Source organism: Muntiacus reevesi, chromosome 20 (genome assembly GCF_963930625.1).
Source record: "Muntiacus reevesi chromosome 20, mMunRee1.1, whole genome shotgun sequence".
NCBI lineage: Eukaryota > Metazoa > Chordata > Mammalia > Artiodactyla > Cervidae > Muntiacus > Muntiacus reevesi.
Window position 1 is genome coordinate 16,214,016 of NC_089268.1, and position 72,089 is coordinate 16,286,104.

Here is a 72,089-nt window from a genome sequence, read left to right on the forward strand (position 1 = left end):
GAGTGCAGTACCTCTAAGCCACGAAACGTAGCACCTGGTCCCTTCATGGAGGAATGCAGTCCTTAGATCCCTCCAGACCTCACACACCAACAAGCATGGCCGGGTGAGAGCTGCACAGAAGGGCTCTGTCGTCCGCACTCACCCACAGTCTGATCCCACAGATGCTGGCAGGGTTCAGGAGAGATGAGAAAGCTCAGGGGAGACACAGTGAGACTCCAGATGTCAGCTTGTATGTCAGTAGCTCAGCCATAGCCGACTTTTTGTGACCCCATGGACTGCAGCCAGCTTCCTCTATCCATGGAATTCTCCAGGCAAGAATACTGAAGTGGGTTGCCATTTCCTTCTTCAGGGCATCTTCCCAGGGATCGAATGCAGGACTCCCACATTGCAGGCAGATTCTTTACTATCTGAACCAGCAGGGATGTAGTCTCGGCTAGTAAAAATCCAACTGATGAGGATCTGAGGGGCACAGTGAACCACTCCCCAGAGAGCCTAAGAATGGTAAGAATCCCATATCTGCTTTGTGAATTGCACTCCAACCTTGTGCAGGAAAGGGCACCATCAACCTACCTCCCCTTGGGTTTACACTTCTATCTGTAAAAGGTGTATGGCTCAGCCAGGTCATTTCTAGAAAATATCTCATTCATCAGTCCAAGAGGCTCTGTGTGCATTCAGACACAAGAGGATGGGCCAGGCGACATATGAAGGTCACTCACAAGTCAGAGAAAATCTATGAATTCCCTACCATCAACTGGGCATCGTGGAGAGAAAAAGTCCCTTCCCTACAGCAGTGTGTGGTTTTGGCTTTGATTAAATCTCAAGATTAATTTTTCCCAGTGACAGAGTGACCAGCCTGGAAGCCATAATCCTTTCAGTAGTTCAACATGTTTATGAGGGTGAGAGGGTGCTTAATGCTGCAGTTAAAATGCTAAGCTGAGTAATCAGTTCATTAGGAATTTATTCAATATGTTTGCTGTCTGCAGCTGGGCCCCACTCCGCTGGACAGAGATAAATCAGCAGACAATGCAGATAGTGACAAGATAAACTCTTCCAGCATCGAAGTCTGTGCTCAGAAATACCCTGACCCAGAGGAGAGGTCTCTGGCCCAGCACCCCACGAGGTCTTGGACCAGGTCAGGCTGCTTGCTGGCCAGAGCTGGGGAGAACTCAATGAGGAGTACACACAGAGACTGGACTTCTAGCACCCCCCAAAATTAGGTCAGTTCCAGCCCAGAGACTCTGGGTTATCACAGCCCAATGAGCCTGAGTGATTTTACATTTCCCCAGGAGATCCTGAGACACAGATTCGAGGACACGTAGTTTACTTGGGGAGTCATCCCTGAAAACACTGGGTGTAGGGGAAGTGAGAAGGAAAACAGAAGGCAACCCAAAACATGTGTGTTGTCGAGCAAGTTGCAATGATGAGCAATGGAGCGCAGCCCCACTGGGACCTCTGGGCAACTTTAGGACCCACATCAGAGTTCTCTCTGCTGCAGGGTGAGGGTGTTAGGATGGAAGTGCTCAAAGGTCACTGTTTGAGGGCAGTTCCAGCAGTGCAGCCCCCCAGCACTTCTGGCCTAGAGACTTGCCTGTGTAGAGTGCTCCAGAGGCCAGGGAAGGCCCATAAACTGAAGATGCAGGTGGAAGTGGTGAGAGCTGACGTGACTGTCCTGGGGTCGAGGGTGAGGGCCATTCCTGCTCCAGAGAGAGCAAGCAGAGCCCAGTAGGACTACCACCCCCACAGGAGTCATCTTAGAAGAGACTTGGGATGCATGGACTAAGTCGTTTCACTTTCTGACCCAATAAGAAGAACTGCACTCATCTCTAAAAACGGCAGGACCCCAGAGCCCCAAAGCACAAGGACTCCTTGGGGGATCTGCAGGTAGCGAGCCCTTGCTGTGGATTGATTCAGGCTTACAGAGGGGCCCTCAGGATGGCGGGAGGGCCTCTCAGCGGCACCCTTTCTGGGTTAGAAACGGACAGGAGTTTGGAAGATGCTCTGGACCACTTCTATGGATGGAGAACGGCTAACAGAGGCATCCTGTGTTAGGGCAGGGAGTCTTATTTGAAATTTTAATTTATCATCTGGAAGAGAGTATGCAGCAGCGAGAGCTGGAGATGTGCAAATGGCACTAAGTTTTTTGGGGGAAGCGAAATGTCAAGCCAATGGGGATACACGACAGAATCCCACAAGGGTGTGTGTGAGTGGGCAGAAAAGCAACAGATGAGACACGGTGTGGGCAAGTGTAAGATAGTGTATTTAAAGACCAATATCTCAACTTCTACAGGACTTCCTTCTGAGATGATGCACGCTGTGGTGGTTTTATTTTGGGAAGAGTAAGGAGGGGCAGGAGAACTGACATTTACGGAGTGGCTACTAGGTGCCAGGTAAATAAGACACGTCGGTTTTATTGAGTTCTCTGCTTACAGAGTGGAGGAGTGTGCTTCAGAGGGGCAAAGTAAGTTGTCCAAGGCCACACAAGGGGACTTGGGGGCTAAGACTGGGCTTCTGATTCAATCTTTGTTCTTTCTGGTCTGTTCGCTGAAGATGTGAGCTCACTATGTGAAATGGTCGGAAGACCACCAGGGAGCAGCGCTAATAGGAAGACACGGGAATCAGAGGTCACTCCTGGTCTCTCGGGCTCACCTTTTTTGCTGGTTCTTTCAGAAGAAGACCGAAGTGCCCCAGGCCCTTCCTAGCCCTTTCTTCTCTTCCTTCCTTTCCCTTGGGGTAATATCACTGTATACTGATGAATCCCCTCCAGTCTCCAGCCCTGACTGTACCCTGAGCTCTTAGACCCACAATTCCACCATCAGGAACTCTCCCCTGGGGTGACCGATGGACATCTCAGACCTAACAGGTCCACATCAAGCTCTCGCTGCTTCTCCTGGAGCCTGCTGTTCCTGCAGCCTTCCTCATCTCAGGAAAGGGCAACCCTGTGCAGCCCGTCCTTCCACCTTTGTACCTTGAATGTGTCCCAGGAAAGTCAACCGAAAGGCAGGGAGGTAGGCAGATGGCTGTGGAAGGGGCAGGGTCTCTTACTTTTGGAAAGATGGAAGTAAAACAATGACTGGGAAGCCCGAAGAACCAAGACATAGATGGTGAGAAGTCAGTGTGTTTTACCAGCAACTTCAAGTGTGGTAGGTAAGGGAATGGCTAGGATTACAGACCACCCCCGACCCCGCAAGTGTGGACAGATACATGAAAGGAGCAAACCAAAGGAAGCTCCCAGGCCCACCATCCACTGCCACCCCGGGAGCCCTACCCTGCACTCCCAACCTGATCTCTGGACCCAGTCTGCTCCTCTGCACTTTCGTCTGACCTGCACTAATTCTCTCCACCCACCAGGCTTCAAGGCAGTGGGAACCACCCACTCTCTGCACCCCATGGCCCCACAGCAACAGCTCCGATATGAGCACCAATCCCAGCCCGAAATGGCCTGGAGTGGAGAGCGGGGACCCCAGACCCATCTGGCAGGTGGTGCATAGGTAAGGGCTTTGCATAGCAGGGCCCCGGGCCCCCCAGTCACAGCCACGGCCCCCAGTTCCTCCCCATCCGGGGGTTGGTCGAGCAGGAGACGGAATGGCTTCTCTTGTTGTTGGGAGGATGGAGCTGAACAATAAAAAGCCGTTAAGTCACTGAATTGGAAAATGAGAAAGCAGAATAAATAGGCTCCTGGGAGAGAAATAGGTCTTCCCCGCTCTTTGAACAGGAATAAACAGGGAGAGCGCCTGTCAGGAGGGGACTTACACCAGGAAATAGGTGGCTTGGCCCTGTGAGGAGTCCCCGAGGGGAGGATGCCTGCGAGCCTGAATCTTCTCTCCAGTCCAGACTTTCCTTCTCCTGGACCACCAGGCAGCAGGGATACACTGTGTTGGTCACCTGCCTGTCCCTTCCCCATCCACACCTGTCCTCCATTCCCTCCACCTCAGTCCTCCCTGACCCCAGCACCCCTCTGCCAGGGTGTCCTCTCCTTCACTGAAGCAAACCCACCTCCTGTTGAAGCCTCATTTCCTGTGGAAGCTTCACCTTTCGCTTCTCAGACCCACTGAGTCACAGCCACACATTCTGGGCACCGCCCCCACCACTCAATCCCTTGTCTGACCATTTGCTCAACCTCCCATGGCCCTTAGAGTATAATGACTCTGTTTATGTCTCCTCCTCCAGGAAGTCCTCCCTGATCTCTACAGCTCACTGCAGATTTAATGCCTCTTCCCTGTACCCACAGGGAGTTGGAGTAATTCCAGTTACAGCATAAGCCCCCTGGTCTGGTCTGAAGGTGAATCACTCCTGTATGAAGGAGCCTAGCCTTCTGTGCCTCCTTGAGAGCAGGTCCACTCTGTATCCCACAAGGCTTCAGGGTGGTGGGTTAGGGAATGACTAGGATTAGGGATCACCTACAAAGTGTGAAATGTTTGGAGTAAACCCAAGGAGGGAGAATTGACTCAGCCACACAAAAAGCACCTGCTGGAAGAGCTTTGGATTGATTGTGGTCAATTTTATTTTGTTCTCAAGGTGTTGGAGTAACCATTTCACGCAGCATGAAGCACACAGCCTGGTATAAACTTCATCCTTTGTACAGAGACAAGTATAACCCTAACCTCTTCCCCTACATACATGTAGGCACGTGCCTCACAGCATGAGCAGGGACAGACACCCCCACACAGACTGCCTCCACCCCACTGCCCTCTCTGATCCCTGCTGGTCCGCTTTGTTGCACTTAAAAACCACCGACGATCTCTTACCAAAATGAAGCCTTACTACAACAAAACAGCAGAGCAAACCCCTTTCCCCTGAACTCCACTCAAACCATCTCCACCCTGCAGAGCTGGAAGGGGGTTTGGAATAAGCTTGCCTGACCTCTTAACTCCATGGACTGGGTATCTGAGGCCCAGAGTGAGGCAGTGCCTGTCTGAGAGGGCACACGGGTGACATCAGCAAGCTTGTGTCCCCAGCTCTGCCACTCCTTAGCTGCGCCATCTCAGACAGGCACTGCCTGGGACCCTGTGGGTCCTTCATCACTCATTTAACAATGTTCACTGGGTGCCCATCTCATGGTGTGCCTGGAGGGCAGGCAAGGGGCAGGATGTGCCCCTGCCCTTGTCAAGGCCACCACCTCGGGGAAGAGAGATTCCCTCCCCAGCAGTGCCTACAAAGAACACCATGTGAGATTCTGGTGTCCCAGGCCTTGACTCTACTCCGCCACTATTATGCTGTGTGGCTTTGGGTAAGCAGCTTACCCTCTCTGAGTCTCTAAATTCCTCTCTGGAAAAATGAAGTGTTCAGACCCTGGGGTCTGAGGTGCCTTCCAGCCAAGCCACTAATTCTCCTGGATCCAAGCAGGAGGAAGAGGACAGTTAGGGCAGGGTTTCCCACAGGAGCCCTCACCTGAGTCCCAGAGGCGGGAGAAGCTGGGAGGCGAGGTTCTGCCCCTGGTCTGTTCTAATTCCCCTTCTCCTTACTGCTGGGGAGACAGTGGGGAGATGGACCAGGGCTGCCTCGGGGAGGTGATGAGCAGATGTGGTGGGAAGGACTCGGCTGAGGCTCAGAATTCTGAGGAAAGGAATACTCCTTCCCCTTCTCCATGCCTCCTGCTGAGGTAAATGCCTTCCCTCCCGGGTCAGTCCTCTGCCTGATTCAGGGGAAATGAACAATGAAAAGGTGCAGAGGAGAGACGAGAGAGAGGGCCTGCCCACCAGCTCCTCCTCGTCCGTCTGTCATCTGTCCCGTCACTGCCCCTCTCTGACTCACGGCATCGGGCCCACTCCACACATATGCCTGGGGGCCGGCCGCTCCAGTCCCCACTTGGCCCACGTCACCCCCATCTGCTTCTCCGCACGGTGCCCGCCAAGCCCACTTCCCCACGGCCGCTCAGGGTCCCCGCTCCGCCCCACCTGCCAGCACGCGGCCCCCTCGCTCCCGGATGGCGTGGGCAGCGGAGGCCGGGCCGCCGCTCGCCCGGAGCCGGGACCGGGAGGTCGGCTGGCGCCAGAAGGAACAGGGGCCCGGCGTCTGCTGCTTCCGGCCAGCGGGCGGGAGAAGACAGACCCCGGCGGAAGCCAACATCTTGTCAGGGTTCCACGGCGGCCTGGGAGGAAATGGGACCAATTAATCCACATTTGCCTCTCCAGATTGGAGTACAAGCGGAGCGATGGAAGAATTAACCTTTTCAAAAATGTAATTTCACAAAATCATCTCGCTTGGAACAGACTCTCGTTATTACTGTTATTGATGGCCGTGTCCGCGCCTCAGGCCACCACCGGCCTGGAGAGACGAGGAGGGGCCCCAGCTGCCCCGTGGACAGGGCGGGGCTGCCTGGACCCCAAACCCAGGCTCGGGGTTCAGTCGCAGACACCCCCGGAGCCCCCACACCCCTCACGGGTCACTGGCAGCCCCTCTGTAGAAGCGCCTCGCTGGGACTGAGTCCCACCTCACTCTCCACTGTCAGGTGGAAACATGGCCGCTGCGGCCCTTCTGGGCCTGCCCACCTCTCTCACCTGCCTGGTCCCGGCCCTCCTGGAGCTCTCCCGGCTGGTGCTGGTGGTCCTTCAGCAGCCTCCCCGCATGTGAGGCCCACCAGGACAGGGACCCTGAGGAGCCCTCTGCTGGAGACCTTCTCCCCAGCTCTGAGAATGGCTGTTAGGCCCCGTCTGCCGCCCACCTGCCTGTCCGCCCTCCCAGGCTGCTGCCTTCAGTTATGCCTCTCGGCCCCAACTCCTTCAGAGTCTGTGGCTTCCGCATGTAAAAGGGGGACCATGCTCAGCAGGCAGGAGGGCCAGCAAGGAGACCAGTGTGCCCATAGGGTGGTGAGAGGGGAGAGGAGTTAGCCGAGAGGTCAGGGCGGGATCACGTGGGGTCTTGTGTGCCTACATGACCCTGGAAGGACTTGGACTTTTACTCTGACTGAACTGGGGAGCCACAGCAGGATCTGGAGCAAGGGAGAGAGCATAATCTGCCTTGTGCGGTCAAAGATTGTTGCTTACCCGTTCTCCGGAGCCTCATCTATTCAAGCTGGCCCATTTCTCCCCACAATGTCTCCTCTCCCTCCATGGGAGGGAGACCCCATGGACCCCTCATCACTCTTTTAACAATGTTCACTGGGTGCCTATCTCAGGGTGTGCCTGGCAGGCAGGCAAGGGGCAAGATGTACCCTGTCCTTGTCAAGGCTACCACCCATGGAAGAGAGAAGATACCCTCCCCAGCAGTACCTACAAAGAATACCGAGTGGGACTCTGGTGTCCCAGGCCCTGACTTTACTCTGCCACTATTATGCTGTGTGACTTTGGGTAAGCAGTGTATCCTCTCTGAACCCCTGATTTCCTCTCTGGAAAATCAAGGGTTCAGACCCTGTGATCTGAGGTGCCTTCCAGCCAAGCCACTAATTCTGCTGGATCCGAGCAGGAGAAGGAGGACAGTTAGGGCAGGGTTTCCCACAGGAGCCCTCACCTGAGTCCCAGAGGTGGGGGAAGCCGGGAGTGAGGTTCTGCCCTTTTTCTGTCCTAGACTCTCTTCTTCCTGCTCAGCTATCCCCCCCTCACTCTGCAGCTCCCCTCAGCTACATCTATCCGGCCCCAACTTGCCTGCTGGCCTCATCTCTGGCTCTGAGCAGGAAGCACATTGAAGCTGCCAGGTCAAATCAGATCCTCACGCGCAACAATTTAACAACAGATGGATCTGACGTATGTGTGCGGATTTTAAACAGAGGTTCCTAGGAGCTGGTTATTTCACTCAGAATGAAAACAATTGATTTTCTTTAGAGCCACTTACTAAGGCTTATCAGCCTTAATACAACCGGCCAGGTGTTTCCAGGGGTCCAGTGCTGCTCACCTGCCCTCAGGTGAGGCCCTGCTCCCAGGAAGCAGGTGAGCATCACAGCATGGCAACCAGGGCCCCACCTCTGCTGGGAGAAACAGGTCTCCCAGGCAGGAGGGGCCGGATGGGGCTGGACAGGGAGGTCGGCATCACTGCAGACCGAGACTCAGACCCAGCTCTACAGAGCGGTGAGGCATTGAGAGTGAGGATGGCTGCAACTCAAAACTGTGCCCTGGGTGCTGGGAAAGCAGGAGAGGCCACAGGGCACCCCTCCCAACTCACTGCTGAGTCGGCCCCTCGTCCTGGGATCTGAATAACAAGGAAACCCAGTTCTGACCTTGGGGGCTTCTCAGCGTGCAAGCGTGCAAGGCGGACAATAACAGTATTCACATGCATTCTGAGATGTCAGGTGTAATATGGGCTTCCGAGAACAGAGAGTAGATTCAAGGCTGGGAGAGGAAGGAGGTATGAAGGCTGGGGGTGGTCAGGAAAGACCTCTTCTAGGAGGGGACGTGTGAGGGAGCTGGGCCTTGCTGACATCTGGGGAAGAGCTTCAGGGCAGAGGGGACACCCTCGAGTCCTCTGTGCGTGGGGGCCTGAACGAAGGCTGGGGTCAGGGATGGAAGAGGCACCCCTGCTCCTGTCCATCCGCTGGGGCTTCTGCGTGTTTCTCTGGGGGCACTCTGGTACCCTTGGTGTCTTGACTTTTACCCTGACACTGTTTCCTACATCCCAGGTTAGGTGGGTCCTCTGTGCACAGGCAGACAGCTCAAAATCAAGACGGGATGCCCAACTGGCCTTGAGTACTGTCCTCTGCCTTCATGTCCCTCATGACATCTTTGGGCTGGACATGCCCCCTTCATACAGTCCTGTCCAGCACCTCGCTTACCGGTGAGCCCCATGGAAACTATGAAAAGCCCCTGTGCTCTCCACGGTCTCTGAAAGCCCTCCACTTCTGTCTCCTCCCGTCCTCCCAACCCTCCTCCATCTCTTAAAGTCTGGTTTCTGCCCCATTGCCTTGCAGCTGGCTTCTACCTCACAACCAGGCTGATGTCTGACTTGGTCAGTCCACTTAGCTGGGTGCTGGCCTTACCTCCAGGCACTGATTCCTAGCCTGTGAGTCAATCCTGCTTCACCCATGTCCAGCCAAAGCTCTAAGAACCCAGAAATGGGAAAGTCTCAGGTTGAAGTTAACCCTGGACCCTGAGTTCTGACCAAGGGCAGACCCTGCAGCTGAGTGAGTCCCTCAGCCATCCAGCTAAGTTTTCACCTAAGCCTAACCTCCTCCCATGGTTGGACAGTGTTGTTCTGGAAAAAGGTAGGCAGGATGAAATGGACCTCTCTAAGGATAGACTTCCCTGGTGGCTCAGAGGTTAAAGCATCTGCCTGCAAAGCGGGAGACCTGGGTTCGACCCCTGGGTCGGGAAGATCCCCTGGAGAAGGAAACGGCAACCCACTCCAGTATTCTTGCCTGGAGAATCCCATGGATGGAGGAGCCTGGTGGGCTACAGTCCACGGGGTCGCAAAGATTCGAACACGACTGAGCAACTTCACTCACAAGGACACGCTGGAGAGAAGCTTCCTGCTAGCGCTGTGGTCAGTCTATGTTTACAACATAGACTGTTAGGAGCCTCAGGGAAAACAGCACAGAATAGGAAAACAGGTTCTGAGTGGTCATGGAAGCCAGGTCCCGTGGGAGACAGGAAGCCTGGGCTCCATCCTTTCTTCTGTTCCTAACTACCAGGGTGACCTTGGAGAAGGAGCACTCTTGTTCCTCAAATGAAAAATAAGGTGCAGTGGATTAAATCAGTGGTTTTCTAACCACAAGCCGTGAAAGTTTCTGTGGAGCCCTTCTAAAAGCCCCCCAGAGCAGAGGTGAGAATTCAGGCCTCAGACCTCCACCCTATTTCCAACAGTAGATGGCTTTCACTTTCACATTTGAAACTGTTTGTTTCAAGCTGCCTCAAAATGCTTCCTGTAAATAAGAGTTGAGAGTTTGACAAATCGTTTTAAAACCACTTCACTAGATGACTTGGAAATTCCAAGAATTAAAGATTAGCCACCCATTGATAACCTCAGCACTTGGCTCACTGCCTCTCTCTTTTCCTCTCCACCATGTTCCTGCCATCATCTGCAACATCTTTAGCATCCCTCTGATGGTCTGTTCCACACCCTGGCCTCTCAATTCATGGACCACCACCCCTGCCTTAGCACCAAACATCTCTTGTCCTTCTTCTCCACCTTCCACACACATGACTACTCCAGTGACAGCCTCACTCAGAATGCTTAACTTCAAGGACCCCCCAGTCTAACTTCATCCCCTTTAGTACTCCAATTATGCTGTGTTAACAGAACTCCCACAGACTGAGACCTCCCAATTCGGTCCTCACTCAGCCCAGATTTCACAGATTTCAGCCCCCCAACCATCCCCTTCCCCAATTTGCTTGATGTCCTTGGCCCCTCCCCCTCCTTCATATTCATCATTTAACCCTGGCTCAGCACCTGCCTCATCCACTGCCTCAGCACCTCCAGCCCACCAGTCAGTTGCTCTCTAGGAACTGTCTCTAGAGAATATCACACCACTTTGTGGACTAGTTCACATTTATGACTGGACACACCTTTGAACTCTGCCAGGTAATGTTTCTGTACTTTCCTCGTAAATCTACTTTCCGGCTCTCCAAAAACATTATTTTGAAAAATCCCCCTCATCTCTCAAATGATCATCTTCTCTGCTTGGCCCCTCTCACCAGATGATGGGTTTGATGTGCACTTCATAGAGAAATTGATGACATCAAAAACCTGTCTCTTCTTCCTACCCATACCTCACCCACCTACCTACATCTGTCCTCACCTTCCCGGCCTCCCTTTCTCTTAAAAAGAAACAATACACACACACACACACACACACACACATATATATATATACCATTGATTTCAAGCTCTTCCCCTATGAACAGGAATCCTATCTGGGTTCATCTTCTCCAAGGTTCTCCTGCAATGATTCCCTCCATCCCTGCATCACCACTATCTCTTTCTCTCTCTTTCTCTCTCTTTGGATCAACCCAATTGACAAACATGTGTTATTAGTTCACATCTTAGAAGAAATAAATCTTTCCCTTGACTCCACATTGCTTTTTAGCCCCTCTATTTTCTGGTCCTGTCCCACTTCACCTCCAGCCAAAGGTTTACTGGTTAGTACTTCTCTACTGGGGCTTCCCTCATAGCTCAGTTGGTAAAGAATTCGCCTGCAATGGGGGAGACCTGAGTTTGAGCCTGGGTTGGGAAGATCCCCTGGAAAAGGGAATGGCTACCGACTCCAGTATTCTGGCCTGGAGAATTCCATGGACTATATAGGACATGGGGTCGCAAAGAGTTGGACACGACTGAGTGACTTTCACTTTCACTGCTTCTGCTGGGCTTCCCTGGTGGCTCAGTGGTAAAGAATCCACCTGCAATGCAGAAGACGCAGGAGAAGAGGGTTCAGTCCCTAGGTTGGGAGGATCCCCAGAAGGAGAAAATGGCAACCCACTCCAGTATTCTTGCCTGGAGAATCCCATGGACAGAGGACCTGGTGGGTTACAGTCCATGGGTTGCAACTGAAGGGACTTAGTATATCACACTCAAAATTTTACCTCCAGCCTGGACCTTTCCTCTTGACTCTACTAGAACTGCTACCAACATTCCATCTCCACTTGATGTCTATTTGGCTTCTCAAACCAAAATAGAACAACAAACCCCCTCTTCCCATTCCACACCTGCTCCCCTTGGAGCCTTCTCCATCCCCAATGCCCCACCAACCACTCACTCCGTTGCTCTTGATTCCTATTTCCCTCACATCTAACACCCCATCCACCACTGAACCTTGTTGGTCGAACCTCCACAATGTGTCCTGAGTCTGACCCCTTCTCACCACCTCCACTGCTACCGCCTGGTCCAAGCACCATCACCTCTCAGCTGGACCACTCTGTTTATCCTCTCATTTTCTCTATCCTGTAGTTCTGGCCCGCCTTCAGTCTGCCCTCCACGAGCAGCTGGAGGAAATTATGTGAACCAGAATCAGGTCAGGTCAGCCCACTGTTTCAAAACCTTTCAGAGGCTCCTGTTACACAGGAGATAAAAGCCACGGTCCTCACTGCAGCCTACAGGTCCTGTGTGGTCCAGCCCCTGCCCACCCCTCCAGTCTCATCTTTCTCCAGCCCGGCTCTCAGACGAGAAGCTCCAGATCCCTGGCTGCAGCTCTTCCCAGTCTTGGGATCTTTGCACTTATCCCTTCTGCTCAGATCCCTCTTCTCCCCACCCCTCAGTCTTCACACACCCACTCCTCATCATTCAGATCTCATTTCATGTGTCACCTCCTCTGAGAAGCCACCCCTGACCACCCTGGTCACAGGGTTGCAACCCTAAGCCCACTGTACTGCCACCGTCCCTTATACTAACCTATTTTATCTTGTTCAAAGCTGAACTGAAAAGCGTCTTTACTGGTCTCCCCTGGTGGCTCAGTGGTAAAGAATCCGCCCACCAATGCAGGAGACGTGGGTTTGATCCCTGGTCCAGGAGGATCCTACATGCCTTGGAGCAACTGCGCCCATTCGCCACAACTATTGAGCCTGAGCTCTAGAGACTGGGAACTGCAGTCGCTGAAGCCCACACCCCCTAGAGGCTGTGCTCTGCAACAAGAGAAGCCACCGCATTGAGAAGCCCGAAACCGCAACTAGAGAATAGGCCCTGCTCACTGCAACTACAGAAAAGTCCATGTAACAATAAAGACCCATTATAGCCAAAAATAAATGCATAAATAAAATTACTTTTAAGTGTTTTTTTTTTTTTTTTTGCATCTTCCCGATGGACTTGTGTGTGATTCTCTGCTTCCTCCCTCTGAAATGCTAGACCCTGAGGGCAGGGCTTCCATCTATGTGGTTCCTGACTCTAATCCTAGTACCTAAAAATCATCTGGCACAGAATAGGTGCTTATTAAGTTGACCTACTAGTCCTAGATCTTCGGTTCCTTGCTGACTGCCCCTAAAATGCCAGTTAATCACTCTGTGCCTTCTTGGTTTTTAAGGTAACTGTTCTAACCCTGATGTGCCTCTAGGGGCTGGTATAAGGTTATTGGATGTGACAGAGCTTTACAATCCGTAAAGCACCCTGCAAAGGCTTCGGTCCCCTACCTGACTCAGCAGAAAGGGGCTTGCCTCGGAAAGGTGAGCATCCCAAAGTGAGACCCCTCTGAGCCCTCTGTTACCTGCCTGTCTAGCTCAGAAGTCTGTTCTTTTGTTTTCACCTTGGCTTCTGCTCCTTGTCCCAGCCTGAGATTCCCCCTCCGTGATTCCTCTGGATTCTCTGTCCTTGTGGCGCAGACTGTTCCCCAGTTCTCACAGGCTGAGGACCCCAGCACCCCTCTCTTCCAGCATCTTCTCCAAGCCCCCGAACTCTGCCTGCTATCCATGTCAATTCCTGAGAGCCAGGACTCCCCTGGTCTTTCCTGCTACATCCCTGCCCACCCAGATACCTGCTTCCAAACCTGTCTTGTGGCTTTATCTTCTCCTTTTCTAGGAATCACCCGTTGCCACATTAGCATCTAAGAAGTCCCTCGTGCTTCACAGAATGCAGGGTGTAAAAGAAAAGAATGCACTTAGAATAGTACAAGGATGGGCAGAGAAGAAGCAGCTGCGTGTCTGACAATGCCTCAGTTTCCATGTACGCACAGAGGAGGCTGTACAGCATAGATGCCCTAGATTTTCCAAAACACACCCCCACCCCCACCCTGCCTTCCTGTCTTCCTAAGAATTGATGCATGGCCTTTGCAGAGAAGGCCTTGGGCTCCCCAGGATGCTAGGATGATAAAAAAAAAGAAAGAAAGAAAATCGGGACAGCAACCAGCTGCATACAGGGAATTCTTGGAAGGCTAGAGAAATGTCACCTCCCCAGTCTGGGACCACAACAGCCATTTATCATCCTTACTATTGGGGGGTTGGGTGCAGTCCTGAGATGGAGCTGACCTTGAGGAAGGAGAGAATCAGTTACAGGGGTGCCCGCTGGGGTGCCCAGAGACCAGGGGCCTGGGAGGGCCAGGTAGAGATGGGGGAGCAAGGAGAGGCGGATGAAGCCCAGACTGTCCAGAGGGAACACGGGCCAAGTGACAGTGGTGTCCAGACCTGTGTCCACAGCAATGTCTCTTCCAGAAGGTCAGCGAAGCCTGCAGAGATTGAATGGGGAAACTGAAAGGTGGCTGGAAGGGCTGTCACAGCCAGAGAGGTAAGTAATGAGTGTCTGTGCCCAGCAGTCCAGGTTCTTACCTCCAGGTCCTTCCTAGTAATTGAATCTAAGCTGTGTTTGTGACGGAAGGGTCTGCAATTAAGACCTGAATCCAGACATGCCAAGGGCTTTAGGCAGAGAGGCCAGAGCCTGTGGGAGAGGAGTCTGACATATTTGTAAAGATATTCCTAGATATTTCGGGCTTCCCTGGTGGCTCAGCTGATTAAGAATCTGCCTGCAATGAGGGAGACCCAGGTTTGATCCCTGGGTCAGAAAGATCCCCTGGAGAAGGGAATGGTAACCCATTCCAGTATTCTTGCCTGGAGAACTCCATGGACAGAGAAGCCTGGCGGGCTGCAGTCCATGGGGTCACAAAGAGTTGGACACGACTATGCAACAACACGTCTAGATATTTCTCTGATGTTTTTGCTTCTAATGTTACTATATACACATATCTCTTTTCCTCATCTTACAAAAGGCTTCCCAGGTGGAGCAGTTGGTAAAGAATCTGCCAGCCAATGCAGGAGATGCAAGAGATGCAGGTTTGAGTCCCAGATCAGTAAGATCCCCTGGAGTAGGAAATGGCAACCCACTCCAGTATACTTGCCTGGAAAATCCCATGGACAGAAAAGCCTGGCGGTCTATAGTCCCTGGGGTCACAAAGACTTGGACAGACCTGAGCACGCAGGCACACATCTCAACAAATAAGCACAGACACCTGCTCCCAGATGCAGATACATCCAATCTGGACACTCCCAAGCACCTTGATATACAAAGACACCTATTCTCACCCATCTCTTTCACTCACTATGTCCATGCTCAGGCCAGCCAAGACCCCACATGGACATGGAGATGGAAACAGCCCTGCGGTAGGAGCTTGGATGTCAGTGATGAAGCTGACCAAGATCCCTGCCCTCAGGGAGGTGACATTCTAGGGCACCATCCACGGAGATGCACAGACACATCCCCTCAGACTCTTGCACATAGATTATTTATGTACATGTAGGGGCTCAAACGGACTCCAAACAAACATGTATTGAGCACCTGCTTCATTCCAGGAAGCAAGTTTGGTATGAGGAGATACAGGTGGGCAAAACCAATACAGTTCCTGACCTCATGTGTGTTAGTCGTTCAGTTGTGTCTACTCTGGGACACCATAATCTGTCCATGGGGATTCTCCAGGCAAGAATACTGGAGTGGGTTGCTGTTCCCTTCTCCAGGGGATCTTCCTGACCCAGGGATTGAACCAGGATCTCTTGCATTGTAAGAAAATTTTTTACTATCTGATCTACTAGGGAATCCCCCATAAAGGCACACTCAGAAAACTAAGCCTAACAACGTTACACGCAACCTGCATGCACATACTTTTGTGCACACACATGCACGGCTCTTGCTGACTTTAAATATAAACCCAGAGTCAAGGCATTTTTATTATACAAGGCCCCAGGAAGCAGTTCATTTAGAATGAGGAGCAAGTCCAAAGTCAGATCCGTAAGGGGCCCATTCCTCTCCCAGCTGTGTGCACCTCTCTTTCAACCTCACGTCATCTTCTCCACTCCACCCTCTCATGTCCCTCAAATAATGACAGCGCCAGGGGCTTTCTGCAGCCTTGAGCTCCCCCCTTGCTGTTCAAGATGCCTCCCAGCCTCACCGTCAGGACAGGAGCCAAATTCAGTGGGCCCAGTGGCCAACGGTTTTTGCTGAGACATTGCATTACAACAGACTGCTCCTTCCAGACATTTTTTTTTTTTTTTGCTTCTGCTTTGGCTTTTAAAGAATCAGAAATACCTTGGCAGTAAAAATGTGCTTTGGACTGGAAGCTGACTCCCAGGGTCAGAGCCCAGGAGAAGATTTCTGCTACAGAGTTTCAGAGAAAATAGCAGGTGCTCAGCATTTCTTATTTTCCGAGGGATAGAGAGAAAACACAATTGGAGTGGATTTAGGGCTTTGCGGGGCTCCTCTTCAGGTTGTGGTGTGTGTGCATGTGTGGTTTCTCTTTATTCCCCTGCTGGACAGAGTGGCAACAGAAAGAGCAGGCAGAGAGAGGATGTCAGAAGGCTGGGTCTGTGGCTGGTCCCTGCCTGAAACCAGGAACCTGCTGGCCCCATAGTGGGTCCAGGGCAGTGGATTTGGAGCCCCTGAGCCAGGTTTGGGCCCCCAGCTCTGCCTTCTCTTAGCTGCAGGAGAAGGACTTTAAAAAAAAAAAAAATCTCTCTGTGCCTCAGTTTCCTCATCTATAATATAGGAAAAAGAACAGCACCTATTTTATAGGGCTACTGTGAGGGTTAAGCAAGTCTATATATTATAAAGAACTGTATACACGTCAGTTGGAGGAAGTCCTGTAAGCCCTCAGAGGATGTCAGCTCCTGTCAACCTCCCATCCTTCTCCCTTCTCTCCAGACTGTGGCGTCCAGCTCCCAGACTGCGGGATGGGTGGAGGGCAAAGCCGTGGATCCATGGATGGATGCGTCACCGCTGAGAGGACTATTCTGGTTGTCCCTGCATCCTCTCTGCAGCCTTCCTCACCCAGCTCTGTGCTCCGGGAGCCTGGCCCCTATGGACTGCATCCCCCAGACCCTATTCCCTCTCTTCCCACTCGGGCTGGCCAATGAGAGGTTAGAGGACAGGAGGAGATGAGGCTGGATACCTCTGCTCACACTCCCTCTGGCTTCAGCACCTCACTTTCGTTTCATCTCCTGATCACTTCCGGCCGGGGTAGGTAGCTAATGGCTCCTATACTGCTAGTCTTTGGGTGCCTGGCATCCTTGTGGATCTGTCAACTCTGCCCACACCTTTGTGAAAAAATTCCCTTTCTTAAATACTTTGGAGGACAGTGAAACAGCAACGTACAAGGAGACAGTCAAGGCAGCACATGAGGGTTTTCACGTAAGGATGTTCATCACATGTTGTTTATAATGACCAAAAAAAAAAAAAAAAAAGAGGAAGGAACCTAGAGGTCCGAACACCAGGCATTGAGTGAGTAATCCAGACAGTGCATTGGACTGCAGCTACTGAGAACAATGTGTGCAAACATATTCATCAATACTGGGGAACAGTCACTACATCTCTCAGATAAACAATAGGCTGCCAAGTCTATGGGCAGTCTGACACCATCAAAAATAATATCCACTGGTTTGGAAAGAGAATGTATGTGAAGGATATATACAAAAATATGTCAACTGCATCACTGTTGAATATGTAAATTATGGGCAGTGGTTGTTTTATTCCTCAGTACATTTCTGGGTGGGGGGATGCATTTTCTTCATTGAGCAAAAATTACTCTACTGACTAGAAGTTATTAACAATATAGGTGCAGCTATTAAAAATTGTATTTTAAAAAATATTTAGGGGACTTCCCTGGTGGTCTTAAGACTTTGCCTTCCAATGTAGAGGGTACAGGCTTAATCCCTGGTCGGATAGCTAAGATCCCACCTGCCTCAAGGCTAAAAAAACTAAAACATAATATAGAAGCAATATTGTAACAAATCCAATAAAGACTTTAAAAATGGTCCACATTGTAAAATCTTTTTTAAAAATGCTTAGAGTCACAGGAAAATAAACATCATAAAATGTTCAGTGAAAAAAGCAAAATTTCTTCATGTACACATGCACACACACACAGATTAGACATTAAACCAAGGTCTCAAACCTTGCTCAGAACTAAAGCTCCTGTCCCTACAAACTGCCTGCCCAACCTGGGTTGGAGAGCCCTCTCACCTACTGCCAAAGGGGTTTTATGCTGGACTGTTTTCGGAATATGTGAAGTGATAGGGCCCAGGGTGGAGGGGGAGGATGTCTGTGCAGAACATTCACCTGGATCATGCACAAGACAGTCCCAGAACTCTGCTGCAGCAGAGCGGGCAGCAGGCTCCTTCTGCAAGGGGGGGGCGTCTCTCCTCCTTCAGGTTTGTGTCTGTGATTGTTTATAACCTATCAGCAGGGCCTCGCTGGGCTCTGTGGGGGCAAGGGGCAAGGCGGAAATGTTGGTCACTGAGCTCCCTAACATGAGAAAATGGCCTCACAGTGCGTCTAATCACCACTTCCCACAAGGAATTTCACCGTGCGTGCTCATTTGCTTTTTAATCATCCTCTAAATATGCATTTTCACGTTATACCCTAATGGCACCCAGAGAATCATTAGGATCTGTTGGGACCTTAATCCATGGCTTCAGAAGTCTCTAAGTATGTAATTTCACTCCATGACGCAGGTTCCTAAAAGTCCACAAATAACCATTTGCATGATAAAGTCACAACTCCAGAATCAATTACAGCTTTGGCTGGAGAGAATTTATTTCCTTTTTGAAAATTAGAATGTGAAATCGGGATGTTGCCACACAAAAGCCTCCCCTTGCCCAGGTGGGAAGAGGGAAGAGATCACAGCGCCCCCCGGGGCCCTGAATGACTGGGCACCATCGTGGAATCACCAGGCACGTGGCCTCCGCCGGGCCTCTAGGGTGGCTCTCAGTGGGGCTGGCTGTGGGATTTCACTTCTCACAGGGATCTTTCATCTTCTCAAGCCCCACCTCCATCTTAACTTCATCCCTCCTAACCGGCATTGGGGGTCCCAGTTGTGACTCTCCAGAGAGCCCCAAGACGTCTGGCCCAACTGACCCAGACATTAAAGTGAAAGTGTTAGTCGCTCAGTCGTGTCTGACTCCTTGCGACCCCATGGACTGGAGCTCGCCAGGTTCCTCTGTCCATGGAATTCTCCAGGCAAGAATCCTGGAGTGGGTTGCCATTTCCTCCTCCAAGGGATCTTCCCGACCCAGGGATTGAACCAGGGTCTCCCACACTGCAGGCAGATTCTTTACCATCTGAGCCATCAGGGAAGCCAACGACAGATAAGGTACCGCTGTTAGTTTTAATAATGGGTCTTCCCTGGTGGTCCAGTAGTTAAGACTCCACATTTCCACTGCAAGGCACGCAGGTTCACTTCCTGGTTGGGAAATTAAGATCCTGCATGCCGCATGATACAGCTGAAAGGAAAAACAAAAATGACACTGATAAGCCAACTGATGGTATCTAATGGTAATGATTCAAGTTGACTCCCTGTGTTGTGGGGGTCCCATGAGCCCTGGGTTTGGAGTCAGGAGCCAAGATTTGATGCCTGCAAGGCTCCGCTCAGCATCTCTGCTAGACCCAAAGAGCCTTGGACTCGTCTCACACCTGGCTGGCTCTTGATTACTACTCCCTGATTCCTCCAGCTACTCCCTGTGTCAGACTCAGGTAGCTTGGTTTAGTTCATGATCTAAAGAGGGATTTCTCCCCCCTGTCTTCTGTACCCTAATGAAACACAGATGGAATTTTGATTACTACAATTTATTGAGTGCTTGCTCTGTGTCAGACATGCACTACACCCTGAACACACAGCATCTCCTTTCATGTTCACGATGGCTTGCTGAGACAGGCTCCATCTCAGAGAAGGTAAGAGACACAGAGCCAGCTGGAAGAGGGGTCCTCAAAGAGTCCCTGCTGTTGGCCTCAACACCTCTCTTAGAGGTGAGCAGATTTCTTCAGACCATCTGAACTTTGGTTTTCTTATCTGAAAATTGGGCAGAATGATACTTCTCACTTGTTGCTCTGACGAGGAAATAAGGAGAAAGCGCTGGCGCACTGCACCAGCCAAGAAGATGCTGGGCCATCTTGTTTTGACTTGTCTTTTTGGTTTTGCCGCTAGCGGATTCTTAATGATCTACTCATGAAATGTGAAGGCTCTGAAAAGTTTCAGATTCTATCTGAATCTGATTAAACCTTGAGCCACAACTCAGAGTCAGGCATTCTGATTCTGATGCCATGATGACAAGAAGATGAATAGCAGTCTTTTAGAGGCCAGATGCCTGATGGTGATCATAACTGTTCTCAAGGTGAGAGACTCCTCCGCACTGGAAAGGTGGGGAAGCCGGGGTGTAGAGCTGGTCGCTAGCCTGCCGTTCAGCACCCGTGCGGGGAGATCAGAGGCTCGAGAGCTGGATCAAGCTGGTGCCCACACCTGGCTCTGTCCTGACCCAGCTGTCACTTGGGGCTAGTTTCCCGTCCTCCGAGTTCCCACCACTACCTCCTAGTCTTGGATCTGATGATCCAAGCACAGTGCCGGCATCTAGTACCACTGGATCAATGTAACAGCTATGGTGTTTCCCACCCAAGGACACACCATGGGGAAGGGGCGGAGCCAGGCTCGGGTTTCCTGCCTTGCCCCACTCCGGGGCGCCCTCTGAGACCCCACAGCCTCCTGCGTTGAGACGCCCCCTCAGCCCACTCCCTCTCCCTCTGCAGCCATCATAGGCAGGAGGGATGGAGGTCTCTGGAGGAGTCTGACCTGCAGAGGAGGAGGGGGATCCACCCAAAGGGACCTGGGTATTTTTGCCTGCACTGAGAGGCTCTGCTTCCCCTACCATGCCTCCAGCAGGAGCTTAAATCCCTGCCCCACCACCAACTAGTGGGCCCCTGAGAGCAAGCCGCTTTACTCCTCTGTGCCTCAGTTTCCTCCCTGGGAAGTCCTGAAATGGAAGGAGACCTGGACTGATAAGGGCACCTATTTCTAGGGTTGGCATGTGGAGCAAAGGGCTTAATACATGTAAAACATTGAAAACTGTGCCCAGCAGGCAGTTAGTACCCCATAAATGCTCAAAGATACCATCATAACTAATAGGAAGGGTCATATCAGAAGCACTGTGTTCTAGTCCCCAAAGTCTAGACTCTCCCCATTCACCATACGGTCTCAGCACCAGCCTGGGAGCCAGCACATGGCCGCTCCCAGCTCCAGCTCTGCCAGTGACCTGGGCGCAATCTTGGACAGGCCATGGCTCCTTTCCTGACCTCAGTTACCACCACCAAGCAGTGACGTGTGGACAAGATGATTTCTGGGTCTCCTTCAATTTCCAGACTTTGAAATCTCCTCTTTCTAAGGACCACAGCAACCAGCATGCCAGATCCTCTCTCCACCAGCAGGATCTGTGCTGGAGGTGTGTGGGGATGTGGGGAGGGATTCACTCACTCATTTGGTCAGCACACTTTTCAGAAAGCCTCCCACCAACAAAGCGGGCTCTCTCTTCTGGAATGACCCAGAGCGCACCTGCACCTCTTCCTTCCCCAGCTCTGATGGAACCACCCACCTCCTTTCTAAGAATAATCTTTCTCTCTTCATAATCGTGAGCTTCTGTCCCTGGTCTCCCAGGTGGGACTGCCCACTGAACAGAACACAGGCTTTGTGTCCAGCAAGCCGCAGTGGACGGTCACCCTCCACACCACGGAGCTTGGCGACACTGGGCCACGTGTCCCAGAGTGTGGGTCATGATTCATTTGTGGGTCATAAACTTAGTGTAGTGGGTCGTGTCTGGTATTAAAACATAATGAGGGCTTCCCTGGTGGTTCAGTGGTTGTCTCTGCCTTGCAATGTGGGAGATGACAATTTGATCCCTGGTGGGATCCCTGGGCTTCCCAGGTGGCACTAGTGGTAAAGAACCTGTCTGCCAACGTAGTAGACATGAAAGATGCAAGTTCCATCCCTGGGTCGGGAAGATCTCCTGGAGAAAGGCATGGCAATCCACTCCAGTATTCTTGCCATGGAGAATCCCATGGACAGAGGACGCTGGTGGGCTACAGTCCATAGCACTGCAAAGAGTCAGACACGGCTGAAGCAACTTAGCAGATGCACCAGGAAGATCCCACATGCCCTGGGCAACAAAGCCAGTGCACAACAACAGTCCAAGAGCCTAGAGAAACCACTGCAGTGAGAAGCCCGTACACTGCAATGAGAGAGTGGCCCCCATTGTCTACAACTAGAGAAAGCCTGCATGCAGCAATGAGGACCCAGCGCAGTCATAAATAAACATTAAAAAAAAAAAAACATAATGAAAGAGCAGAAAGTGGAATAAAATGGCACAGAAAATAGAGTGTTGTACAGAGTAGGAGGCGAGTATAGACGTGAGATGTGAGTTGCATGTATTACCATAGGACGTGGTCAGAGAAGTTTGGAAGCCACATACCTAGAGCACATAATTTGACCTCCCAGGCCTCAGTCTCCTCCTCTACCAGGAAGGTATTTTGAGATGAGACTAGCATCAAGCCAGGAAAGGCTGGAGACCCCAGTGAGTTCTTCCCCAGTTGTCTGGAGCCCCTGACTCTGTCTTGACACGTGAACTTCAGTCTGCGGGAAGCTGAGTCACCAGCCCCACCCCTGCCCCCAAACCCTCTGCCCTCAGGTGATCAACCAACCAGTCACAAGGAAAAAATTCATACCCATACTGCAAACATTTGCAATCCCTGGTCAGTAAGAAAATGCATATAAATCCCATGAACATTTATCAAGTACCTGCATCACTCCAGGCCTCAGGCTAGGTGCCGGGGTGCAGAGATGAGTAGACAGGCCACTGCCCCAGGGAGTTCACAATCCAGCAAGAGAAGCCAATAAAAAAAAAAACCCACAGACATACGCCCAGGATGGCAGGCTGGGCATAGCACTGAAGGAAATAAAAGCAGGGTCAAGGGCAGACAGAGATGCTCTTTCAGATCGGGTGGCTACCCTGATGGTCTATTCATGCCTGGGCCATCAGCAGGCAGAGTTCAGGAGTGTGTGGCAATGACAGGGCTCTCAGCTCTGAGGAGGAGCAGGAAGATGAGATTTACAGCAGAAATAGAGGAGACTTGTCCAGGCACCTGGGTTAAAACTAGATGGGGTGGGGCGAAATACAGATTGGCAAGGGCTAGCCTAGGTGTAGCCAGGATTCCCTTTTTGCAACAAGGAACGGCGGAGATGATTAATATAGGTGAACAGGAGATGAGTAGGCATCCCAGGGGATGGGGGAGAAAATGGGCAAATGGGGTCTAGGGCAGGAGGGCACAAACAGCAGTCATCATGCCCACTGACGGGGACAATGAGGGGAGACCTCGAGGGAAACCAGAAGGTCAGACGGAGTTTACCCTTGTGGCAACATTTATAGCAACATTTGGGGGGCACCTATCACGTGCCAGGCCTGTGATAAGAATGTTTCACGTGCTATCTAACTGAATCCTCACAACCCTGGAAGTAGACATTATAACATTGCATCACATCTAAGGCTCCTTGGCTTCCCTGGAGGCTCAGACAGTAAAGAATCCTCCTGCCAATGCTGGAGGCCTAGGTTCAATCCCTGGGTCAGGAAGATCCCCCGGAGAAGGAAATGGCAATCCACTCCAGTATTCTTGCCTGGAGAATCCCCATGGACAGAGGAGCCTGGTGGGCTACAGTCCATGGGGTTGCAAAGAGTCAGATACGACTGAAGCAACTTAGCACACGGCAAGGCTCTTTAGATTAGCAAATTAAATGGACTGTTAATTTTGGCAGCCCCGAGAAAGAAATGTTGCGGCTATTTAAACTTTGACATGTCATGGACTGTCCGAAGCATTAACATCAGAAATGTTCTAAAATAACATGTTATAAAAGATGTTATAAAATAAAGATCTTAGCATTGGGAATGTGGCCTTGTGATCCGCAGGAAGTAGGGGCGGTGGGAGGCAGAACTTGATCCACGTTCATACAACTCACAAGGGGCAAGGGGACTTAAATGCAGGCCTGTCTGGCTCTGGAGCTTGTTTTCTGCCCCGAGAACATCTCCTTCCTGTCTGTGAGAGGCCAGGGTAACAGGGAGGTGCTGTGGGGATTTCAAGAAGAGGCATAAAGTGTGGTCCAGGAAGCCCATGGGACAGAGAGGAGAGGAAGAGACCATTGAGAAGGTGACTGTGTGACCCAGGCGTGGGGCGGTAGAGATGCGGCCAGCTTCTAGCAGAGGAGAAGGGAGATGAGGGGAAGAAAGGAGGTGTAGTATCGTGATCCAAGGTTTTAACATGATGACCCTTCCCAGCCAGAAGCAGGGTTTTCTATAAAGCAGAAATAATAGAAAGGTATAAGTTTCAAAGAATTACATCCATCACTGATAAGAAGGATGGACAAGAGGAGACAGAGAGAAAGGAGGAGGAATGAAGGGAAAAAACAGGCGAGGGAGGGACCCGGAGGGCGGCTATACAGGAGATGGCAGAGTGGGTGGTTGAGGGCCTTTAAGAGTCATTTTGGAACCCCTGAGTCAACCCTAGAGAGAAGCAGACTGGGGCTGATGTCAGACTTCTGGACCCTTAGGAGCCAGAGACCATCAAGGCAGGGACGCCCACCCCTGCCAGCTTCCCATGCATTAAGCATCGTCCCAGGCCCCCATGAAGAGATTCTCCTGCACACGTTCCTAAGGGGAGGTTGGCGAGATTAGAACCGACCTCTGTGCCTCTTGCAAAACCCAAGACCTCGAGTCATCCTCCTCTTTTGCCCAGGTGTCTACTTAACCTTCTACCGTCCCTATTTCCTGTGGGTAAGGATGCCATGTTTCAACAATCCTCAGATGTTTCTTAACATTTCTGAGATTGGAATGTGTCTTAGTCAATGCCATGTCAAAGTTTAATCATTAGTGGCGTGACTTTCTTAGGCATTCAAAAAATAACAGTTCATCTTCTCCCATAGAGTCCAAGAGTCTGTTCTATGGGAGAAGGCGAGGGTGGGATGATCTGAGAGAACAGCATCAAAACATGTATATTATCAAGTATGAAACACATCGCCAGTCCAGGCTGGATGCATGAGACAAGTGCTCAGGGCTGATGCACTGGGATGACCCAGAGGGATGGGATGGGGAGGGAGGTGGGAGGGGGGATCAGGATGGGGAACTCATGTAAATCCATGACTGATTCATGTCAATGTATGGCAAAAACCACTACAATATTGTAAAGTAATTCACCTCCAACTAATAAAAATAGTTGAAAAAAAAAAACCAAAACAGTTCATCTTTAATTAAAGTAATTAAAGGAGTCTTAGGTTCTGTGCAATATTGTATATCCTTCAAAATCCTGGACACACCTTGGTGGCAGAGATTATCAACACCCCCAGGGCCAGAGCCTTAGTTCAGCCCTGTTGGATTCTCCCCCCTTGGTGCATTGAAAATGCATAGAACAGACCCTGGATCCCTACTGAGACCTCAACCAGGCCCCAAAGCTTCCTGGACCTACTGTCTGAGCCACTCTGGGATAAGAAAGGCCCCCCTGGAGGACACCAGAACTGTAGCCTTTACACAGAGCCTCTAAGGAGAGACAATCCCTGAAGGTTTCTGCCCTGGAAAAAAAATCAACTACAGTCAGTATCCCCAAGTTGTGGGACAACAGTGAGCCAGGGAGAGGAGCGAGCAATGAAGACAGAGTGCCCTGGGCTGAACAGGGCCAGGGGGTCACAAGATCCAGTCCCCTGTCTCTCAGCTTAGCCAGGAGGAGAGCTGGCTTCTCTATTTATGAAAATCCAGATAATGCTCGTAACAGCGGTTCGTTCAGCAAGTCTGTAGTGGCAGAGACTTACCACCTGCTGGGATCCAGAGGCGGGACCCAGAACAGTTGCCCCTGAGAAGCCAGGGAGCTGGGGCAATTATTTGTTTGCAGGCCTGAGTATTGTATGGGTATAACAATTGTGCATTGAGGTGATTAAGGCAGAACAGTTGAAGAAGAGCTTACTATATCCTGTCTCTTAACAAGTATTTTTGAGCATCTACTCCATGATAGGCCTTGTGAATGGAGAACAACATGGATGGTGGTCCCTGCCCTCCTGGAGTCAACATTCAGGAGATGAGGGATGGATCACAAACAATAAGCAAAACAAATAAGGTAACAGTACAGATAAGAGTCAAGGAAGGGGAGGGGAAGAGTTCACTCTGGGGTCATGGGCTGTGACTTTAAGAACAGTCAGGAAGGCTTCCTTAAGATGGTGACAAGATCAAGGAAAATGTCCCCAAAGTGATGGCTGGACTGAGTCTTGAGACATGAACAGGAGCTCACTAAGCCAAAGGGGGTTAGAGGGAAGACCCTCCCAACACACGGAGCAGTATGTGCAAAGGTCCAGGGGTCTGCAAGCTCAGGGTCACCCCAAAGAGCTACCAAGAATAGGGGGCCCACCAAGAAAAGATATGAGATAAGTAGCTAGGTCATGAAAGTCCAGTTAAACCAGGCTAAAATTATCTGAGCACCACCCAGCATGCTTGGGGAAATGTGAGGATCTGAAGCTGAGAAGTGATGAAGTCCTGTGTTCTGTTTTTAATAGGATTTGATGCAAACGGGGTATGAAAAGCTCTGGAAAAATGCCAAATGGCATTCCCAGAGAATGTTCCACAGGGTACTCACCCAAGCCCTAAGAACTCTGCACGGAACAAAGGTTTTCATGATCTATAGAGTTTTGGCAAAAACAAACAAAATATATATAAGTGTTTACATTTATGTATGCGTGCATGCATGTTAAGTCACTCCAGTTACGTCCAACCCATAGACTGTAAGCCCACCAGGCTATTCTGTCCATGGGATTCTCCAGGTAAGAATACTGGTGTGGGTTGCCATTTCCTATTTCAGGGGATCTTCCTGACCCAGGGATCAAACCTGGGTCTCTTATGTCTCCTGCATTGGCAGGTGGGTTCTTTACCACTAGTACCACCTGGGAAGCCCATATTTCTGTATACCACTTTCCTTTTTATGGAAAAACACAACACTGATTTGCATTGTAAAGGATCTGAGGATGGCTGCAGTAAAGACACTTTCAACTTCGTCAGTTCTAGCGTGGTCAAGCTAACCTGACCACACAGTTTTTTCATTTCTCTCTCCCCACACCCTCACACCTCTGAACCCTCCTGGAGAAAGAGCAGATTGAAGGACATGATACCAAGTAGTTCCCATTCCCCATAGTGTGTGTGCTCTTCATGCAGTCCGCCCCCATCCCGCCCTGGCTCGAGGTCCCGATTCGAGAGCTCCTCAATGCCCCACCCAGCCAGCCATCTGGGCAGCCTCCAACCCAGTCAGCCTGCAGCAGGTGAGCCCAGCAGTCACTGGTCACTCTCCACAGAGATAGCATAATCCAAAACAGCAGATAATCCAAAAGCCATTTATTTTTGGCATGCTTAAGTGATTTTATTTTTACTCCAGCCTTACCTTCCTGATTTGGCCTCACTCAGACACATGCTAAAAAGAGCCTGCTTTTTTGGAACACACGCTGAGAGAAGGAGGGAAGGGGGCCCAGGGAGGTGCTTGGGGAAGCCGCTGGGGAATTTCATACACATTGTGGCTCATGTCTCCTTCCTCACTCTTCTGTTGAAAAACCCTCCCGATTGGAAACTGTGTGCTGCTCTGGTGCTGAAACTGTGTGCTCCAATCAGAAGCGCCAGAAGAGGGGAAAAAAAAAAGAGAGTGGAACATGTGGTTCAGAGAGGTTTGTTGCAAAAAGCATAAATGAGCCTGGTGAAGTGTTGGGAGAGTTTCACTCACTGAGATCCGAAGCTCTCTGAAGCCTGCCCTTTCCACAACAGTGCCCGACTCCCAGCTGCCAACACCTGCATCTTTCTCCCTGAGGGGTTCTCTTGTACTAAACCTGCTCTGTCTGCCCACATGCTAGGTCCAAAGTGCCAGGAAATTAACACTTCCCCAACCCCCAGTGGAAGAGGTCCCCAACCAATGCTTGCTGGAGAAGGGTATAAATACCCCAGCTCAATCACCACAAAGGAGGTGCAATTCTGAGGCTCGTGTCTTTGCTGGATTGCTAGATTCCCCAGTAGGATTAAACTGGAATTGGCACCGGGGTAACTGACTTGAAAACCCACCCCTTCCGGGTTACATTCCCTGCCCTGTCTCACCATCCTCCATCCACACCACCCATCAGTGTTTCTTGAGCCAAGCTACAAAATAAACTGCTTACACTCAGATCTTGTCTCAGCGTTGACTTCTAGGGAACACACACTATGAAACCCAGCTCTTCCTGGCTGGGGGAACTGGACACAGCCTGATGTGAGTCTGGTTTTCTCCAGCATTGGAGAAGGCACATGACCTGGCTCCATACACTTCTTCAGAGGGTTCTGGAGTTGCCTACAGATGCTGGATGATTCTGAGCCCTTGTTAGTATCTCCGACCTGGCGAGTTCATCTTTCAGTGTCATATATTTTTCCCTTTTCATACTGTTCATGGAGTTCTCAAGGCAAGAAGACTGAAGTGATTTGCCATTGCCTTCTCCAGTGGATTACATTTTGTCAGAATGCTCCACCATGACCCGTCCGTCTTGGGTGGCCCTACATGGCATGGTTCATAGTTTTATTGAGTTAGACAAGGCTGTGATCCATGTGATCAGTTTGATTAGTTTTCTGTGATTGTGGCTTTCCAGGTCAGTAGGTGCCCAGTATGCTACTGAAGAAGAGTGGAGAAATAACACCAGAAAGAATGAAGAGACAGAGCCAAAGAGAAAAGAACATCCAGTTGTGGATGTGACTGGTGATGGAAGTAAAGTCTGATGCTGTAAACAGCAATATTGCATAGGAACCTGGAATGTTAGGTCCATGAATTAAAGTAAACTAGAAGTGGTCAAACACAAGATGGCAAGAGTGAACATCGACACTTTAGGAATCAGTGAACTAAAATGGACTGGAATGGGTGAATTTAACTCAGATGACCATTATATCTACTATTGTAGGCAAGAATCCCTTAGAAGAAATGGAGTAGCCCTCATAGTCAACAAGAGTCTGAAATGTAGTTCTTGGGTGCAATACAAAAAACAACAGAATGATCTCTGTTCGTTTCCAAGGCAAACCATTCAATATCACAGTAATCCAAGTCTATGCCCCAACCACTAATGCCGAAGAATCTGAAGTTGAATGTTTCTATGAAGACCTATAAGACCTTCTAGAACTAACACCCAAAAAAGATGTCCTTTTCATAATAGGGGACTGGAATGCAAAAGTAGGACATCAAGAAACACCTGGAGTAACAGGCAAATTTGGCCTTGGAGTACAGAATGAGGCAGGGCAAAGACTAACAGAGTTTTGCCAAGAGAACGCACTGGTCATAGCAAACACCCTCTTCCAACAACACAAGAGAAGACACTACACATGGACATCACCAGATGGTCAACACCAAAATCAGATTGATTATATTCTTTGCAGCCAAAGAGGGAAAAGCTCTATAGAGTCAGCAAAAACAAGACCGGGAGCTGACTGTGGCTCAGATGATGAACTCCTTATTTCCAAATTCAGATCTAAATTGAAGAAAGTAGGGAAAAGCACTAGACCATTCAGGTATGACCTAAATACAGTAGAAGTGACAAATAGATTCAAGGGATTAGATCTGATAGGCAGAATGCCTGAAGAACTATGGACAGAGGTTCATGACATTGTACAGGAGGCAGTGATCAAGACCATCCCCAAGAAACAGAAATCCAAAAAGGCAAAATGGTTGTCTGAGGAGACCTTACAAATAGCTGAAAAAAGAAGAGAAGCAAAAGGCAAAGGAGAAAAGGAAAGATATACCTATTTGAATGCAGAGTTTCAAAGAATAGCTAGGAGAGAAAAGAAAGCCTTCCTCAGTGACCAATGCAAAGAGATAGTGGAAAACAATAGAATGGGAAAGACTAGAGATCTCAAGAAAATTAGTGATACCAAGGGAACAGTTCATGCCAAGATGGGCTCAATAAAGGACAGAAAAGGTTGGAACTAACAGAAGCAGAAGATATTAAGAAGAGGTGGCAAGAATACACAGAAGAACTATACAAAAAATATCATCATGACCCAGATAATCACGATAGTGTGATCATTCACACTCACCTAGAACCATCCTGGAATGTGAAATCAAGTGGGCCTTAGGAAGCATCACTACCAACAAAGATAGTAGAGGTGATGGAATTCCAGTGAAGCTATTTCAAATCCTAAAAGATGATGCTGTGAAAGTGCTGCACTCAATATGCCAGCAAATTTGGAAAACTCAGCAGTGGCCACGGGACTGGAAAAAGTCAGTTTTCATTCCAATCCCAAAGAAAGGCAATGCCAAAGAATGCTCAAACTACCACACAATTGCACTCATCTCACATGCTAGAAAAGTAATGCTCAAAATTCTCCAAGCCAGGCTTCAATAGTACATGAACTGTGAACTTCCAGATGCTCAAGTTGGATTTAGAAAAGGCAGAGGAATCAGAGATCAAATTGCCAACATCCGTTGGATGATCATAAAAGTAAGAGAGTTCCAGAAAAAACATGTACTTCTGCTTTATGCCAAAGCCTTTGACTGTGTAGATCACAACAAACTGTGGAAAATTCTTAAAGAGCTGGGAATACCAGACCACATGACCTGCCTCCTGAGAAATCCGTATGCAGGTCAAGAAGCCACAGTTAGAACTGGTCATGGAACAACAGAATGGTTCCAAATAGAGAAAGGAGTACATCAAGGTTGTATATTGTCACCCTACTCATTTAACTTATATGAAGAGTACATCATGCAAAATGCCCGGCAGAATGAAACACAAGCTGGAATCAAAATTGCCGGGAGAAGTATCAATAACCTCAAATATGCAGATGACACCACCCTAATGGCAGAAAGCAAAGAACTAAAGAGCCTCTTGATGAAAGTGAAAGAGGAGAGTGAAAAAGTTGGCTTAAAGCTCAACATTCAGAAAACTACGATCATGGCATCTGATCCCATCACTTCATGGCAAATAGATGGGGAAACAATGGAAACAGTGACAGACTTTATTTTCCTGGGCTCCAAAATCACCACAGATGACTGCAACCATGAAATTAAAAGACACTTGCTCCTTGGAAGAAAAGCTATGACCAACCTAGACAGCATATTAAAAATCAGAGACATTACTTTGCCAACAAAGGTCCATCTAGTCAAGCTATGTTTTTTCTAGTAGTCATGTATGGATGTGAAAGTTGGACTATAAAGAAAGCTGAACACTGAAGAATTGATGTTTTTGAACTGTGGTGTTGGAAAAAACTCTTTGAGAGTTCCTTGGACTGCAAGGAGATCAAACCAGTCCATCCTAAAGGAAATTGGTCCTGAATATTCATTGGAAGGACTGATGCTGAAGCTGAAACTCCAATACTTTGGCCACCTGATGTGAAGAACTGACTCACTGGAAAAGACCCTGATGCAGGGAAAGACTGAAGGCAGGAGAAGGGGACGACAGAAGATGAGATGATTGGATGGCATCACTGACTTGATAGACATGAGTTTGAGCAAGTTCCAGGAGTTGATGATGGACAGGGAAGCCAGGAGTGCTGTGGTCCATGAGGTTGCAAAGAGTCAGACATGAGTGAGCAATCAAACTGAACTGTTAGTATCTCCAGCAAAATCATTTCTACCAAGTCAGGCCTGGGAAGGTCATCAAGAAGGCTTCCCAGGACCAAAATATTCACAAAGAAACAGGAACAAGGATGCTTGGTCAAAGAAGGATTCAACCTTGTCTCATCTGGGGGCAGCAGAGGAAGCTTGTCACACACTGTGGGATGGCAGGAAGGGGTCACCTGATGTAATTTGTAGAAATCACTGGGCGACAACCTGTTTTTCTGATTAGAAAGTTACCCACCCAAGGGCTTCTCCCTTAGCATCAGCCCACTGTCTTGCAGACACGTGGTGGTGCAGACCTCCCCACCTCTCTCACCCACGGTCGTCTCTCACACACCTCCTATGCTGGTCATGGACTGCTCCCACTCAAGTCTCCAGGTTCCTGAAAGATTAAGGGGTGGCCAGGAGAGAAACAGTCACACCCAAGGGGCCAGGGATGGATGAGTCCTCAGTCTGAGCCTTGGGAAGATACCTCCATCTCTCTGGATCTCCTCTTGGAGGAAAGGGCAGGGAAGGAGCCATTTCATCCTCAACTGTGATGGGTTCCTTCCACCACTTTTTTTCTTGTTGTTATTGAGCAGCCACTATGCACCAAGCCCTCTTCTGAGCTCTCAGGATGTATACTATGAATAAGCCTGCTTATTAAAAAAAAACAGTGCCTTTTTGCATAGGGTTTATATTCCAGCTCTTGCTGGGATGCAACTGCCCTGCCAGTGACAAAAAGATTTGGTCTCCCAGGTGTTCTGATAAGAAAACTGTCCCATTCCTCTTGGCTGCCTTCCTCCATACCCCCAGGGTCAGGCTCAAGGTCCCAACCTAAACCTACTGGATTGAATTGACAGGTTGTCTCCATCACCTCGTAGCAGGTTTGTTCTATCTGTGACACAGGGGGAATAAAGATTCAGTTCTCAGGTGGAGGATCTAAGTCCTTCAAGACACAGAAAGCTCAGGATGGGGAGGGAAATCCCTCCTACAGGACATACCTTCCCACTGACCCCAATCTCAGATTCTTAAGACAAAATGCACGCTGCACTACTTGAGTTTCAATCAGGGCAGAGCGTCAGGCCCTGGTCTCTGCTACAGACCCTGGACAAGGGCAGAGAAAGGTCTTAAACTCCCTTCTACCTGCAGAGCCAGCTCTCACGTGGATCTCCCTGCTCATCTTGGGCACCATCATCCCAGCCAGGATCTCCCACCAAGGATGCTTCCCACCACCTGTGCAGAGGCACTTGAAAGAAGGAGGCTCATCTCAATATCGCTCTGTGCAAAGCCTGATTAGGGGTGTCAGTGAGTGACCTCCCCTCACACACACACACACACACACACATACACACACACACACACACAGACTCAGCAGCAGTACTCACATGATGGCAGAGTGTCACGGGGCTGGGGAGAACGGTTTATGCGATTAGCTGCACTTGGGGATTATCTCTGCTCCATTAGTGCGGACAATTGGGCATTGACAACAGAAATGGCATCACTCAAGTGCCAAGAAGAGAGCAAGGGTGGATCAGGCTGGTCTTCCCCCACCTCCCACCCTCTCTGTGCCGACCCCTCATCTCCCAGCTGACCTCTTTCCAAGTAGAAGTGGGTGGTAAAGTACACGGAGCCCTGCTTGGGCATCGGGTAACCTGGTTTCTAGTCCCAACCCTGTTCCTAACTCGCTGTGTGATCTTGGGTGAATTCTTGCCCTCTCTGAGCCTCAGTTATTTCATTGGTCAAACAACAGAATTTGGACTCGAGGGCAACAGGAACACTTGTGAACATTTAGTGTATGCTATGAGCTCAGTCTTGAGCTAAGCAGTTTCGTGTAGCATCTTATTTGATCCTGTGCTGATTTTATTTTGTTTCCTCCTCTCACATAGTTGATGACCAATAAATACTGGTTTGTTTGATAAGTGCGTCCAACTCCTCTATGAAGCCAGAATTATTTTAATCCCACGTTTCAGAGGGAGAAACTGATGCACAGCAAATTAAGTAAAGTGCTAAGGTCACTTCCTGTTCTGCTGCACTCAGGTGATCTACTGACTACAAATGTCAAACAGGGGCAGGGGCTTGGTCCAATACACCCTGAATCCTATGTAGGGTAAGTGCTTGGTAAACGAGAGGTTAGATGAGAGGCAGTGGGCATCATTTTCTATCGTCTTTCCTTGATAACTCCGCAGTACTAACAGCATCTGACGCACAGTAGGTGCTCAATAAACATGCACTGAGTACATGAACAAATGAATATTTGTAATTCTCATAACAACCCCATGAAAAATAAGGAAACTGAGGTTCAGACAGCTGAAGTGACTTGTCTATATCGATAAGCAGGGAGTCAGAGATTCAAACAGAGATGGGGGTACAAATCTACCCACCCAATCCCCCCATATTCATGTTCTTTGCTATAAGACTTTGAAATGCTTCCCACAAAGGGGCAAGTATATAGCCTCACTCTTGACTTTAACCTGTCTATTTGACTTGGTTTGGCCAGTAGAACAGGGTGACAGGATACTGTGCCAGTTCCAAGCTGAGACTTCAAAACACCTTCCAGTTCCTCTGGCTTTCTTGTGCATCTGCCACGGCCACGCTGATACGCCTGGACTAGCCTGCTGTCCCCGGAAATGAACGAGAGACATGAGAGCAGAGCTGCTCCAGCCCAGCTTAGCATTGCTGCTTCCAGCCACTGGTTTTGAGTGTGGCTTGTTACTCAGCAGCAGCTGACAGATACAAGAGGTCTGCCTTCATTTCAGGTAGGAAAAGTGACACATAAAAGCTGTCTTAATAACACACGGGAGATGCAGGGAAGTTCAGGGCAGATAGAAATGGAAGAGGAGGAGACATTTGAACTGAGGCTAGATGATGAGTAAGGTCCACCACTCATTCGACAAACACCAAATGGACACATGCTATGTGCCAAGCACTGTTCTAGGCACTGGAATTTTTCAGATGAGGAGGGACAGGGAAGGGCATTCCAGGCAGAGGGAAGGACATACACGAAGGTATGGTGGTCCTGGGAACAACCTGGCGTGTCTGGGCATGTGGGAGAGAAGGCTGCAAAGGCGGGTGGGCCAGGTGGACGAAATGGGTCTCGTGCTGAGGTGACAGAGACCTCTTGAAGGATTCTAAGTAGTGTGATGATGAGACCTGGCTCTAATTTTAGACAGAACCCTCTGGCAGCCATGAGAACTGCTGAGCAGAAGGCAGGAAGGCCAGCCAAGAGGAGATACGCTGCAGCATTTCTGACTCAGAGCAGTGACGGAGGGGGTGGATGAGGGGCAGCTTTTGGATACGGACTGAAAAGGAGGGGCAGGATGGAGGAGCCAAGGATGAGGCTCTGGTCTCCAGCTTGGGCAACTGGGCTGAGGGGCTATGGGGAAATGGGAGAAGGGCCAATTCTGGGGGTGGGGTGAGGGGAAAGGAGACACAGCTGGGGTGCGCTGCCATTGCAGGAGGGGGGTCCTTCCTTGCAGCCTGGGGTCCTACCCCACCACCAGGTCGTCTGTCTGACCCAACCAGAGGAAGCTTGAACTTGTTGTCTTCCCCGGGCCCCCAGTCAAGAAGGTCCCTCAAGTGGCCATGTGGTCCACGCATCCTGAGGACAAGCAGCTGGCTCCATGCTGTCATGGAGTGTCCAGACAGCGCCTGTCTGGAGAGGGGCCTTTGGAAGCAGGGGTGGGGACAGAGGAGCAGGCAACCACCACAGCTGAGCCCTCCCAGTCCCTTCTGCCCGCCCCCAGCTTGGAGAAAATAGTGACCTGGACACGGAGAAGTAATGAGAAAGCCAGAGAGGGGTGGAGGGAGGCGGGGACAGACAGACCCGCTGAGGCCTTCAAAGATGCAGAGATGCTGGCCCCAGCTGTCCAGCTGGAGAGACAGAACTTGGGGCGCAGAGAACCCTGGAGCCAGAGGGAAAGGAGAGAGGGGGAGGCAGGCAAGAACAAGGAGGGGGTGTGTGAAGGGGAGGGAGAAGAGAGGAGGATGGGCGGGAGCTCTCTGATGAGAAGGGCTGCGATTCTCACTTCTGTTCTGCCAACAGCTGAGATCTTGGTGCACCCTGAGAGGATGGAGGGTGGGGTGGGAGAGGCTTAGAAGGGTCTGGATGGAAGACAGCACTAAGAAACTCTCTCTCGGGGGCACCGGGGCCCCCAACCAGGATCTCAGAGCCCAAAGCACCTGGAAGCAAAGGCAGGGGCACCAGAGCAAGGGGGCTTCTCTGACAGTTTGAAACAAAATGGGCACAGTGTTCTAATACTAACAGCCTGTTATTAAAATCAAGTGCTATTTTACAAAATGCATTTGCCAGGGAATGGCTAATTACAGGCAAGGCGCATTTCTGTGTGTTGGTGCCGATTAATCCTGAGCAGTTTAAGCAGTCGAATTTTAAACATATAATTATCACTCAAGATTCACAAAACAGCAACAAGACGCTCTAGGGCTCTGCCCTTGAGGGACTGTGGCTGAGGGCTGCCTTGGGGGTGTGGGGGGAGGTGGGCAGGGAGTTTCTTTGTGCCACCATCACACCTTGAGCCACCTCTTTCTTTCCATCTCTTACTTCCCCCACGGGAAGGAACAAAGCCACCGATAAGGAGGGGAGGGGCCTCTTGGGCTGGGGAAGCCTGAAACAGCTTCCAGAAGGGCTGCTAGCAAAGATCCACCCCTTCCAAGGCATGGTCCCACCGTGAGACAGTGCTCGATGGGGGGTTTGAGACAAGGCGTGTTTCACAGTCCAGGTTTTCATGTGTGAGATGGGCGGCCTGGGGAGTGAGTCAGGGAGGGAGGCCACACCTCCAAGGCCAGAAGTAAGGGAGAGAGTCTTTATATGGGGTCCTAGGTGCTGCCCAGGCAATGGAGGTGCAGAAAAATCACACAGCTTCCGGGGTGGATGGGTCCTCATGGCAGAGCAAGATGTGGTAGGTGGTGGCTGCTGCTAGCTGCAAGGCATGCTGGGAGACCCTGGGGGGAGAGTGGCAGGGAGCTAGGGCAGGCCGCACTGGTGCAGGGAAAAATGAGGATAAACTAGTCGGCAGCCAAGGCCTGACTGCCCACTCTGGGAGGAGGGGTGCACCCAGGTACAAGTCAGGCTGAGTCTAGAGGGCGCCCACAAGCATGGAGCCATGGGGCACATGGGCCACAACCAAGGGAACATGGCGCTCAGAGATGATGTGATGGAGCCGGAAAGCTGACAGTCCAGCCTGTTTTGCTGGGAAAGAAGACCCAGGGCAGAGCCCACCACCCAAGGCACCTGCAACCTTGCCCCGAAACTCACGAGAAGCTGGAGGAGCAATGTGTGGGGAGAAGGGAGGGTGAAGCAGAGAGTTTTCTGACTGCACACTTTCCTAAGTAGACAACTGCCCTCCCCGCCTCCCTTGCTCTCTGGCTAAAGCTACCGGTGACCCACCTCACTGCTGGTACTGGGGTGGAACCCAAGCAAGCGAGGTCAGCAAGGGGACTGTGTGAAGGTCATTGTCTATCTGCATGGGAATTCCTGGACCCCTGGCCTTCACTACCTCAGAGCTCCTGGGGGCGAGGCCCTGGAATCCTGCGAGGATTATAGTTTGCAAATCATTGACTTGGAAAGGCAGCAGCATCCCCACGTGAACCCCGAGTGTTTAAAGGGAAACAAGAGTAGAGGACCAATGCCTCTGATGCTTCAGCTGCTTCCTGTTGGTTGGCTTCTCTGCTCCGTGTGATGGGCTAGGAGCTGGGCTGAGTGTCAGGGGTGGGGGTCCCGCCAGATGTGTGCAAGGGGGCTGAGCGCCCAGGACTGGATTTATGAAGCTGCTGTCCCAGCCACGTTAGAGAGACCAAGAGAGTCAAAGTGCATGAGGATATAGCAAGTCTCCACAGGTGTGAGCTTTTATACACTTGTTACCATTTTTGCTACAGTGGCTCAGAGGCTCAAGGGACTGTTTGAGGGTCAGGGTGACAAACGTGATAATACCTAAGTGCCTGGCATGCAGTAGATGCTCAATATATGCTCAGGATTGGTGAATTTGAACCCCCCCCCCTTTCCTCCCTCTAAATGTCCACTGAGGACTCCAGTTCTGTCCCTTTGGACAGCATCTTGACGGCATCACCACTGAACTCACCAGGAGTGGGTTTTACAAGCTCAGTCCCACTGCTCAGCGGAGAAAGTTAATTACACTGAGTCATTAAACCAAAGCACTCCCATTGCTTTTAGTACTAAAGCAGCTTCAGGTGTTTTATCACCAATAGCTCTTGTAAGTTGGCATAACTAGACCTTCTTTTACCAGAGACCCTGTGAATATTAGTTCAGTCCACCGGGCACCTACTGTGTGCCAGTCCAGGACCAGGTGCTGGTGTGCAAGGCCGTGAGAGCTAAGCTTGGGTGTCAGCCCTGTTCCCCCACGAACATAGGATACTGGCTGGAGAGGCCAGGTGAGACACCCGGGGTCGCAGGCAGTCAGTGACAAGAGGGTCAGCCACCTCCCTCTGCCCTGAACCACATTCTGGACCCTACATCGTCCACACACACCTGCAGACCTCTTCTCCCTCCCATTGTGAAGTAGGTGCAGCTTGGTCTCTGGTATTTCCCCTTCTTGCACCTTTTCAATCCTTCTTGGGGCCTGGCTCACCCAGGCAGAGGACAGAGGCTCTCCTGCTCATTATCTATTTCCATCCCAGCCAGTCTTTAGACAGTGTCTTTTTCTTATGTCATGAAAAGCACTTTCTGTCCTTAAAGAAATTTGAGGAATCAGAGGGATGGAGGAGGAGATATTCCCAGAGGTGAGAAGCCACCAGGTGCCCTAAACTCAGGCTGTGACAGGGGCTTGTGAACAAATACATCCTAACAGTAGCAGTTCCAGCCTGTCTTCATCCTGAACCTTCACGCCTAAGCCCTGCTCCAGGAAAAGGGACTCAGGGCTCAATGGTTCCAGAAGCTCCAGACTCTGGAGAAATAGGTTCTTTCCTATTAGACAGAACCAGCGTGGCATCACAGATAAAGCATTGCACTTGGGGTAGGGAGAACTAGGGTCTAGTCCTGGTATTGCACTCACCTGGCTGTGTGACCTTAGGAAAAGTCACTACCCTTCTCTGGACTTCAGTATCTATAAAATACAGGACTGGTATAGATGGACTTCAAGGTGTCCTCCAGTTCTAAAAATGTATGGACACTAAGGAGGGGAAAGCGGGTGGGATGAATTGGGAAATTGGGATTGACGTGTACACACTACGATGTATAGAATAGATAACTAATCAGAACCCACTGCACAGCATAGGGAACTCTGTTCGGCGCTCTGTGGTCACCTAAACGGGAAGGAAATCCAAAAAGAGCAGATAAACGTATACATGGACTTTCCAGGGGTAAAGAACCCGCCTGCCAATGCAGGAAGTGCAAGAGATGCAGGTTCGATCCCTGAGTCAGGGAAGATCTCCTGGAGGAGGAAATGGCAGCCCACTCCAGCATTCTTGCCTGCAAAAGTTCATGGATAGAGGAGCCTGGCGGGCTACAGTCCACAGGGTCGCAAAGAGTCGGGCACAACTGAAGCGATTGGACACAGCACGTACGTATACATATAGCTGGTTCACGTCATTGTAAAGCAAAACTAACACAATGTCGTAAAGCAACTATACTCCAATTAAAAAAAAAAAAAAAGATGTCCTGTCGTTCTGGTCACCGGACTCTGACTCTGTGCAAGGCAGTGGCCTCCGCTCAGCTCCACTGACCCCAGTGGGCAGGCGGGTGACGGGACAGGGGCTGAAGGCAGGCGCAGTCCCCGGGCCATCAGTGCCCACCTGCCTGCAGCCGGGCTGCCTTGCCAGTCTGGAAATCACGCAGCGCCGGGGCGGCCCTGCTGCAGGCTGGCGCCACAAGGCAAATTACAGCCTCTCGAGGGTGCCTGTGACAAATGACGACTAAATGGTTTGCTTTCCGTATGCAAATGAAGCCGCCAATTTACATTCATTTGCACCTGATGGGTGTCTGAAATGGATGAATTTGATTTGTGCTTGATCTGTAAGTGTCTAATTTATTAATCAATAAAACGTCATGTACAGGCACAAGGATTCCCCAGTTCCAGCCATCCTCCATATATATGTAAATAATGCAATCTCTCAATCTACTTGTTATGTAAATGTTAATATAAAACTGACAGAAATATGCATCTGCAGAACTTTATGAGCTGAGGGAATTGAGATTTACACCAGCTCCTACCCACCCTCTGCCCCTTGGCTCTTCCTCTTGCCACACCTTCCTCTCACTTTTTCCTTATGCCAGCTCACCGCTCTCACCTCCTCCAGGAAGCCCACCCATTCCTCTGGCCTTCCAACTCTGCCAGACCTCCACCAGAGGCTGTCACTGTTACCTCCTACACAATCTTGTCCTGGAACTCTGCCCCCAAGACCCCACCTTACATCTACCCACCCACATATCTCTACTCTCTCCATCTCTGTATATTAAAATCTACCTCCTCAGGAACCAGCTAAAAGTCACCACCTTTTGCCAAAGTGGATACTGAGCACGCAGACAGGAACCTATTCTGGGAAGAGGAAGGGATCAAAAGGCCCAGTCCCCAGGATGCTCCTGGTTTAATTCCATCCTCTGTTTGCTGGGCGCTGCTCTGGGCACAGCTCGTGGAGCATCCTCTGCATGGGGGCTGCGGTTGTCCTGCGGTCCAGATGATGAAAACGATGCTTCTTCAGAGAGCTTACCTACTAGACAGGCACAAGCTGGCAGGATTGATTCCAGGCAGCACCATCGAGAGTCAGTCTCAAAGCCATATTATGCTCTTTTCCCAGTGAGCAGAAAAGGTCATTCCGAGCCGTGGAAGCCAAATTAAACTTCCTTTATAGTTTTCTTTGAAGGGGTTGCAAAACAAACCTTAGCAAGGCCCGAAAATGACACTTTTCTCCAGCCTATCCCACCAGGAAGGCGTCATGCCTGGATCGCATGACCATTCATCTTTAGCACATCAGTTCTTCACATTGGCTGGAAGGCCTCTCTCCATTTATTTTTTCCCCTGCCTATTACTGTGAGATGGCTGGATGACATCGCCAACTCGATGGACATGAGTTTGAGTAAACTCCGGGAATTGGTGATGGACAGGGAGGCCTGGCGTGCTGTGATTCACGGGGTTGCAAAGAGTCAGACACGACTGAGCGACTGAACTGAACTGAACTGAACTAATTACTGTGAGGGAAAGGCCAGCTCTTCCTATCCCATTGGTGCCCCCAGGACACCTGGCACTTGGAAGACAAAGGTGTGGAGCTACTGGAGGTGCCAAAAGAACCCCTCGCCCCCACCCATTCACCTGCCTCCTGCTCCTCTTCTCTCTGATCATTCACCACCTCCTTAATCCCAAGGTTTAGGAACACTCTCAGCCCACGCTTTATAGATGAAGTCTATAAAATTTGATAGAGAGGGACAAGAAAGAGTGAATGTCCACTGATATTTATTCTGCACGGGGGACTTGGCAGATTGAGACCCAGGAGGTGAAGCAGTGCTCACAGCATCACATACCCAGGTGAGGGCATAGCCAGGCTCAAAGCCAGGTCTGTACACAATCAGGTCCATCCTTAGGCAGGGTCGGTCAAGGTCAAAGCTGGATGACCTGAAAAGGGCTGAGAAGGACACCCTTATATATCTTCCCTCTCTGTCATCCTCACTGACTCTCATCCTACTATTAAAGATTCAGGGGCTCTCCTCTCATAGGAGGGCTTCCCAAGTGGTTCAATGGTAAGGAGTCTGCCTGCCAATGCAGCAGATGCAGGAGATGTTGATTTGATCCCTGGGTCGGCAAGATCCCCTGGAGTAGGAAATGACAACCCGCTCCAGTATTCTTGTCTGGAGACTCCCATGGGCAGAGGAGCCTGGCGGGCTACAGTTCATGGACTCACAAAGAGCTGGACATGACTGAACACGCACCTCCTATAGGAATCACCTTTGAGAGCCTGCGGATCCTCACTGCAGGAACCAAAGGCAAGAATCCAGCCCGAGTGGTCTGTGGCTCTACCAGATCCCTTTCTCCTCAAGGTCAGCATTAAGTGATATGTTCCTGGTGAGAAGGGGCTGCAGAAAGGGGGGGCGGGCAGGGTTTCGATGAAGCCCATTATATCTCCTTCAAGAGGAAAAGACAAACGTTTTGTATTAAAGAGTGTCACTGAGGGCAGAAACTGGGTTTGCAAGTGGAAGTTCATTCGTGGCTGTACCAGCTTTGGTGGCTGAGGGAAGTGGCCCTGAATGTGGGACCAGTTACGGCTCATGTGCAGTGCTTCTAGAAATTCCTCTGGGAGATGGGTATTTCACTCGCTCTTAGAAGTGAAATGGAAATTGACCTTCTCTGCCCTGGAGAGCAGTTCTCCAGAAACTTTCTAAAAGGAAAAGCCTAGAGCTGCAGTCAGATTAAGCCTCAACTTCTGGCCTCCTATCCAACAATGCAGTACACCAGGACAGCCCAAGGCATGAAGAAGAAAGGATGGAAACGGCAAGAAGGAGACTGACATCCACTGATGTTTATCCTAAACCAGACGTTGCAGATTTTATCTTATTCAATTGGTCCCTATCCTATATGAGGTAACATACTATTTTTTACACCCAAGGAGGTAGTGAGGCTCAGAGAGATTCATCTAAACCCACACAGCTAGCAAGTGGCAGAGCCAGAATTGGAAAGCAGGTCTGTCTAACCACAAAACCTGGACTCTTTCCAGCACCCAGAGGCTCTAGTTATGAGCCACTACAGATGATATGCCAATCGGAAAGAAAATTAGGAAACTGGACTCCAGATCATTTAGAAAGAATGAATATGTGCCTGGCCAGAGGTAAACTGAGTGTATAAATGATTAAGTAGAAAGCTACCATATTGAACTTGAGAAGAGTTTGAAAATGATCTAATATAAATTATTCTATCCATTCATGATTGCTTAATGATGCTGTTTTTACATTAATTAAAACAAAACATGCTAAGGTATTTGAAACTCCATGGTCAGATCCTAGATTTGGAGCCAAGTTCAGTTTGTAATTCGGGTCATGGAAAGGAGATGGAGGGACATCCTGTCACCAGATAATAATAATAATTGTAACTTTTAATAGCTATAATATACAGTTACTAAATGCATGTGCTTTAAACACACAAAATCATGCAATCCCATGAAGTGGCTGCAGTTATTCCCAATAATAGAGCAGAATATAGAGTCTCAGAGAGGTTGAGAAACTCGCCCAAAGTCACACAGCTGGTTAGGGTCAGAGCTGGAATTCAAATCCATTTTTCTTTGGTGCCAGAGCTCAACTAGCCCCTATAGCATATCCTAGTTTTTGTTTTGTTTTGCCTTTAAGTAAATTAAAGGAAGCAGTTAATTTCTTGTTGCCAACCCTCAAACCCATTTTCCCCTTGGCAGCTTGCTGAGGTGGGGCTGCACAACTGCGCTAGGGAGACCAGGTTGAAAGCAGGAATTCCTGGATGTCCAGGCGCTCCAGGTACTCTTGGGGGCATGTGGGCCCAACAGAGGAACCCAATGGGAGGGCACAACTTTCCCAGCTCTTAAATACAGATCTGTTCTTCAACACGAGGAGGAAGCTCACCTAGCTGACCCTAGAGAATTCCAGCCCAGCACTCAGAAGTTGGGAGCCCTTGTTTCTGTCTTCCATTGTTTTCTCTGGGGTTCCCTCTTTGGGGTATTAAGTGCCTCCTGTCTGCCCTGCTGCTGCTATACTGGGGGTTCCAAGGTGGAACCCCATCAAAGCCAGGAGGCATGGCTCATTCCAGAGGCTGGGTGTCCTCCTTCTTTCACACTTCCACGAGGCAGAGTCTTCTGGGCTGTCTGATCCTCACCCCGGGTCCCCTCAGATTCCCTAGGAGGCCCCCTAGAATGGCCAGTCCAACCAGGAATGCCAGTTCCCCTGTTCTCACCGCCCAGGACATCACCTGGGCTCAGTTCATTTGCATGTCTGGGGAAGGCACTGCGTGGGCAGCTCCCACTCCTCTAGTAGACAGGGACCTCCCCACGGACATACATGTTCTAATTTGTCTTGACTCTCTCTCTTTCTTTTTCCCCCCACAGGCTTCAGGAATGTTCTCAGGATGGAAAGTAAAAGATGCTTGAGGTCATGGCTTCTTTTGTCTTTTTTTAGGAAAAAAAAAAGTATAAATTTGGTTAGGAAATTACTTAAGGTGTTCTAAAGAGGAGCTCTGAAGGCACTGATAAGATGTGGGAGGCCAGCCAGCACCTCAGAGGACCCCAGGACCTTTGCACAACCCTCATCTGAGTAGAAATGAGAAGTCCCAATCATGACAGAAACTGAAATTCCGTATCAATCAAAGGTGTGAGGTGAGGATTCAGGGTCAGTTTTACGGCAGTCGAAATAAAATCAAGAATGTGTGAAATTTAATCCCCACCTAAATTTGTAGACCAAGCTGTGTATCTAACTATCCACATTGTTTCCTGCAGTTGGTCAATGTGGCCTTAAGGGAAATATAACTCATCTTAATATTTGCTTAGGACTTCCCTGGTGGTCCAGTGGATAAGAATTTGCCTGCCAATGCAGGAGAGAAGATTCCACATGCTGAGGAGCAGCTAAGGCTGTGAGCCACAACTACTGAAGCCTGGGTGCCCGCGCTCCTCAACAAGAGAAGCCACAGCAGTGAGAGGTCCTCTCACATCCTCCCTTGATGGGAGGCAACAAAATAAATAATCAACTAATTTAAAAAATTTTTTAAAAATGTCAGTAAAAAAAAAATATTTGCTTAAACCAAATAGAATACAGAAAGGAAATAAATTTGTTAAGTCATCAAGCAGTGCATTTTAAGCCCAAAATAGAGGGCCCAAGAATTGTCTGATGAGTAGATTGTGCGCAATTTGTCACAGCTTCCTGTGTTCACATCACTGGCAATATTTCATGAAAGGCGGTAGAGAGTCTGAGCTGTCTGGGTTCAAGCCCCAGCTTTGTCACTTACTAGCTGAGTGACTCTGGGCAAGGTTGCGAACCTCTCTGTGCCTCAGTTTCCCCAGCTGTGAAATGGGAGTGACCATTGCCTATACCCCACACGGTCCATGTGACAATTCAATCAGGTTACATATGTGCATGCTGGCACACAGTAAGTAAGGTTCTGTAAATGGTAGGTAGTATTATCATTGTTGTTGTTATTTGAATGTGAGGGATTCTTGTGGTTTTGTAGGGGTTTTCTGAGCTTCCTAATTTCATATCGCAGACACCCAAACAGAAGTATAGATTTTCACTTCTGGTGGTTAGAAATAACTGCGGTCCCTACAGGGAAATGAATTAGGCAGCATGCCTGCTGTGACCTGGGGAAACGGCAGGCCTGGGGATGGTGATCCTCAAGGAATTGAAGTAGAGACAATTGAGATGCCAGCTGCCTGCTCTACCCAGACCCTGGACTCTGGCCCAGCCAACACCCAAGCCTCACCCTCCTCCAATCTCCTCTGCGGCTGAGACAGAGAGGTGAAGTCTAACAGAGATAAATGGAAAGTTCCACATTTGGGTTGGAACAATCGATTGCACAGGCATAGGATAGGGGAGCTCTGGCTCGGAAGCAGTTCTAGGACTCCAAAAGGGCCTGAGTTAAGTTAGTAGAGTTGGGCAGTGATGTTCAGAACAGGGCAGGGTAACTGAACTAAGTAGATCATTATAAGAGAAAAGGATTGGAGGCAGGTGGTGGGAGTGGAGGATGCAGGAAGCAGTGATAGTGGTGGCAATGGTCAGAATGACCAGGCTTGACCTCTCTGCTAACATGTGACGCTAGTGGCCATTTTCTCCCTGAATCCCACCCCCTCCTGGCTTTGAACCTCTGCCCACCCCCTCCTGGCTGCCTGTGAGAATCTCCCCCTCTTCCTGCCCCTGAACCATGGTATTCCCAGCACCCGACTCTGTGTAGGCTGCTCTCTCACTCTCTCACCTCCCGGGTGACCTGCCCCTGCTTCCAGGAGCCCCAGGTGGCCAGCCATCCACCGCCTCCCCTGGCCCCAGGGCCCAGTTCCCAGTTTCTCTTGACTGACCCCTCAGGCACCCTAAAGTCAACCTCAGTTCAGTTCAGTCGCTCAGTCGTGTCTGACTCTTTGCGACCCCATGGACTGCAGCACACCAGACCTCCCTGTCCACCACCAACTCCCAGAGTTCACCCAAACTCATGTCCATTGAGTCGGTGATGCCATCCAGCCATCTCATCCTCTGTCGCCCCCTTCTCCTCCTGCCCCCAACCCCTCCCAGCATCAGGGTCTTTTCCAATGAGCCAACTCTTTGCATGAGGTGGCCAAAGTACTGGAGTTTCAGCTTCAGCATCAGTCCTTCCAATGAACACCCAGGACTGATCTCCTTTAGGATGGACTGGTTGGATCTCCGTGCAGTCCAAGGGACTCTCAAGAGTCTTCTCCAATACCACAGTTCAAAAGCATCAATTCTTCGGTGCTCAGTTTTCTTCACAGTCCAGCTTTCACATCCATACATGACCACTGGAAAAAATAGCCTTGACTAGATGGACCTTTGTTGGCAAAGTAATGTCTCTGCTTTTTAATATGCTGTCTAGGTTGGTCATAGCTTCCCTGACAAGGAGTCCAAACCAAAGTCTCTCCTGCTTCAGCCCTGCTATTGCTGTTGCGTTCCTTGGTTACTCTCATCACTGTTTGCCTGGTTGCTCCAAACCCAATCCTTTCTGGGGAGATGGGGAAAGGGAATATTTTTTAAAAGCTGTCTGTGGAGAGAATTCCCTGGTGGTTCAGTGATTAGGACTTGGAGCTTTCACTGTGGGACCCTGGTCCAGCCCCTGGTTTGGGAACTAAGATCTCACAAGCTTTGATAGTGAGACCAAAAAAAAAGTTGTTTGTGGGAATATAAGATGCATACAGAAAAGTTTCATATTATAAGTTCAGTGAATCTGTGCAAAATAAACACACAGAGAAGCATTGAAAACACCAATCAGATCAAGAAACAGACCCAGCCCCCCTAGAAGCCCCTCCCCTACGTGGGTGACTATTGTCTGGATTTGTATCACCGCACATACATCATCTGTTTCTGTAATTTATATCAACGGGCTCCTGTTGTCTGTATTCTTTTATCTCTGGCTTTTTTCAGATGTTCAGGAGACATTGTTCATGAGACTGTTGCAGAGTGCGCTGTGAGTTTTGCCTTTCTTGCTTTATCAGGCAGTGTTCTTTAAGTCACATCTCCTCTCCTCTGCTGGGGAGCATCTGGGCCGCTATTGTGGATATTGCGGATATTGTGGGAGCTATTGTGGATATCGGGCGCTGCTGTGAATGCCTTTTGGGGGGCATACGTGTGCATTTCTGCCACCTATATAACTAGGAGAGAGTCCCCGGGTCCCAGGCCCTGCACAGAGACAGTTGTAGTCAGTCCTGCCCGGTGGTTTTCTGAGTCTGTCCTGACATCGCCTCCCTCCAGCAGCACAGGAGAATTTCAGTTGTGCTTAGAGCTGTGTTGACTCCTCCCTCCTTCTCCCTTGTCTCCAAGGAGAATTTACAGCTGTCTTATCTGTGTGCTAGTTTTTTGTTTCTGAGGGTGCTTCCCCTGGGCCCTGAGTCCTGCTGGTTCTACTTACACGATAGGTTTTTAATCCCTGCCGTCCTCTCTGGTCCCACTACCATCCCCTTTTCTGCCCTCGTTATCTCCTGGCTGGGCTGTCACCAATTCCAGTCCTTCCTTAGGAGTCTGAACTGCCCCTTCCCCCACTCCATCCTCCACCTCTCAGCAGGGTGTCCTCCAGCATCGCCACTTTCTGCTCAAGAACCTAACAGTCCCCAGGATCTACACTTGATCTTTGCCAAAGGGCCAAGAAGCAACCGTGCCCAGCGTCTAAAGCAAAGTGGCCGTGATGGGACCTAGGAACACCTTGTGGGCAGATGCTGGGTCTCCTCACAGCATCCTCACAGCTCCTGGAGCATCTCCGTGCCCGAGACACAGGAGATGATCCACTTCTCATTCTGCCCCCACCGACCCTTCCAATCTCATCCCCCGAAGTTCCCCTATTGACTCCGCACCAAAGACGGCAGTCATGGAGTCGCCCAAGGATTGTTACTGCACGCCCACCATGTGCCAGGTAGGTGCCCTTCCCTTGACCTGAAATTCTTTCCCCGCTTCAGGGCTTGTGTTAGGCAGACAGCACAGACAGCAATCTAGTCCTACTTGGGGGTCATCAGCCCCAGAGCTGGTGGGGATGGACCTCTAATTCATGGTAGCTCACCTCACCCACTCAAGAGTGAACTAAGGCTGCCTTGTTCACGCCCAAGTGGGCTGGGAGGCGTGGGTGGGGCCACGTGACTAAACTGTAGTCTGTGCCCAGCTGCGGAAGGACAGAAGCTGACTTACTTCCAGCCATCTGAGATGCCACAGGTACATGAAGCTCCCCATGTGCCATAAAAGGGCCATTTTTGGCTTTTCAAAGGCCAAAGAGAATCCCTGTTGTGCTCAGATGGTCTCCTAGCCGGCCGTACTCCTTACTGTACCCACTGGTCAGGAAACAGACGGCTATGGGCAAACGCTGCCCAGCCTCCACCTCCAGGCGGCCACCAAGTGTGTAGTCTCACGTGAGGGTAACGCACCCGGCAGTCACACTCAACCTATGACAACCAGGCCCCCCAGTGTCATTTTCACTTTTGTCCCACAGTGGCTATTTCATAAGAGAGCGTCACAGACTTTCTCTCTTCATGTAACAGCCCTATGAATTCATGTAATAGCCTGAAGCATTGATCCTTTCGAATTATGGTGCTGGAGAAGACTCTTGAGAGTCCCTTGGACAGCCAGGAGATCAAACCAGTCAATCCTAAAGGAAATCAACCCTGAATATTCATTGGAAGGGCTGATGCTGAAACTGAAACTCCAATACTTTGGCCACCTGACGCATAGATCTGACTCATTGGAAAAGACCTTGGATGCTGGGAAAGACTGAAGGCAAAAAGAGAAGGGGGAAGCAGAGGAAGAACTGGTTAGACAGCATCACCGACTCAATGGACTTGAACTTGAGCAAACTCCAGGAGATAGTAGAGGAAAGAGGAGCCTGGTGTACTGCAGTCCACGAGGTCGCAAAGAGTTGGACATGACTTAGTTATTGAACAACAACAAAACAAAAACAATAGCCTTCAGAGACTGTTACTCTCACTTCCTAGATGAAGAGACAGGCGCAGAGAGGTTAAGTCACCCACCCCAAAGTGGCACAGAGATTAAATCCAAGTTGTTGGATACAGAATCCAGCCCACCCCAGCACCTCTGCCTAGCCTACAGAAACCCTGATCCTCATCCCAGAGGCCTCATCACTTATTCCCTACAAAGCAGTTCCGGATTTCCCAGTCAGAATTAACTCATCTCTCCTCCGTGCACTTTATCTGAACTTTTATTACAGTAATTACAGTAGCCTGACTTTTATGATAATCATTATTTGCACGTCTGCCTCCCCAGCTGGGGCTGGGAGCTCATTAAGGGCGGAACCCTGTCAATTTTGTACCTTGAGCCCAGCAGGTGGGTATTGAGCACAACACAAGAATAATATCAGCAAGACAGTTATGAAGGCCTCCAGCCTTCAGGCTTAATCAAGTTCTCAGATTAAATCACCTGGACCGCAGGTCAAGTACCGAAAGGTGACAGGTTGCCTATGGTTGTAAAAATGCAACAGAACTATTACAGGTCTTAGTGGCAGGGTCTTAATCTCCGACAGGAGGAGGATGTTTCTCAGGGCTTTATAGAGTGTCTTAGTGACCATCCTCTTGGTTCACTCATGGGTCTCTATTTTGCTTTGCTCTCTCTCTCCTCCTTCCTCTTTCTCCCTTTCTCTGTCTCCTTGTCTTTTCTTTCTCCTTCCCTTAACTGGACGAAACACAGAATCAAAATATATTTTCTGTTACTTGTTGTACCAACTGAATTTTTTTCTGTTCCCTGCTCTAAAAAAGTATCTGAGTGGGCTGTTTTCTACTTTACTGCTCTCTTGCTCAACACACACACACACAAGACTTCCTTTAAGGGATGCTCAAGTCATCTTCTCTGTCAATTACTGACAACTGACAGGGGGAAAAAAAAGCACTCTGTCCATCACCCCAACCAAACTAAGGTACAGCTTCCTACATGGCATCAGGTCATCCAGCCAGCACCAAATGCCCCAGAAGCAGAGGACAGAACATCCTTTCTTTGAACAAAAAATAAAAGATGGATGCATGTCCTGGGTGTACGGACCCGATGTCCTGATGAAGGGGATGAGCACTGCACCTGTGGAAAGTGAAAGAAAGTGAAAGTTGCTCAGTCGTGTCCAGCTCTTTGTGACCCCATGGACTATACAGTTCATGGAATTCTCCAGGCCAGAATACTGGAGTGGGTAGCCCCCTCCTCCAGGGGATCTTCCCAACCCAGGGATTGAACCCAGGTCTCCCGCATTGCAGGCAGATTCTTTACCAGCTGAGCCACAAGGGAAGCCCCTATGGAAAGGGGGGTTGCTAAATCATAAGAAGCATGTTGTGGAGGAAAGGGGATTTGGAAGCCAAGGGTGTAGACCTCAGCATAGCCTGAACTGAGGAAAAAGTGAGAAGGCAAGGTAGATGCAGAATCGAACAGCAGCAATGTGCTAATGTTATTACACTAATATGATGAATAGCCAAGTTCCCTGAGCACTTAGACTCCATCAGGCACTGTTTTAGCTTCTTTCCAAGCACTAGCTCATTTAATTCTTACATCATAAGTAGTCTTATAACTATTATCCCCATTTTCCAGAGGAGAAAACTGAGGCACACAGGGACGAAGGAGCTTGCCTATGGTCACACAGCTGGCAAATGGCACAGGCCAGGCAGTCTGAGCTGCAGAGTCTGACCACTTTCTAAACATTCGAGGGGACTGGGAGCCCCAAGGCCCAGTATTAGCTCTGTCACCTTGTCGTGTGGACCCTGGATAAGGCACTGCGAGATGGGCAGGCTTTGAAGCTGACTGTGTAGCTTCCCTGTGCCTCAGTTTCCCCACCTGGAAGTGAGCTTCACAATAATAGATACTTCATAAAGATGTTCTGAGAATTTACTGAGAAGCTGCCCGTAAAGGGCTTAGGGCATTGCCTGGCATGGAATAAGAGGCTGATATGCGCTGGGAATTGCTATTAATATCGTCTGAAGTCATTCTCTGCCTCCCCTCTCTGGTCGCCCTCCTTGGGACCTTGGACGCAGGCTACGGGCCACCTTTCTGGGAGGAAGAGGAAGGGGCAGTGGGCTGTCAGGCAAGACCAGACCAAGAAGGATGCCACTTACTGAGCACTACCAAGTGCCAGGCGCCCTGGGCAAGAGGCCACCACTCCATTTCACAGATGAGGTGCCAGAGGCTCAGCATGATGAAGCAACTTGCCCAAGGCCCACATGGAGAACAGCAGGGCTGGGATTTGGACTGAGGCCTGTCTGACTCCAGTATTCCCGGATGGCGCTAGTGATAAAGAACCTGACTGGCAATGCAGGAGGCATAAGAGAGGAGGATTCAATTCCTGGGTCAGGAAGATTCACTGGAGAAGGAAATGGCGACCCACTCTAGTATTCTTGCCTGGACAGAGGAACTTGACAGGTTACAGTCTATAGGGTCGCAAAGAGTCAGATATGAGAGCGACTTAGCACCCATGTCTGACTCCAAAGCCCAGGCTTCAAATCACCTCCCTGGGGCAGCCAAGGGTCAGGCCTCAGGTCTCTGTCTCTCCAGAAAGCAGAAAGGGGCTGAAGGGAGAGGGGCCTTGGTTCCACCATGCTGTGTGATCATAAAAAAATCCTCTCGATATCACTGCGTCTCAGCCACCCTGCCTGTCAGATGCGATAATGGCAGGGAGTGCCCTTTGGCGGGCATCGGAGCATTTACAACAAGGCTGCATGATTAGTGTCATTATCAGGATGATTACGATGGTTCACCCTGAGTAAGCAGATGGACAGCTGGGTCCTGGATGTTCGGGAGAGCTTAGGGCAGCCAGAAAGCCAGGCTGTGACCTGAACCAGAGCTCCAAAGAGGAGGGAGGAGCAGGGCTTGGACCATCTCTGCTACTGCCTTGGTATCCCAGGGATGGACAGGAACCGCTTGGGGTTGGGAGACATCCCCGCTCTGGCCACTGAGACACCAGCGTTGACGGGAATCTCCTAACCACCTGGATCTGTCCTCCCTAATCCACTCACCCCACCAGCAAGTGGCAGGACTGGGAGCCAGCACCCCACCCCAGCTGCCTGCAGCCTCACAAGCAGTGGCGGTGGTGCAGGGGGGAGGGGGGACAGGAAGGTGCGAAGGGCCGGTGCTTTGCTGATTATACATCAAGGCTCTCATTATACCCATCTCATCGCTGCGCTCAGGGTTTCCAGCGAGTGCAGAGAACCTGCGTCTGTTGATGCTTCGTCTGACGTGCACAATGCAGAGGAAAAATAATTCGATTAGGGAAAGGGGACAAGAAAGACAAGGAGAGGGAGGGTGACCTGGTTTTGCAGCTGGCTCAGCGATGTACAGGCAGATGGTCTGACCCGAGTTGGGATGTTAGAAAGATTCTGTACAGGCCCAGAATCAGGGAGTCAGGTGAGAGATGGAAATAAAAAGAGGCTGAGGTCAGGTGCCAGCTGCGTGTGACCAGTCACCAGACAACTCTTCAGGCAGACACAGCACAGACGAGATGGGGAAGGATCATAGGGGGAGGGGAGAAGGATGAAAAATAGCCTAGAAGGCAGTCAGAAACTAGGAGAGCTCTCACACTGATGGGAGACACAGCCCTGCTCTCAGGGAGAAGAAATAACCTCTACTTGCATAAAGCTTCTGGTGTGAAAAAGTTAAAAGTCTTGCCTTCCCCAAAGTGATGCTCAGGGAATTTACATAGTATTAACACCCCAAGGTCAGGATGTGACTCTCCGTGTATTCAGAACTAAATAGAATGATGAGATTGGTACCTGGATTTTTTCCTCAGCTTCACTGAATTATGCAAATGAAAAGAACCAGAGTGATGAAACTGAAGGGTCTGTGCCTCTGTTTAGATAAACGGGAGTATGGGGAACATGAAGAGGAGCCTGTTCTCAGCTGGGAGCCACTAGGAGGTAGGAAATAGCCGGAGAAACCGAGCCCTGTCCCGCAGAGCAGGAGGAGGGCTGGCCTGGAGGGGCTCTGGCAAGAAGCAGCCTCCACGACAGAACCGGAAGCCCATCTTCTCAGAGGGCAGGTTCCTGAATGGAGGACAGATAGAGGGCAGCTAAGGAGCCAGAAATTCAGATCTGGTGGAGCTGCTGAGGCCTTGAATCTCATCTCCTGTCCCCAGGCAAAGAGAAAACCCCAGAGGATAATCACACCAGTAATTACCACTATTAGCATAAAGCACCATTTATTGAGTACTTAACCTATATCCGGCACCATTTTCATGACCTTCCGTGTATAAGCTTTCTTCAACAACATTACGAGGTAGGTATTATCCCTGTTCTTCAGGTGAGGAAACTGGGGCACAAAGAATGTAAGTTAGCACCGAGAGTTTAGCAGCTAGAACACAGCATAGCAGGAATTTGGACCCAGGGGATCTACAATGTGGCTATCCATTTCTTGCTTGCTTGCTTCTAGGAACTAGGAGCTAACTACCTGGAAGACTGCTTTTGTTAGGGTACCTTCTAGAATAATCTGAAGCAGAGATCAGAGGCTTATCACCCTAGACATAGAAGGTCCAATAGGACAGTGACCTAAGCACTGAGAAGAATGTCTGGTACATGTCCTCAGGAATAGTTGTGAAGTGACTCTTTTCCAGTAGAAACATCCTCTAGGGCTACATCCCATCACTCCTGGGCCACACCCAGGGCACAGCCACAGGTTCCAGCAGAGCCCCACATTCAGTGTGGCCAAGAAAGAGCCCCAGGAACGGATACCCCAACAAGGAAACTCCCAAGGAGCAAGCATCATGGGAACTGAAAGGCTGAGCTGAAAGCAAGGCCCATCTCAAGTGCCCCCTCCTCCAGGAAGCATCCCTGACTGCTCCCGCTGCCCCCCTCCTCCAGACTCCCACTGTCTTCACCTCTCCCCTGGTTCTGAGCCACGCCTGATGGGGTTGGTTCCTGTCTGTGTGGGGGACCCCACTTTCCCACTGACCCACAAGCTCCAAATCAGGGGGCAGAGACTTGGCATCAGTGCCATCCGGGCCCTCAGTGCCTTGGCATAGAGTTAGGAACAGGGGGCCCCCCTTGGTAATAAAGATGGAGGGCTGGGACTTTGCTGGTGGTCCAGTGGCTGACTCGGAGCTCCCAGTGCAGGGGGCTCGCGTTCTAACTTTAGTCAGGGAATTCGATTCCACATGCTGCAACTAAAGCTCCCAGGTGCCTCAGTGAAGATTGACAATCCCGTGTGCCACACCTAAGACCTGGCACAGCCAAATAAATAAATAAAAATTAAAAAAATAAAAAAAATTAAAAAAAAAAAAAAAGACGGACGGCCATCGAGGTCACGGGTAGCAGCTGGGGCACATTACCCACCGCAACTCCTTCAGTGCTTCAGTTGCAAATACGAGACCCTAGGACCTGCCAGAACCTGATGGGGCCCTGGATGACCCAGGGAGCCCCCTCTCTTGTGCCTCGCCATCTCCCCTGGGGCTTCAACTTCACCGTGCTTGGGCTTGAGGATCTGAAAGAGAGGGAAGCCCTGGAGCCTCCTCCCACCACCTGTCTCTGGGTGCTAAGGGGAGGAACTGCCTCTTGGCTTCCCTCTTTGCTGTTATGAGAAAGGGTTGCAGGAGAAACAATTACTTGAGTCCTGGGCATTCAGGGCTCTCGGGAGGGGCTGAAAGTGAGGGGCTGCCCCATGGAAAGAAGGGAAGGGGCTGGGGCTGAGTGGGGTGATGGGTCCGACGACACCCCGGCATCCAGGTCTCTGCTCTGCATTGCACTCTCCCCTCTGCAGGGCCCCCAGCCGCCCACCGCCCACATCTTCCCTGCTGACAGCTCATTCCAGAGAAGGCCGCCCAACCACAGCTCCAGATTCCTGCACCCCAACCCCAGTGTGAATTACCATAAACACAATGGGCCCAATTAGAGATTGGCTGGTTCAAGGGAGACATTCACACCCACAACCCTCTTCCCTCCCTTCCAGCACCAGGCAAATTGGCCACTGTACTCTCCTCACCGCTCATAGCCTCTCCTGAGCACACCCAATCACCTCTTGCCCAAATCACAGCTCTCTACTGACACCTCCCAAGACACATCCTGCCCCATCCCCAATCACCCCCATCCACACTCATCCTCTCCGACCCAGGGCGTCTCCCCACGACAGCCCCACCTCCATCCTGGCCCCCCCATCCTCTGACACCCATTCTTCACCAGGCCCAGGACAAGGGGTTAGTGGGGCAGGTGGGGTCCGTCGTGTAAGCACAGTATCACATCATCTTTTTGTATTTGTCACAATTGTCTGCGTGTTTTTTTTTTTAAAGAAACATCGCATTAAAAGGTTCTTCAACTCAACTGCCTGTAGCATCCACTTAAATTTTGCAGCCAAGCCGGGCACCCTCCGTTCCTGCCCGACACGTGTTCCCTGTGGCTGGGGGGAGTCTGGGATCCTCTCCAATCTCCTCTGTCTCTAATGACACAGGGCAGCTGACACGACTATCAGCAGCCTGACACTCCCCCTACCCTCTCCCCTCCCCAGCCTCAAGCCCGTCACCCTTCCTGTCGAATGAGACCCCTTCCCTTCCATCTTTCCCTCCATCTTCCCCCGTCCCAGGGCCACACCTGAGGAACAGAGGGCAGAGGCTGGAGCCACCTGCTAGCACATGTATCTCACACCTTCTTCAACAGAGCTGAGGCTGCCTTCCCTTTTGGGGGTCACTGACCACCCCCATCCTGTCCACACTGCCCCAGAGGTACTACTCCCCCAACTTCAATCATTTCGATTTCTTCCCCGACAGCCGCTGACAAGGGTTCGGTGGAAACCAACACTAACAGTTTGGTGACCAGAGGAATAAATAAAGCCAAGGAGTTCTCACTGATGGAGGCGGCAGCCACTCTGGGCAGCTCTGAGCGGCTTCCGGTTCCATTCGTTCATTTATTCAATCAGCACATCGTGGGCACACCCATTATGTGGCAGGTGCAGTTTGAGGAGCCGCGGATACAGCAGGGAACGAAACAGACCCGTGGCCCTCAGAGCTTCCGTTCCGGGTTCCCGGGGGAGGCGCAGCCCCACCAGCACAGACGCCCCACTCACAGACCACACCTGCCTGCACCAGCGCTGGATTCACGGGCCCCGTGATGCTGAGGCGCCTAGGAGAATCCATGGAGTGTCTCTGTGTCTTGAGCAAACAATAAATACAGCTCTAAGCCCCTATGTAGGGTAGAAAAGCTTACACAGGTAGGAAGCTGGGGTCTTAGTATTCGATCATGGCACCTGCCTTACCCACTGTGGGTATGGCAATTCCTGACTCAGTTTCACCACCTGTGACCAGAACAGGCTAATCCTCACTCCTCCTCTCCCTTCTCCATCACCTCTCTGGGATGCTGTGAGATACCAGGAGAGGACAGGCACTGTGATGTTCGAAATCTTGCAAATCTCCCCCGGTGCAGAAAGAGTGCTAGACCCAGAGTCAGGGGCATGTTCCTGGCGTGGCCACAGACCATGCATGCATGCTAAGTCACCTTGTGACCCCGTGGAGTGTAGCCTGCCAGGCTCCTCTGTCCATGGGGATTCTCCAGGCAAGAACACTGGAGTGGGTTGCCAGGCCCTCCTCCAGGAGATCTTCCCGACCCAGGGATCGAAACCGCATCTCTTATGTCTACCTGCATTGGCAAGTGGGTTCTTTACCACCAGCACCACCAGAGGCCTGGGCACAGATCATGGAGCACTGGCAAATGAGTGAACAGATGCTGAATTTGACTTGGTTCAATAGCAGCTCCAGCCCATCCAGTCCCAGAGCTTGTGAAAGGCTCTGTGCCTCAGTTTCCTCATTGAGTGCATGGGAAAAAGCACTCCCCCCACGCCTGATAGAGTTACTATAAATAAAATATTCAGAATAGTCCCTGGCACTTAGCAAGTGCTGCGGACAAGTGGATGATCATGAGCTGGCTGGGAGACCTTGGACCAGCCCGTGCCTCTTCTGGGTTGCAGATGTTCCACCTGGTGAATGAGCAGGTTGGACCTAAGCTCCCCTCTGGACTCCAAACTTTGGTAAAGCATCTTCCCTCTGAATTGCCAGCCCTAGACTCTCAGTTGGGGTCTGCCTACACCCCATCTCTGACGGCACAGAGGCCTGGAGCATCTCTAGGTACCGTGGCTGGGGAGGAGGAGACCGCCAGAGTGGTCAGGGATGCTGTGGTTGTCTTTGTGGATCTGCTGTGACTGGCAGCATGGGGAAGGAAGATGTCGCCCAAGGGGCGGCTAGCTGCCTCTGCTGAGATGTTGCTGAGAGCAGAAAACATAATGGTATTTTCATTATGAAAGGGAAGCTCGGAGCAGGGCTGAGCCTTCTGCAGAGATGTGTGTTTCTTTCCTCCCTCCCTCGAGGGCAGCTCGGCCCGGTGATGGAGACGGCCTGCAGGCCTGGGGACCCAGAGACAACTGGACCCACCGAGGCCCAAGGGGTGGAGTAGGGGCCTGTGGTACCCAGAGAGGCAAAGCTCTCCTTGATGGTAGAGGGAAGTTGGCAAATGAAGTCCTTCTCCAGCTGCTCCTTGGGGCTGGAAGGAGCCTGCCTGGAGGGTACAGGAGGCCCCTGCGAAAGAGAGAGATTTCTCCCTGGGAAAGGAGAGGGGGTACCTTAGAGCCTTGTACCCACGATGTGTCCTGGAGGCTCACTTCACCCCCTCATCTTGCAGCAGCAGGACTGTGAGTACCCAGAGCCAGTAGACACAGGGTATATGTGCCCTAACTCTGCCATGGGCACCCCACTGGAAGAGGCATCATCAGGTCCTGACCCTTGCCTGGGTGGCCAGCAGCAAGTTTCAAGCTTCCTGCAATGAGTGGCCACTTCAACCTGGGATGTTTCTGCCTGGCCTGGACTCTCCCCATTAATGCTGCTGCACCCCCAGTAACCTCCCCGCTCAAACCGTGCCAGATGGCACCTCTCTGCACATGTATATGTGTCTGGCATGCATGCATGCTTAGTCACTCGGTCGTGTTCGACTCTTTGCTACTTTATGGATTGTAGCCCACCAGACTATGCAGCCCATGGAGTCGCAAAGAGCTGGACACAACTGAGCGACTGAACTAAACTGAACTGAGGCTATTCTATGGGAATGAGGCTTTTCCATGGGACTCTCCAGATAAGAATACTGAACTGGGTTGCTATGCCCTCCTCCAGGGGATCTTCCCAACCTAGGCATCGAAGCTGCATCTCCTGAAACTCTTGCATTGCAGGTGGCTTCTCAACAACTGAGCCACAGGGGAAGTGCATGTGTCTGGCACACCTGTCCATTCATTCATTTAACCTCACGTTCCCCCAAAGGACCTGTCTGAGCCAGGCCCAGCCCCCAAGGAACACATAACTGAGCCCGGAGGCAGAACGTGTCCCCTGGGGACAGCTGGGGACCCCCCGAGGTCTTTGTTCACCATAATCCCCCCATCCCCGTTTTCACTGAGGTGTCAAAAATGGATAGGGTCGCTGAGATCCAGGATGGAATGTGGTGGGGGCAGGGCAGTGACAGAGGCAGAAATCGCGGTGCTGATGGTATAGGGGTGCCCGTGGGAGCCTTCTCTGCCCAACCAGAGAGTGAAGACCACAGAGAGAAAGCTCAGGGTGGCAGTGGGTGGGCAGCAGAGCCCAGGGAGACCCTGAACTCCCTGATAAATCCCCAACACGCTGACCACAGGTGTCGGTGACAGGTCTCACATGTAGAGGATGCTGGAAAGCACAGTTCAGCTGGACAGGGGCCACGGCCGGGGCAACCACAGCCCCCCAGCCCCCCAGCCCCACTTCCCCCATAGATACACAACCAACAGTGGACTTCTGGCCCATTGAGAGATGCTCATCATGTTCCTCAAACGTGCGCACCCATCAGACACCACAGCGGTATGCGTTGTCACACAGGCACCCAGAAGTTTACCCCCGCCTGTGCATGGAACACATGCACATACATCTACAGAGACACACACACAGAGCTGAGGATGCCCGCGTGCCCAGACGCATGCACACACAACGCAGTACCACGTGCAGGTACATGCCACCATGCCTGTCCACCCAGACACATGCAGGGACTTCGCCACACACACACTCGGTCATTCAAGAGAGACTTGGTCATTCAAACACCCGCATGCATGCATGTACACACACACACACACACACACACACACACACACTCTATTCCCATGTGGGCTGCTGCTTTGGCCTGAATGCTTGCTGCAAGGCGTGCTCCCATCAGTTCTAACAGAAGGAGCGAGAGCACCGTGGCCGGAGGAAGCCCACATACTCCACCTGAACCTCCTAAGCCCCTAGGTGATTGCCTTTTCCAGGGTTGCAGGCTGTGAGTTTTCCAATTAGGAAACCTGAGCCCTGAGAGGCTCAAGGGCAGCGGGGGGTCATTAAGGATGCAGCTCAGGCAGTGCTGGTGGGAGGAGGAAGGAACCGGGGCAGGCGGATGGGTGGGTGGGAGGCCCTGCAGCACAGCACAGCAGCCCCAGAGAGACCTTCAGAGGCTCTGCCCACAGGTACAGAGAGCTGAGCCCCTGTCCCCCCCGCACCCCAGCCTCAACCACAGCCTTCTGCATCTCTGCCCAGGACACCTGCACCACCTGGCCTCTGAGCCTGGCTGAGCGCAGAGAAGTAAGATGCTAAAATAACCCTCTTCCTCATTTGCTCTGTATCCAGCCCTGCCCCCAGCGGTGACCACACCTTGCCTCTTCCCAGAGGCAATACTCACCTTGGTCCCCCTGGCCCTCCTAGCTCCAGCCAGAACGCAAGTCCCTCAGGCACCTACATTGAGCCTGCACCCAGAGGGCTGGGCACCCCCAGCTGCTCTCTCCTCCTGGGAGGAGTCCTCCAGGCCTCTGGATGCAGCAGGAGCTCTGAGTCCCCAAAGCCACCCATCTACATTTCACCCAAGATATCTAACACCAAAGCACTCCATAGACAAAGGCAGGGTTCCAAGGTGAACAGGGGCAACGGATCAGAGTGCCAATTCCTGCTTTCCCATCATGCCACCCAGACGACTTCTCTGCAAAACGGGCCACAAACCATTTCCAGAGTAAGGGATTGGGCCTGATGACTCTGGGAGCCCCTGCCAGCCCCCAAAGCTGGGGTACTCTGAATTGACCTTGACCGGTGGAACTTTGACATCTCCAGGCACACTGACGGACGTCTGCCTGGCTTATTCGGTCCCTCCTTGGCGTGAAGCCCAGAGGAGGTTCATCCCTCTCCTTCTGGCTTCTCTGTTTCCACCAGTCCCATAGAGCCTTTAGACGGGAGCCTGGGGCACCTGCATGTGACACCTCTGTGTGTATGTATGTACCTTTCTCATTGCCGCCAGAGACGGTGAGCTAGGCTTTTGGCAGCTGAGTCATATTCTTGGCTTCCGTTCAGCTCTGGTCCATGCACACCCAGGTGTCTTGCACATCTGTATCCTGCCTACACCTACTTGTGACTCCCTTCATCCCTGTCTGTGTCCCCTCTCCCCTCCTCCCTCCATGCACCTAGGGAAACCAGCTGTGAGAAAACAAGACTGATTTTTCACCGTGTTTATAAATCTCTTAAGCTCTGCACGGTGCTTTCTTTTTTTCTTTTTTTTAGCAGCTCAAAGCCTAGCTGGAATGTTGCTGTTTTCGCAGAGAAAAATCAAAGGAAAGGGATTATAATTACGGGTCAAGTCCTGAGCAGGGAGCAGCTGCAGGCACTGGGTCTCCCCTTGCTCGGGCATCTTTTGTATCAGAAAAGAGCCAGGCATCCTAGAGGCAGGCTGAAAGGGACGTGACCAGGGTTCTTGCCTCTTCCCATTCTCTCCCATTTCTTGTCCTTGTCAAATGCCGTCATCTCCTGAACGTGTTCTCGGTGAAGCAAATGCCTACAGCCAGGTATGAAATACCCAGCTCATCAACCGCAGAGGACCCTGGGCCTGTCAGGCTCACCATGTTTTAGCCCCAGTGGCCCCCAACTTCCTTACGGGACTGGCGTGGACCATCCCCACCCACCACCATCATCCCCACCCCGAGATTCTGGGCTATCCAGAGACTCACAGCGGGGCACTATTCACCAGTCCTACCCAAGTCTCAGAAGTGCTTTTCCAACCTGGCCAGCTGGGAGAAGGAAAGCGAAAATGAAGAGAGAGAGAAGGAACAGCAGCCCTTGCTCTGAGCTCAAACTCTCCTTCCTTCCTTGCAAGCGCAGCGACCTGTCCAACCCACAAAGTCTTCAGAGTGTCTCATCCGCCTCCACTAATGCCAGACTTGAAAGTCCCACCTGAGGCTCAGGTTTTCAAATCTCTTGGTTTTTTTTTAACACAAACTTTCAGCATCAACTTGAAACTGCTGTTAAAAATCCCAGGCCTGGCGGTCCTGCAGCTGAGCATTTCCACCTGGATTTAAGTAAGCAGCCATGAATAATCCAGTGTTTCCTGCAGGGCCACATGCCCTGCCCACCCCCCTGCCCCCCACCCAAGGATCTGGGAGCCCAGACCTCCCTGTCTCAAACCCCTGACTCAGAACGTGTGAGCTGGAGAGCGAGGTGGAGTCGCTGGTTCCAATGTCCTCCAGTGATGGAGGAGCAGGAAGAAAACCACCCAAGCTCAAAGGAGGGTGAGCAACAACCACCAGCCCTCCCTACCCTTCACGAAACAGCCCGGCAGCTCCAGGGATGGCCCAGTGCCCCAGTTCCTAAAGAACCAAGGGTAGCCTGCATGTTTACGGTCCTGGCCAGAAACAGCAAGTCCCTGCTCAGTACTGGCCCCATGGGCGACCTCAAGCAAAGTGTTTCCCCTCCTTTAGGGTCCTTTGACCCTAAACCCACATCTTTCTAAGGAGGAGGATAGAGCAAGTAGGTGGCAACGTCCTTTGCAGCTGTAATGAGTTAGGACACGTTAACGGAACAAGTGCTACCCCACAGTGGGTGGTTGGAAGCACATTGTCCCGAACTCAAATCCAGTTCTCCCAGTTAGGGAGCAGATGAGCCAGGATTAGTCACTCCTCTTCACTGAGCCAGGGTTTCTGCACTGAAATCGGGGGTCACGAAAGCCCGCCTGATGGAACTGTGGGATCCAATGAGCTGGTTCATGCAAAATACTTAGCACAGAGCAAGGTACACAGTGGGTGCTTAACACATGGTATTATTATTTTCTCCTCTTGGAAAATGAACCAGATAACAAGAGACCCAGTCCTCCAGTTCTGGAGAACAGTGCACGACGGAGCCCTGGAGGTGTGGGAACACGGATGAAGGCGAGGTCACTGGGCAGCATGCGACACGGGAGGGCTGCGGCCCCTGCAGGACTGCTCGCTCACTCCTGCTGCAGAGCCGGGCTCACTGGCTGGTCAACAAGGGGGAGTAGGAGCCGCCCGCATCGAACACAAATTGACCGAATGATTTGCATTCCCCCAGCTCCCACACTCAGGCACTGGGGCCACCCCTGGAGCGTGTTAAGTGGGTGACTGCACCTCCTGGTGGAGGCAGGAGGTGGGGGGAGGAGAGAGGGAGGCACAGGAGGCCGGAGGTGAGGAGGGGAGGAAGGGATGGGAGAGAAGGGAGGGGGAGGAAAGGGAGGAGGTGGAAAAGAAGAACGGGGAGGGGAGGAGGCGTGGGGGGGGGGGGGAAGGGAAGGATGCTGGGAGGAGCAGAGGGCAAGGGGGCTGCAGTGAGGCTCAGGATCAGGACGTCATGAGCTGAAAGGACATTGAGCTGAAATGGTAACTACAGCACAATTCCAAAGGCTGCAGACATCCCTTGGCCTGTGAGTAGAAAGGAATTTGAAAAGGAAGCTCCATGAGGGCAGGGACAATTTTTAACTGTTTCTTTTTTAACTCTTTGCTGAGTGTGGTATCTTCAGGCCCTGGGCTCATGCCCGTCCAGGGAAACATACAATCACCACTTGTGGAATGAGAATATATCCATGCAGGCTATCAACCAAGAGTCTGTAGGCCAGCAGCTTCTGCCCCGAGCTCAGGAAGAGACGGGTGGCGGCCTTAGAGAACCCCAGTGGCTGATTTTGAGGCTCTAAGCTTGGCTGAGTCAGGGGGCTGTGGTAAAGACAGCTCAGCACAGCAGCCCCCGGACGGTGGACAAGCGGTTTTGCTGGTGGGCAGTGCAGGAGAGAGTGCGGAGACGACCTGGAACACAGCGGAAAATGCGGATCAGGTATTGAAGTGAGGACATGTCCCAAAGGTTTTGATGCCAAATCCTGCGCACTGCAACTCTTCCTTTCTGGAAAGAAGGTGGTGTCATCAACTCCAATGACCTGCTGATACTGACCCCAAGTCTCCTTGAAGCCTCGGTAAAGCCCCCAACTGCTAGACCCTGATTCAGTAGTAACAGAAGTGAGTAGCCAGGTCCAAGGACATTAACCACCTCCTGGCTGTGCTGGTGGGAAGCCCAGGAGAGCCCCTGATGACAGGCCCTCCCTCACTGGCTTGGCCAACTCTGTGATATGGGACCACTCACTGGTTTTGGAATCTGAATTCAAACTGCAACTCTGCAGCTTCCAAACCATACAACTCAAGGCACTTGGCAAATAGTATAAACTCGTGTTTATGGAGAATTTATTCTGTTCCAGGCACTGTTCCAGGTGTTTTGCATGTATGTTCACCACCCTGTGCGGCAGATACTACTGTTATCCCATTTTTCAGATGAGAAAACTGAGGCAGAGTCACAAGAGTGAGTGGTAAAGTTAGGGTCTGAACTCAAGCAGTCAGCCTCCCCAGCCCTGGCTCTCACCTTCCATGATAGCTGTGTAACCTCTCCGAGACTTTGTTTCCTTTTTTGTCAAACAAGGCTCATCACAGTATCTTCTTTTTAGAGTTACTGAGAAGATTTGAAATAACATTATATAAAGTACTTGGGAAAGTATAATATGTGTTCAAGAAACAGCACCTGTTATATTTTACTGATTTAAGAGTGTATTTCTGTTGTAAAAATGGCAATAAGGTATATCTTGATTCATGTCAGTAAATGACCCCAAACCATGGTTGCTCTTCTGGCCCATAAAACCTCTTCTCTCTAGTACATTATTCAGCTGATTATGTCTTAGTGCCGCCCCTTGCTGAGAACCTTTTGTTTCCCCTCCAGATCCACGGTCCAGACTTCTCCACCCTTGTCACTGCCCAGAAGGCTAGTCCGTGTGTCCAAAATCAATGGCCATCACGCTCTCTGCTTCTGCTTGCGACAGGACAGACAGGGAGGAGCAGGAGAGGGAAGAGGGAAAGGAGAGCGGATGGGGTTATTCATCCCCGCCCCAAAGCCTCCCTGTGAGTCTCGCTGTGACCGTCAAGCAAAGGTCACAGTCTCTGGGTTTTAGGAAATACCCCCTCCTTTCATCCCATCACATTTAGGAGTACTAACAACCCCTCACTCTACCTCAGTTCAGTTCAGTTCAGTCTCTCAGTCGTGTCTGCCTCTTTGCGACCCCAGGAATCGCAGCACGCCAGGCCTCCCTGTCCATCACCAACTCCCGGAGTTTACTCAAACTCATGCCCATCGAGTCGGTGATGCCATCCAGCCATCTCATCCTCTGTCGTCCCCTTCTCCTCCTGCCCCCAGTCCCTCCCAGCATCAGGGTCTTTTCCAATGAGTCAACTCTTTGCATGAGGTGGCCAAAGTATTGGAGTTTCAGCTTCGGCATCAGTTCTTCCAATGAGCACCCAGGACTGATCTGCTTTAGTTACTCTACCTAGCCCTATGATATTTCACCATCCCTGTAGCTTCTTCCCGATGCCATACCTACACCTTTGGAAACAGTTCCTTTAACCCTTTCAAATAACTCATTTGATTTCATCATCTGTCTCCCAATATGGCCTGACCCATGGACAGCGTCAACTAGATGAAGCCTGAAAGCATCTTTTTCACTGAAGTTTGGCAGGCTTTGGGTCAAATCTTGATTTAATACTCACCAGTCATGTGAGAACTTCAGTTTTCTCATCTCTTTTCACATGGGAATAAAATTGAGGGTAAAAAATAGTACCTACTTCATAGGTTATTTTGAGCCAATGAGCATAGAGGGACAATAAATAACAGCTATCAGCATTATTAGTGTTTGATATATCAGGAGTATAATATGGCTCTCTTCGCCAGGTCCTTGACTTTAGCTTAGGGAGTTATGTGGTTCTATGAAGTGGATTCCACCCACTCCCAGCAGCACTTGGTACATTTAATTCCAGAGGCCATGGTGATTGGTTATGAGAGGAACATATGGCTCCAGCAGGTCCAATCAGAGTGAGACTCAGAACTCTTCCCAAGACTGTTGGGAAAATGTATGCTCTCTCCTCCTAGATGGCCTGATCCGTGGACATGTAGCTCACACCTGCTACAGCCATCTCACTATCCCTGAGGAAAGCATCCTGAGGATAGAACCAACTCACGAAGGTGGGTGAAATGGAGCCAGACTCTGGTGAATCCAGCCTGAAGTTCACACTGCTCTCTTGATAAACAAACCAATAATGTTCATTTTCAGAAGTCAGGTTAAATTGGGTTTTTGTCTACTTGCCTTAAATTGCATCTAGTGGATGGAGACTTTGTTACCAGAAGTGGAATGTTGACATAATTGACCCTAAACATCAGGCAAAGTGTTTACAACATGCCAAAGAGATGTGCTGGCAGACAACAAAGATGCTGCCATCTAGGGCCACCGTGGACAGCGCCCTACACAACCCCAGGGCATGTTCATGGAAACTTCAGAGCCATCAGAGACCTGTAGCTTCATAAGACATCTTTCTTGCAAATGGCAGTAGAATGACTTGAAGAAGGGGAGGTTTTTTAAAAATTGGCACAGTGATGTCAACTGGGGAAGCAGCGGGCTATCATTACCCAATCTGGCAAACCGTCAGCACTTGTATATAACAGCAAGGAGGGTAGTTAAGGTGTTTCCCCAGTCTCCTGGGGTCACAGACCTGTGTGCCCAATAAGGGTATGGCAGGTAATAAAAATGTAGGATTCTGGAATATACTGACTGCCTCTTGTGGCCCTCAATAAGAAGTGGGGTCCCACAGTACAGAGACAACCTATGGTTCAAGGTGGCCCTTTTTGAGCAGAAGAAAAAAAGAAAATGTGGCTCTGCTATGAAAAGCTGTCATTGCCACCTGTGGTTTATAATCCAAAATTTCTTGAGATTATGGTAATCTGGAGCCTGGCAGGGATGGAAAAGTGATGCTGTGGTGTGTGAGCAAAGGTAAGTGTAGGTACCATAGTGGTACATAAGATTGAGATCCATAGGCGGTCTGAATCCTTGGACCACACACAAACATCTCTTGAAACAAACTCCCTTCCTGTAAAGGAGGCCAATCTCTTCTGTTGTAAGGATGCAGCCGAGGTGTAGGCAGTGAGCAAAGGGCAGATCAGTGGGGTCTACCTTGCCCAAAGAACAGACCCCAGGAGGTAGAGTGTGGAGGCAGAAGCTATGAAATTAAGGGCTAGGGAATAAGCAGAGCAAGGAGGTCTGTTGCTAGGAGACAATCCTCAGACTTAAGACTTACTCAGCAATATCTCTTGGCTGCTGTTATTGGCACATGGTATTGACTGGGAAGTAAACAGACTGGAAATCTAAGGTCTTTAGAGAGAGTTACACCGTCAAGTCTGGATGACAACGACCTTTGATTACTCTAACCTAAGGCAATGCCCAAGTTCTAACTGCTAACATAGTAGAAAAGAGAAACTCTCTGCCACATCCACCCTAGACGGGTCTTAAGAGGACAATGACCTCCCACCATGACTGGCTAACCGAGGAATGTGCACACTGCCACAAGAAGATGCAAGGGACCACACAGCGGTGATAGCCATGTGGCTTTCCAGTTTTATTGTTTTCCCAACGGAAGGAGTATGTTTTTGTTTGCTTGATTTGTTTTTTGCAATTCTCATATTCTTTCTCCATATGTGCATTGAGACATAGATAGCTTATCATTTAACAAATCAAGGCCTGAAACATCAACAGTTTCATCTGGGTTGGATGAAGAGAATTTGGAGCACTGGAAGATGATGGACTAGGAGCCGTAAGAAGCAGCTGGGTGAAATCTCATACCTTGCTCTCGACATGAGGTGAGTCCATTGTATGCAAGTGAGTGTTCCGTAACATGTACAGGTAGTACAAGAGTATGTGTTGCAACCAAAGAGGTGGACTGTAATGGACATCTGTGGTTGCTTCCAAAGATCCATCACTGAAGCACACAAATTCTATAGGACCTCCCACGGGTCAGTCTGGGGAAACTGATTCAACCTCTAGCTCCATGTACATGAAGCATGTACATGACACAAGGACAGATAGTGACTGCTCATGACTATTTCCTGAGGAAATTGTGGGCCAAATTTATCCCTTTAGAGTGACTCTCAGGGACACAGTACTCAGCAATAAGTGATTACAGAGGCCATCTGCATCCCAGGCACTGTTCTAGGCAATGGCGGATCCTACAGTGAACAGCAGAGGCATGGTCTTTGCCCTCCGGAAACTCACATTCTTCAAGAAACCACGGGATACAAATGCGAGACCAGGAAGGAAGTCAGCAGAGGAGGGCAAGGCCAGCGCACAGAGGACAAGACACAAACAGCCAGTGAGAAAAGGAGCCTGCGGCTGCCCAGGCTGCTCCTCAAGCCCATGTTATTGCCCAACTTTTCAAGCACGTGAACCGAAATTACTCCTGATGGCTCTAGCTTTGAGTTGGGTTTTCCATTACTTACATTCAAAGATATGCTGTGTATGAATCTCTCAAGCTTAATCCACTTCTCTGGATTTCATCAGAGCACCTGACCCACTGGCAGGAGCCTAGATCATGACTGATAAATATGTGTTGAATGAGTCAATAAATATGACAACCATGAAACATGGGAGGAGGAGTGGCTATTGAGGGCTTATCCCAAGGCAGAACTGTAGAGGCCTATAGATACTATGATGCTGTCTTAGTGAGCAGTCAACCTAGCAATTCAGGAGGGTGGCTGAAGAATGAACAGGGCATTCTCCATACAGACAGCGCGCATGCATGCTTAGTCGTTCAGTCGTGCCCGACTGTTTGCAGCCCCGTGGACTGTAGCCTGCCAGGATCATCTGTCCATGGGATTCTTCAGGCAAAAATACTGGAGTGGGTTGCCATTTCCTTCTCCAGGGCATCTTCCCAACCCAGGGATTGGACCTGGGCCTCCTGAAAGGCATGCATATTCTTTTCCATCCGAGCCACCAGGGAAGCCCCAGGACGTCTTAGAAAAACAATTACTCTGATCAGCTTTGACATGCAAATGTGACAGAATCAAATATTAAGAAAGATCAGAGGCGGATGGAAGATTTTAGTCTCTCCCATCCAATTCACCCACTTAACTGAAGAGGAAGTTGAAGCCAAATGAGAAGACAAGACCCACCCGAGTCCCACAGATATGACAATCCGTTTACACAGGTGAAGGGCACATCCGGTGCCACACAGTTCCCTCCTTGGGGACCAGGGCATTTCACTCCATCCAGAGAAGAGTGGTTCTCAAAGTCTGATCTCTAAGTGCAGCAGCAGCCTCACCAGGGAACTCAGAGGGAAGGCAAGTTCTCTTGGGTTCCACCCCAGACATACTGAATCAGAAGCTCTGAGGTGAGCCCCACAATCCTAGTCTTGCCCAGCTCTCCAGGTGTATGCTCAAGTCTAAGAACCACTCTTCTAGAACAGTGGTTCTCAAACCTGAAGGGGCATACAAATTACCTGAGGATCTTGTTAAAATGCCAGTTCAAATTTAGCAGGTCTGGGGTAGGACCCAAGAACTGTCATTTCTAACTAGCTCCCAGCTGATACCAACCCTCTGTGAACCAACCACAGTTTGAATAGCAAAACTCTCTGTATTAAAGCATTATCTTGCATCTGTTCCCCATCACTTGTGCAAATTAGAACTTCTCACCAAGGTAGCTGAGCAGACACAATCACAGGGACTTAAAAAAAAAGTAAAATCCCACCATGTAAAAGAAGGTCTATTTATAGCTAAAGACATTAGATAATTCAAATATAAAACATAGGCCACTAAAGTCCCAAAACCTATTTTTCTTGTCTTTCTCACTTAAAAAAAAAAAACTTTCATTATAGAAGCAATATCAGTAAAAGGCTTTTAGAAAGGAAAGGAAGAAAAACACTGATACTCTAATCACCCCAGAAACTATTTTTTTATATTTGCATAATCCTTCCAATCTTTGTTCATACATATCCATAAAAAAAAATAAAAACCAACTCTGATCATGTACTATGGAGTCTTCTCAACTAGAATAATTCTGTATTGGAGTGCTCTTATCCAATTCTCATTTATCTTAATCAGTAAAACCCCTTAATCAGTCTGTTAATATACTCAGTTATTCAACAAGTTAGTTAATTCTCTGGGCCATGGAGGTCCATCTGCCTAGATAGTGTTTTTCAAGGACACAGGGGTCCTTTGCGTCTCCCATGGCTTCAAGCATGGGAGACCTCCCCTCCCTCAGCTGATCTTTCAAAGTCTTCAGAGAAGGAATCGCCCTCAACTTCCCTCTTCTTCCCTCCTACCTACTCACTTGGGTCCCTGCACTGACTTGTCCCTTCATCCCCATCATCTGAGAATAAGGGCCTCCTTACTGCGTACAGATTCCTTCCCCGTATCCCTATCCTCTCCTAAGAGGGAGAAGAATGGTCTGTGGGATACATGAAAGCAAAGGGGACAGTCTGTGGAAGAGCAAGCTGCCCAGAGGCTGCCCACAGGTCTGGGTTGTAGGAACATGTGAGTGAAGCTGGGATTCAGTTTATGAGATCACCTCACTTCTGGAGGCTTCTGCCTAAATGCACTAACATCAGACCCTCCTCAGGGTTTTTCTTCTTGGGCCTTCCAAAATGCTGTCTTCCCTACCTTGGTTCCACCAAAGAGTAAGCTAGAATTCAAGACTGATAGAGAGATGAATGAGATAGATGGATAGGTGGGTGGATGAATGGGACAGAGGGAGGGTGTGAATGGATGGAGCGATACAGAGATGGATGGGTGGAGAGACAAGTTGATAGAAGGTAGCTTGGATGGACAAACTGACAGAAAGCAGGAAGTTCCCAAAGAAATAGGTAGTTATCTGTACTCTTTTCGTTGTCTGTTTTCCAAGAGCAATGATTAATTCAAGGTAAAGAGGACCCAAAAATTGGATGTCAAATCATAATCACAGCTCCATAGAACCGCAGACTAAGCTAAAATGGGGCTCCCTTTTACAGATGAGCAAACTGACGTCCAAGGAGGTCCAATGATTGGCCTGACGTCTCAAACACTATTTATTTTTCATGCTTTCGTTTTCCAATCTCTCAATCTCTCTTTCTCCCCCCACTCACCCTCTCTTCCTTCTTCTCCCTCCCTCCCCCCTTGTCTCTGAAAAAAAATTAATTTTATCCTTTCACCTGCATATCTTCCATCTATCTTTTATCTCTGCCCCCAGCCAGTTTCCTGGTTCAAAGTCACCCCACAGTAAATCAACCTACCAGCACAGTGGTTTCCACAGCAGAAGCAGGAGGTGAGACCGACATTCTGCTTCTAACAAAGCCATTTTCAATAATGTATAATTAATTACAACGTGTAAGAAAGGCCTTTTCCTTGCAGGCTGGTGCACAGTTCTTCCTGACATCTAACACAGCTCCGTCCTTCTCTTTATGGTTGATTAAATAACCTACCCCCCTTCTCTTTTCCCTGAAAATGTAAGGCATTGTCTTTGCCAGCCTTGGAAAGACCAGGACAATGGAAGGCACTCTGCTGGGGGCCCCTCCTGCCGGCTCCTCCACGGGGGGTGGTGGGTGAGGGGAGGCAGGCGGAGATGAGCTCAGCGCTGGTTAGGAGAGGAGACCCTCCTCCTGGCTCTTTCTCTCCCCTCCGCGTGCAAGTGAAGCTGAGCCGGCAGGATGCAGGAAACCTTTCTCAGAGTATTGATCACAGAGGTACGGGCGGCTGCCTACGGGATGCTGCGCGGTCTGTCGGGGCCCCATCCGGGAGGTGAGAACTGCGTGCAGAACGCCCTCCTCACAGGCCCTGCTCCAGGGGGCAGGGCTGGAGTCTGCAGCTCCTGGCCTTCTGAGACACATCCCTTATTGTCAGCCCCATACCCCTGTACTCCCTCTTTGTTCCCAGCCAGTTTCCCTCCCATCCTCCGAAAGAGCTACAGAACCAGGCTTCCCAAGCAGGAAATCTTCTCGCCTGGAACAGATGAGAGGCGGTGTGGGTCTGGTCCAGCCCTCTCTACTCTGACCTGGAACCCCACCACGGAGCACCCACCCCACCTACACATGTTCCTGACATGCATCCTGCCCAGAGAGTTTCCTACCTAGAAACTATGGGTGGTTTTATTGCACCGTGTCTTTCTTTTTATGCCTACATCTGTGTCATCTCAGACTGGGAGCTCCCTAACAACAAGATATGTATTAAAAATAGACAAACTTAACAATAATAATAATACCTTGAGAATGTACTCTGTTCCTGGCTCTGCACCAAGCATGTTCTGGGCACCATGACCCTCACTGTTAGCAGACCTGCCTCCTCAAGCTCCACCCACCCCACCCACCTGAGCCACCTGGGAAGGGCCCCACCAGCTGGTGGGTCTAGAACTGTCTTGGGGTCTGGAGAGCCTAGGAGGAGCCATGGCCATCAGAGGCCATGATGCCTCCCAGGCGTCAGCCCAGGCTTCGGGGCCAGCTCTCCAGTCTCACAATTCTGCAGCCTGCAGGAAACCAGCCCTTCTGGTCCTTGTCTGAACCCTGACACCCTGGCGTGTGTGCGTGTTAAGTCGCTTCAGTTGTATCTGACTCTTTGTGATCCCATGGACTGCAGCCTGCCAGGTTCCGCTGTCCATGGTATTCACCAGGCAAGAATACTGGAGTGGGTTGCTGTGCAGGCCCCTCTAACCCCAGAGCAAGAACCCCTCTGCCCAAAAGGACGAATGTACCCTGAAGCTGCTCTGAATGGACAGAGCAGTAGGGAGGAGAGAGGCCACGCGCTGTGCTCTCCTGAAAGGGCACGGAGAGGGGAGGAGAGAGACACCTGGAGTGTGATCATTCTCCTAGGACGCCCTGGCCCTGACTCTGCAGGACATCCCACCACTACAGGCTCAGAAAGCCACTTATCCTCAGGACGGCATGCAGGTGGTGGGCACAAGGTCACCCAGCTGGTTAGAGATGGGTAGCTAAGACTCAGTGGCTCTCTTACACACACACACACTCCCCTACTAATGTCCTAGGCCCTCTTCTGAATGGCTGATTTCTTGGACTCCTGTCTCCCTGTCTGAGTCATCCCAAGTCTGGACCAGTCCAGAATTCCAGAGGCTATGGCCACCAGCACTGAGGGCATCTAAGATACAAATCCAGCTCAAGGAACTCTTCAGTTTGGTGTGATCTATGTCACTATTGATGGAGAGCTCCTAAGACAGGAGGCATGATAATACCCAGGATCACAGTCCACACCCAACTGCCCCGTGTGCCCCTGGGCACTCCTTCCCCATTGGCATGCCTACCAGCCTTTCTCCATCAGGGGATCACTTCATGCTCTGCGGCCCCCCACTCCAGCCTAACACCCCGGAAGGGTTTGGGATGGGGTGGCTTTGAGCTCACAACAAAGGATGCCCCATGATGCATCAGTGCCTCCCTCACTCAGGGGCAAGGCCCTCACAGGTGCAGCACGTGTCTGACCTTCAGAAGATATAAGCCTGCACTCAAAGCACTGACAGGTGACCAGCAGAAGTGACGTCCTGACTGTCTCACAGAAATGATACGGAAAGGGAGGAAAAGGTCAGAAAGCAGAGGTGCAGGGGTTCAGAGAAGGGACAAGAATGGTGGAGACGATGACAAGGCCAGGGCTGCCACTCCTGGCCTCCGCCCCAGAGAGCCGCAAAGAGACAGGATCCCCAGGCAAGGGTCCATG